General features: G+C 42.9%; 1 protein-coding gene across 2 annotated transcripts; it reads right to left on the bottom strand.

Moving 5' to 3' along the window:
• Nucleotides 1-11,444: 11,444 nt before the first annotated feature.
• Nucleotides 11,445-71,639, bottom strand: ATOSA (atos homolog A). Of its 2 annotated transcripts, XM_075857985.1 has the most exons (14): nt 70,542-71,639; nt 53,524-53,664; nt 45,023-45,175; nt 40,955-41,139; nt 38,166-38,368; nt 37,107-37,232; nt 24,675-26,130; nt 22,153-22,269; nt 20,308-20,387; nt 19,487-19,592; nt 19,125-19,283; nt 16,752-16,820; nt 14,904-15,100; nt 11,445-11,998 (listed from the first exon to the last, which is right to left on the bottom strand). In XM_075857985.1, exons 3-14 carry the CDS (start codon nt 45,042-45,044, stop codon nt 11,845-11,847), a joined length of 2,874 nt encoding a protein of 957 aa, XP_075714100.1. In that variant the 5' UTR covers nt 45,045-45,175; nt 53,524-53,664; nt 70,542-71,639; the 3' UTR covers nt 11,445-11,844. The 2 variants fall into 2 exon arrangements, with proteins under 2 accessions (XP_075714100.1, XP_075714099.1); XM_075857984.1 differs by lacking the exon at nt 53,524-53,664.
• Between the last annotated feature and the right edge of the window lie 450 nt (nt 71,640-72,089).

The following is a 72,089-nucleotide window of genomic DNA, read 5'->3' as shown; positions in this document are numbered from 1 at the left end:
ATTCTCGTATTCCCGGATGACTAACTCTCCATAAATCTATCCACCCAACCTCTTCCATAAGAGAGGCCAGCGGAGAGGAACCCGACTGTGCTTCAGCCTCACCCCGTAGCATAAACCTATCTATATGCGGTTCCACAGCAAGGTTGAAATCTCCCATAAGGATCACCCTAGCCAGTTGGTAGACAGAGATAAAAGACACTGCTGCTCTAAGAACTGCCAGAGAACCATGCGGTTGGTTATATACACCTAGTACAACATAAGGGATAGAGTTGATATTGGCGTGGACAAAAACATATCTCCCTTCTTTGTCAATCTTAGTATGCAACACTTCCCACCTGAGAGTTCTATGTATCAGCAAGGATACCCCTCTTGAGGAGGAAGATCTAGTAGAATGTCTACCCCACTGAATCCAAGATTTACGTACAAGGCTAATTGTGTCAACCGTCAAATGAGTCTCTTGAAGGCATATTATATGAGAATTCAAATTCTTAAGCATAGAGAAAATCAGGTTGCGCTTCCTAGGCGTCCCCATGCCCCTCACATTCCAGGACAAGAACTTAAGTGATGCCATTTTAAGTGACCCCCGTAGTATATTTGAGTGTCAGCCCGTCCCACCCATCCCAGTACCTCACCCTACTCAGGGCATGCAACACATAACCAAGCCTCAATCTGGATCGCCTCTTGCGTCTGACAAGAGCTAGTACAGAGATCAATAACTTTAAACAAAGATAAACACAGGAAGTCAGCAGGAGCTCAATAGGAGCTCGTGATTGATATACCATACAAGAAAGGGGGTAGTCTCCACCGTTAAGGATTGAACACAGTGGAATCACAAAATCAGCTTACGCCACCCAGTAGTTTTCCCCTATAATCAACAATACTGTGGTAGATCTTATAAAATAAACGTCGCCTCAGCCAGGATCACCTACACCAAGTAAGATAAGCATATACCTGCACATGAATGCCCTTAATCTTACAGGTCCTGAAAGTGTTACCACCAAAATGTTACATGACTACCCAGCAAGCATAAGCATGAGGTATACAGTAGTAAAATTAGGCATTATGCAATAAACGGGAGGTCATGCGCTCCCCATGTGAAGAGGCCACAAGAAAATATCAGCAAATGTCTGTTCAGGAGCCATAGTCACCAGATCTTTGCGTGAGTCTTCAAAGTTCAGCGTCGAGGCGACCACCTATTTCTCACCAGCCATTCATTCACCTCTTAAGGTGAAGAAAACCGCTCTTTCTCCATCCACAACCCTTAGGCGAGCCGGGTATGCCATTGAATAAGGAATCTGTCGTCTCTCCTTTTAATCACCGCAAAGGAGGCTCGTTGGCGCTGTAACTGAAATGGTCTCGGGTTCGCGCCTAGAGGTGGTGGTTTAGCAGGAACTCTGTGCGCCCTTTGCACCGCGAAAGCCTGCGAGAACGTTGTGTCTGGAAACAATTCTTTCAGCAACCTTTCCACAAATTCATCCGGACAAAGGCCCTCTGCCCTTTCCGGGAGTCCTAGGATCCGCAAGTTATTCCTTCTCAGTCGGTTTTCCAGATCATCAGTTTTCTGGCGCCATAACTCCACCTTACCAGAAAGGTCACGGAGTGTTTATGGTATAGTTGCAGTACGATCCTCCAGATCAGAGATCCTGGTTTTAACATGGGCGACCCGATCCCTTAAATTATGCAGGTCCTGTCTCAAGAGACCAACATCCACCATCACCTCCTCAAATTTAGCTGTTACTGAGGTCTTAGGCCCCATGCACACGACCGTGTTCGGTCCGTGATATACGGTCCGCATGTCGGCTGCATGTCCCGGACCGAACACAGTGCAGGGAGTCGGGCTCCTAGCATCACACTTATCTATGACGATAGGGGTCACTGCCTGTCCGCGGAACTACTGTCCCGTACTGTAATCATGTTTTAGTGTGTGACAGTAGTTACGTGGATAGGCAGTGACACCTAGCGTCATAGATAAGTATGATGCTAGGAGCCCGGCTCCCTGTACTTTGTACGGTCCGGGACAAGCGGCCGACATGCGGACCGTATATCACGGACCGAACACGGTCGTGTGCATCAGGCCTTAGTCTCAAGAATCGCAGCCAGCAGCTTCTCAGAGACTTGCTGCAGAGTCGGTTCAGGCTGAGCAGCCCCCTCAGCAGGAGGAAGTGTAACAGGCTGCACACCATGCGGTCTCACTGCCTCCTCTATACCAGACTGTGAAGGTGCGCCACGGGCGCCATCTTGGGACGAGTTCCGGGCGAATTCTTTCAGCTTTTCAGCTGCCCCAGCCGCCTTGGATGGTCCCATGCTGTGCCTCAAGGGTCCTTTACCCTTTCTCTTCAGCAGGTAGGGAATTTTGGCCACAATAAGTCCTCCGCAGGATTATAGAAGGGAATCGCTACTCAGAGCCGAAGTGCCGTGCGACCGCTCACATCAGTGCCAGGCCACGCCCCCAAAACTCCTTACATTTAGAATTATGGAGGCCATTGTGCTCTTGGGAACTTTCAGTGCAGCAGCCTTTTTTTTGTACCCTTCTCCAGATCTGCGCCTCCACAAAATCCTGTCTCTAATCTCTACAGGCAGTTATTTCCTTCTCATGGCTTGGTTTTAGCTCTGATATGCATTGTCAGCTGTGAGACCTTATATAGACAGGGGTGTGTCTTTCCAAATCATGTCCAATCAAATGAATTTACCACAGGTGGACTCCAATCAAGGTGTAGAAATATTTCAAAGATGGTCTAGAGAAATGGGAGGTCCCCCAGAGCTAGATTTGTCATAGCAAAAGGTCTAAGAACTAATGTCCATGTGAAATTTGAGTTTTTAATTTTTAATAAATTTGCAAACATTTCTAAAATTCGGTTTTCACTTTGTCATTATGGGGTATTGAGTGCAGAATGATGGGAAAAACCGTGAAAGAGTCTGAAGACTTTGCGAAAGCAGTGTATCTAGTGATATATTTCCCCCCTTCGCTGTAAATCAATCCATGGTTATACAAATTGTCTACAAATGGAGAAAATTCAGGACTGTTGCTACTTTTCCTAGGAGTGGGCGTCCTGTTAATATAATAAGAGCACAACGGGCAATTCTGAAAGAGGTGAGAAAGAACCCAAGGGTAACCATAAAATACCTTCTAAAGTACTAACTGCAAAAACCTCTGTTCATGTGTCCACTATTAGAAAAGCACTGAAGAAGAATGGTGCTCATGGAAGGACACTGTGAAGGAAGCCGCTGCTGTCCAAAAAAAAACCCATAAAAGCATTGCAGCCCATCTCAAGTTTGCCCGAGAACACCTGGATGTTCCATAATGCTTCTGGGATAATGTTCTATGGAAGTTGAGACAAAAGTGGAACTTTTGAGCACAAATGCGCAGCGCCATATTTGGAGGAAAAAGAACATTGCACAAAAAGACCCAAACCCCATCCCAACTGTGAAGCATGGTGAAGGGAGGATCATGGTTTGGGGCTGCTTTGTTGCCTCAAGGGCCTGTATGCCTTACGATGATTGAGAGAACAATGAATTCAAAGGTGTAAGGAAACATTTTACAGGAGAATGTGAGGGCAGCAGTCCGTGACCTCAAGCTGAAGAGACATTGAGTGATGCAATAAGACAATGACCAACGTTTGAATAAGAAGCTTTGTGTTTAGAATGGTCTATAATCGTGACTAAAACCTAGTTTACACGGCAGATTTCAGCCCTCAACGAGCGGCTATCGACTGCCCTGTTTTTATGGGCCAACATTCAGAAATGAGTACCCATGAGAACGCTCTTGTACGATTAATGGACCTTGCAAATGGGCCTTTAGATGCCAATCAGACCTAATTTTATTAGTAATCAATGCAGAAATCCAGGTAATGCCATTAATGCATGTAATTTTTTTTAAACTGTACATATAATAAAGGCATATCTGATATTTATTTTTAATGTTCCATTTAACCTAAAAATTTGTTGAATATCTGCACTTGGGGACTGAATTATTGAGCAACACTTGTAACAGTCTGAGAAGAGCTTTTCCTTTTTAATTCTCCACTAAAATTTAAGTCATGGCCTCACTGCTTTTCACTATGTTTTATACAGTTGAAAGTTGCACCGACGAGAAATTAAAGCGACCCTCCGGGACAACATTTTAAATTTGAAAGGGTATATGGAGTAATAATATTAGATGCCCTCTAGTTGTGCCCCTCTGCCATGGATCCGCCGTTTTAGGGTCTTCTCAGTGCGGTCCCAAAATGGCTGCAGAGCTTCTTAGACTACGAGTCTAGCAGTTCTGTCCAATCCGTGAACAGAGGCAATGTCTTAGACCAGGGGTCTCAAACTCGGCCGGGTAAGTGGGCCACATATAGAAAAAATTTGAAGTTGACGGGCCGCATTACTTTCAAATTTGATACAATACAAAATTATTGTTAATCAATTAGTTATTTGAACTACTATAATAATAATACTACATTACTATAATGCTACACTACTATAATAATAGCTCTAGGTTTAAACTTAACGGAAATTTGTGAGATTTCTCCACGTGCTTATTTCAACAATCCAGTTTTCCAGCTTAAGCGTTGCTAAATGCAGTCCGGCGGCTCAGTTGGCAGCGTTTGGCAGACACACAAATGTCAAGATTGGGCAGCCCCTTTTTACATAGTGCCACAGTGCCCTCTGTAGATACTGCTACAGTGTCCTCTGTAGAAACTGCCACAGTGCCCTCTGTAGATAACGCCACAGTTCCCTCTGTAGATAATGCCACAGTGCGGTCTGTAGATAATGCCACACACCCCTCGATAATGCCAGTGTCCTCTGTCGATACTGCTACACACCCACAGTGCCCTCTGTAGATATTGCCACACACCCTAGATAATGCCAGTGTCCTCTGTAGATGGTGCCAGTGCCCTCTGTAGATAAGGCCACACACACACCCCTATTAGATAGCTCCATTGGGACTCCCTCTAGGAGTGGAATCCCCAGCCAGAGCATTGCCGACGCTTTGGCCGGGGATTCCTCTGCTGGAGGAGCCCCTGATGTCACTGTCCATACACAGTGACGTCAGGGGATCCTCCTGGACCAGAATGTGATGTTAGGGGCAACCCCAGAGCCGGTGTCCCAGAGCGGAACACTAGTATAGGCTCTGCTCCGGAACTCTGGGGAAGCAACTGATATCAGTGTCCATATTTGGACAGTGATGCCAGGGGCTTGCCCAGAGCTGGAGTCCCGGAGCAGAGACGCTTCTATCACTCTGCCTAGGATTTCAGCTCTGCTCCTGACATCACTGTTCATATATGGACAGAGATGTCAGGGGCAACCCTAGAGCTGGGGTCCCGGGCAGAGCGCTAGTAGCGCTCCTACTGGGACTCCAAGCTGTGCTCCTGGCATCACTGTCCAGCTCTGGGGAAGCCCTAGACATCGTGGTCCATATGTGGACAGCGATGTCAGGGGAATCCACAGAGTCCCGGAGCAGAGCCTATGCTAGCGCTCTGCCCGGGACTCCGCTCTGGAGAAGACCCTGACAAAACTGTCCACATATGGACAGCGATGTCAGGAAATTCCACAGAGTCCCGGAGCAGAGCCGATACTAGCGCTCTGCCTGGGACTCTGCTCTGTAGATATATGGACAGCAATTTCAGGGAATTCCACAGAGTGCCGGAGCAGAGCCGATATTAGCGGCTCTGTCCCGCGGGCCGCAGATGACAGCCTCAGGGGCCGCATGCGGCCCGCGTGCTTGAGACCCCTGTCTTAGACTTAGTCACACTTATAATTTTGTCCTGAGACCGTTGAGACACACTTGCTGTGTGTGTGTGTTGTTTTTTTTAGGCCTCCTTCACACAAAGCTTTTGTCTGGTGCTTTCATCACTTGCATAATCTGTCTCCACAAATCTTTGGCTGCAGCCAGATGTGCTGGGGCAAATTCTAGAAACAGCCACTCGAATGAAGGCTGCAGTGGGTTAAAAGAAATGGCTACTGTACCTTAGCATCTGCTTTTTTTTTTTTAAGAGCAATTTTTATTTAAGGTAAGAATAAAGAAGCATGTTGAAGGTTATAGTAATAGAGAAGGTCTGTACTTCACAGCATATTTCGTTAATGCAATTTACAAGAGATTATAGGGTAAGATTAGTACAGGATCCCTTTTGGTTAGGACATCTATACAATACCCCTTTAACCCGTTAGTGTCCACCCATAGGTGTTTTTACAGTGGCCACTAAAAGGCTTTATTCTGATGCATGTATTTTTTTACTTCACGGCATTAGAATAAAATAGCGCTGACGGGAGGAGGCAAAGCTCCCTGCTCTGAGCTACTGGAAGTAGCGGAGGGCTTGGAGCACTGACTGGGGCCGTAGTTTGCGGTCTCCAAACCGGTGATCGCCTGTATTCAATAAATACCAGAAATCGCCGTTATAATGATGTGTGAAGTAAAAATAAGCTTTTATTCTCCTCTCACCATGACGGTTTGGTGCGAGTAGAAAGAAAAAAAAGCTTAATGTTAGGCCCCCGCAGCCACCGATGGGCACCCCCGCTTCCCCACACACCCCCTGCCGTCGGAAAAACAAAATGGCGCACGCATGCAAAGTAAATGTCTGCCTGTGCATAGTTACTGATCAGCGGCCGTTGTAATAGGCAAATTTGTGGTGTGTTTTACCAGTGTTCCCAGATTACCCGTAATCAAAACCGGTCTCTGTAGTGGACTACAATAAATTCATGGGGGGAGTGGAATCTATCTGACCAGGTCCTACAACCTTACTTAATAAAATGTAAGACCAGGGCCTGGTATAAAAATGTAGCGATCTACCTCATACAGATGGCTACGTATAACAGCTATGTGCTGTACAAGACCCAAGGAACGCTTAGTTTTCTACAATACCAGGAAAAAATTATAGAGCACCTCCTGTTTGACTCCCCCGCACATGGAGCATCCTTTGTGTTAGAGGATGTCAAAGGTTTACGGAGCTCTATTTCCTTCGCTCCATCCCTGCCACTGAGAACAAAAAATACCCCCAAAAGAGATGCTGGGTGTGCAGTAAACATGGGAGGAGGGATACCCAGTTTTGCTGCCCCATGTGCCCTTCAAAACCAGGCCTGTGCAACTTTCCCTGTTTTGAGACCTATCACACCGTTTCTAATTATTAGTTTTATATAACATTTAGGGTAGGAACACACACAATGTATTCAGTGCGGATTCACTGCGTTAAGTTTCGCAGTGTATCCTCCCTGAACACCGCAGGGAATGCCATCCGGAAAATGGCATCACATTGTGATGCGTATTTCCGGTGGAAGTTCCGCTGCGAAGCGGCGCCGGAAACCCCCCCCAAAAACTGTTCATACTTACCCCCTCCCTCTTCTCAGCGCGTAGTCCGGCCTCCTGGGATGACGTTGCAGGCCATGTGACGCTGCAACCTGTGATTGGCTGCAGCGGTCACATGGCCTGCAACGTCATCCAGGGAGGCCGGACTGCAGAAGAAGCAGGTAACTCTGGGTAAGTATAACTTTATTTTTCTTACTTGCGATTTTTGCGGCGCATCGCTGTGATTCCGCCGCAAATATCGCAACACACACTGCTTTGTTGCGGGTTTAATCACCCGATTGAATTCAATGGGCAAACCCTCAACAGAAGAGTTGCGTATCCGCAGAATTAGTTGACATGCTGTGGTTGAAGTAACCGCACCGCAAGTCAAATTATGTGCGTTTTTTGTTTGGCGGATATTTACCGCAGTGTGGGGAGATTTGTTGAAATCTCACCCACACTGCTGCTACTGTAATACGCTGCAGATTTTCTACAATTAATCAGTTGCAGAAAATCCACAGTGTTTACGCTGTGTGTGTGTTCCTACCCTTAGGGAACACCAGAAAGGGTGGGGTCGGGGGATTCTTTTTAGGGAGTCAACTTCATTTATACATATCTTTTGTTTAGCTTATGGGCTTTCCAAGGGGAGGGAGGATTCTTATGGGGAGGTTGTAGAGTGTATTTTTTTTCAGACTGTAAAACAAATTTTACCCCTGATGATTTTTATTTTTATACAATTCTTGGATAATTAAATCCAGGACTTGATCACTCACAAAGTATTTTTTTTTTTCCAACAACACATTTTATTGTGCAGGAGCCCACATCTGTCTATTCAGAACATGGACCCCCACAATTGTTCTTGAAATAAAAAATAAATGTGTGCATTTAATTTATTAGTAGATAAATCCAACAAGTCGTGCATTTTAGTAATGATTACAAGAATAAATTGAGGATGTATTTCCTTTTTCTTATGACTATGTCCTGCCACATACAAATGTTAGGGTATGTGCACACACAAAACCAAAAAATTCAGAAAACACGGAGCGGTTTTCAAGGGAAAACCGCTCCTGATTTTAAGACTTTTTTAAGCCACTCGCAATTTTCGCTGCGTTTTTTACGGCCGTTTTTGGAGCGATTTTTCTATAGAGTCAATGAAAAACGGCTCCAATAACATCCCGAGAAGTGATATGCCTTTTTTCGCGGGCGTCTCTCTACGTGCTGTTTTTGGAAAACGAGGCGTAAAAAAATGCCCCGTCGGAATAGAGCACCGTATTTTTCATTCAAACTCACTCACTTTTAGGAGCAGAAGTAGGGCGGACAGAGCCAAGCATGGCAGCAGTCTGAATGAGGCCAGTGCGTGACGGCCCGACAGTGGTCCAGTCACCTGACCTCAGGTCAGGTGGCTGCATTGGTCTACTCCCGGGCTGGCACGCACCGACCTCTTCACTCAGACCACCACATCCTCATTCTAGTAGTGAATGACAGTACTTGATCCATCTGCACTCCTCCTGACCTAAAATGTAGAAACTTACCGGAGGCCTAAATGTAGAAATTTAGCTGTAGTGTAGACATAGGACCTGTCCTAAACACATGAAGTGAGGTCAGGTGACTTAAAGGGGTTTTCCCATTAAGGACATTTATGATATATCCACAGGATATGTCATAAATGTCAGATCAGATAGGCGCGGGTCCCAGATCTATCTCTAGATCTATCTCCCCTAAACGTTGTTGTACCTCTCTGTGTTGTGACCGACTCGTGACTTCCGACCATACGCCGTTTCCGTAAGTCCATAGAACTGAATGGTAGTTATGATAGCTACGCGGTTTTCTTCTTCATGGTCGGAAATCAGCCAGAACACAGAGGTAGAACAGGGTTTAGGGGGCCCCGTTCTACAGATGGATGGGGTCCCATCTCTGGGACCCGCACCTATCTGACATATATCCAGTGCATATGTCCTTGATGGGAAAACCCCCTTTAAGTGAGTAAGTCGGAATTACTTACTGTTGCGACCGGTTCTATTCAAAACTTACTATTGCAAAGAGTCGACTGCGCTTCAGACTGACCAACGCAGTAGCAACATCATCAATACCGGCTAACATCACCTGCCTCACCAAAGAGAAGCAGTTCCAGCCATCACATTAGGGGTGAGTTAATTTAATGTTTGACCAAATATAGCAGGCTAGTTAAGTGTATAATTTTGAATGGCCCACGAATGATGTTGTAAACATCCAAATGGCCCTTGGCAGAAAAAAGGTTCCCCACCCCTGCTTTAAGCAATTGGTTGTTTTGTGCACATAGCGGTTTGTACTCTAGCGGGCAGGAGCCTGTTATGGTGTACCTCGTCATTTGGCACATTCGTCCCTCATATAGGGATTGATAAAGATAAAAAGACGTTGTACAACCAGTCACTGAAATAAAAATTAGAAAAAACGCTCATCATGACAGCCCTACAGGTTCTTTTATCTTGCGAACAAACTCCAGTTTGTCACATAGTTGGATACATTTTCCTCCATTTATTTGAAGGTATTGCCCGTCACTCCAGTACAGATTTTTTTTTTTCTCTCTGACCGATTTTATATTAGGACAGAATTCTTTCCATAATGACATCATAATGGCACAGATGCGGGACAACGGCTTCTTCAGCAAGACCGTCATAAGTACGGGCAAATATGTCTATAGCGACATGTATCCATTATAAATACACGGCTTCACTTCTCTTTTGTATGCTGCACAAATTTATTAAATGTTGCATATTTCTAACAAAATAACTTTTTAACAAATGTTTCCTCTATTTCATGTGAAAACGTATTAAGAATTTAAAGAAAACTTTATATACCCATTATTTCCTCCTTTAAAATTTTTTGGTCAGCATGCTCACTACACCACTAGATGAATACTTCAAGGGGTCTAGTTTTTAAAATGGGGCAATTTCTGTTTTTTTGTTCAGGCAGCTCAATGCCTCTAAATGCATGATATGGGGCCTAGAATTTATTCAGTTGTGCCCTGAAAGCCAATGTGTGCGCCCTCTATTTTTTGCTCAGCCACCCATCTAGTAAGCGGATTGATGCCACATAGGGGCTATTTTTGAACACAGGAGAAACAGGGTGATCGATTTTGGGGGGAGTTTCTTCATTGTAATGTTTGCTTTACAAAGAAATCAGTCTTTAAAACGATACTTTTGTGAAAAATTTGAAATGATCTATATATTTTTTTTACACCTGCTTTGCATGAATTCTTACAAAAACAAACAAACTGTGGGGTCAAAATTCTTACAACACCCCTTAATAAATACCTTAAGGGGTGTGGTTTTCAAAATGTGGTCATTTATGGGGGTTTCCAGCATTCTGACACCTGTGAGCCCCTGAAAGCAAAATGTACTTACAAGTTTAATTATAATTTTATAAATTTTGAAATCTTCTAAATTGTTCAAAAATGTATTGGAAAAAAAAAAAAAAAAAAAAGTGCTGGCAAAAATAAAGTAGAAATGGAATTATATATTTAAGAAAAGTGTACAGTATGTATGTACATATGTGACATATTGCAGTTCAAAATAGAGGAAAATGTTAATTTTTACAAAATGCCATACATTTTTGTACTTTAATTTATGCAAGTCATATCCATCTACTTTTACCAACTAAAGAAAGTACAACGTGACAAAAAAACAAAATGTCAGAATTACTTGGATATGCAAAATGATTGCAGAGTTATTGTCTGATAAAGTCAGACATACCAGATTTGAAAAATGGTATTTAAAGTCCAAACAAGCTTGGTCATTAAGCGGTTAAACTTGAACAAGTGAGCTCTCTGGTGTGCCAATTGGCAAGAAAGAAGAAAGACCCACATTGCTTTTATATTAGGCAACTGCATTATGATCAATTTTCTAATAGACTTTTATTAGAAATCACCCTCTTTAGGAATGGGAGAAATATGGGTAATGGGGAGAGAAGCAACCTGCTGATTGAACGCTAATGTGCGCTACTACACCTGGGGAAAAAATAATAATTTGTGACCCTTTTGCATTAGGTTGCTTTAAGATGAGCGTGATATGGGTGCTTTTTTTTCCACCCATATTAGACACAAAACGCCCGGACCTTCTGCGGTCCATGAGAACTGGAATTAGTGCACTGTAAAAAAAAATTTAATAAAAATAAAAAATATATAAAAAAAAAAAGACTCACACCAAACTATAGATTTATATATATTTTAGAATTCAATATTACTGTCAAAAATACACTGTATGATTTACATAGGCTTTGTGCTACATTAGAACACGGAGACAAAACAAATCACGGTGTAGTAAATGAAACATTAAATATTAAATAAACAAAATAAAATGTGTAAACACTAACCTAACAGGGAGAATCCCTAATGCAGCACACACCTAATCAAGTGGTATTACATAGTAGAAAATCGGATTAGGATTCTATTCTTTTCCAGTCTACATGAAATACACAGAATGCATTGAAGAAAATCTCTGGAACTGGTCCATTCTTGGGTCACGTCTATTTAGGCCAGAGTCACAGATGTCAAGCTAATTTTTATTTATTTAACTTTACCAAAGATTCTCTTTGCTGTGGTTGGCTCAGCATCTGGGTGCAAACTGAGGGTTGGTTGGAGTTTCTATGTAAGATTTCAATTCGTACGCTGCCCCACTGTCAACTTCCATGGACTTCCGAGAGAAAAGAAGCCTTACATCTTTGTGGAGGTAGATCTTTCCAGACTTGGAACTTTGAAACCTGAAAAGAAAACAAACAGTTAGAAGAATCAAGTATCCAAATGTATAACAAAATTCAAAGTGCAGTACAAAAATATTTTCTGTACTTCCAAATTGTGCCTATTGCATATGTTTCCCCCAGAATAGTTTGAGCTTTAAAATAAAGGTCATTGTAGACAACGGAAACTGGAGTAAAAATAGAATTACATCTGCATTTATCTAAGTAACAAAAGTTATCCAACAATCATATAAAACATGTGAGGAAAAACCCCAAAACTGCCCCCTTAAAAAATGGATTGCACCACCCCTACTTATAAAAAGCTTTTGGTTGGGATTATTGTTGCTATTGAATATGAAGTTTAGCCAACGTTGAGGATGGATTCACACATCCATATGTCAGGACCATAATCTTTCTTGCCAAAAATAACATTGGATTTAGAGCAAGGATGTCTTTTTCTTTATGCAAGTTGGACATTCTCCTTGACAATTTTCACACTGTAGCAATCACGGTTTTGTCACTTCTTGGAAGAGTTGTCCCTGGGCCCTTGAGTAATTTTGGTATGCCAGCCACTCCCGAAAAAAATAATTCACTGCTATTCAAAGGTTCCATTTGGAAATAATGACACTATAGTTCAATAAATCCTCAAAAGCACCAGAGAATGCTTCTTTATCCTTTCCAGATGGATAATTCACTTGCTCTTCTCTTTTGGAATTTCATCCTGGCGTATCACTTTGCTGTATGATTGCACCTAGCTGTACTCCGTTCACCTAAGAGTCATGGCTTTCGTTTAGAAACTAAGCCATAAGTGCTATCCCAGGTTCTTTTTCGAACAGATACTGGCAAATCCCAATGGACCCTATTGACTTTAACCGCTTCCCGACAGCCCACAGTAAATTCACGTCGGCACTTGCTGGGCTCTGTGCAGCGCCGACGTGAATTCACGGTGGGTATTAAAAGCGTGATCCGGGTGTCTCAGGAACGCGCTGTTATCCCCTGCCTCCAGTCCCGGAGACATGACTGGGACCTAATTGGTTCAGGTCCCAGTCATGTGATTGCAGGGAAAGTTTGTTGTAGCAACGAACTGGAAAGTTTGTTACTACAACAAACTGGAAATCGGTTATAAGGCAAAACCGGAGGCCATACAGCAGCCTATGAGAACCAGCCGGAGGCCGGTCATCATAAGCTTCCTGTCAGTGTGACTCTCAGCGTCACACTGACAGTTTATAATACGTTACACTACCTAGGTAGTGTAATTTATTATAGCAGCGATCAGTGCTGCAGGTCTTCAAGTAAAACAAGTAAAAAAATAAAAATGTTTTATAAAAGTGTAAAAATAAGTTATAAGTTACAAAGTACAAAAAAAAGCTTTTTTTCCCTATAATAAGTCTTTTATTATAGGAAAAAAATGAAAATGTTAAAAAAAAAGTACACATATTTGGTATGACCGCGTTCACAACGACCCAAACTATAAAACTATAATATTATTTTTCCTGCACGGTGAACAGCGCAAAAAAATTTATTAAAAAACAATGTCAGAATCACTATTTTTTTGGTCATCAACCCTCCAAAAATATAGAATAAAAAGTGATCAAAAAGTCGCATGTACCCCAAAATAGTACCAATAAAAACTACAACCTGTCCGGCAAAAAACAGGCCCTTACACAGCTTTTTTGACTGAAAAATAAAAAAGTTATGGCTCTCAGAATATGGGGACACAAAAAAGAAATAATTTTATCGAAAAGTGATTTTATTGCGCAAATGCCACAAAACTTAAAAATACTATATACATCTGGTATCGCCGTAATCGTATCAACCCGTAGAATAAAGTAAAATTTAATTTATAGCGCACGGTGAAAAGTGTCAAAAAAAAAAAAAAAGACAAAAAACATTGTCAGAATTTGTTTTTTTGTCACTTTGCTTGCCCAAAAAAAATCTAATACAAAGTGATAAAAACTGCAGAATCTGGGCAATAAATATTGAGTTGCATTTCTCTGGTAAAACCTTCTGTGTTACAAAAAAAAAAATTATAAATGAATTTCTGCAAAAAAACTACAATTTGTCAATTTCCCCTCTACATTGCTTTAATTCCTGTGAAACGCCTAAAGGGTTAAGAAACTTTCAGAATGCTGTTTTTAATACTTTGAGGGGTGCAGTTTTTAATATGGGGTGATTTATGGGGTCTATCTAGTACATAAGGCTCTCAAAGCCGCTTTAGAACTGAACTTGTCCCTGTAAAAATCGCCTTTTGAAATTTTCTTGAAAATGTGAGAAATTGCTGGTAAAGTACTAAGCCGTGTAACGTCCTAGAAAAATAAAATAAATGTTCAAAAAACGATGCAAAGATAAAGTAGACATATGGAATATGTGAAATAGAACTATTTTGTGTGGTACTACTATATGTTTTGTTTTACAAGCAGATACATTTAAAATTAGAAAAATCACAATTTTTGCACATTTTCTCTAAATTTTGGTGTTTTTCACAAATAAGCAATGAATTTATTGACCAAATTTTTCCACTAACATAAAGTACAACATGTCACGAGAAAACAATCTCAGAATCGCTTGGATAGGCAAAAGCATTCCAGAGTTATTACCACATAAATTGACATGTCAGATTTGAAAAAATGGGGCTGGTCCTGAAGGCCAAAATGAGCTCGGTCTTGAAAGGGTTAATGGGATATAGCAGGATTCCAGTATTTTTGATGACAAGAATATTGCTTGCCGTCAAAAATACCAGAAAGGGTGATGGGAACACTGAGCACCAGTGTGAAAGAGCAGTATCAGATTATAGGAAGAGGTTTGGTTCCTATTGATGATAGTAGCTGAAACCAGGTGTTCCGCTTAAAGGGACAATAACATATTCACAAGAGCAATATTGATGCTGGATAACTCTGTAGAACAAATTCATACAGGGATATGGAAATACCTCAGGTGGATGAGGTAGCGCAGTGTCCGCTCTTCTGTCTTCATAATCTTCTCAGTGACTGTCACCTTCTTATCTCGTTTCCCAGGAACAGAAAACGTTCTCTGCCGCAGGAATGTCTGGTGATTCGGTGGCATCTCTTGCAAGTCATATTTGACCACAAACATCTTCACCACAGTCTTGTTTGGATTAAATAAGGTCTGAAATGCAAAAGAGAAGGATGATAAATATGTGCTTTTAATACCGAGAATCTGATAAAAATAAAAACACAAGACAGGTTAGTTATTGTGTTACATTGTATTTGAAGGTCAATCTCAATTGAAACCTATGAGCAAAAGCATCTGTAGATTCCCCCTTTGATCTGACTTTAAAGAGGCTCTGTCATCTGATCATAAGTGCCCTCTCTCCTACATAATGTGATCAGCGCTCTAATGTAGATAAGTGGTTTTTATTTTGAAAAACGATCAATTTTGAGCAAGTTATGAGCAATTTTAGATTTATACTAATTAGTTTCTTAATAGACAACTGGGCGTGTTTTTACTTTTTACCAACTGGCCGTTGTACAGAGGAGTGTATGACGCTGACCAATCAGCGACCAATCAGTGCCATACACTTCTCATTGTTCCACCTCATTGTTAGTGTGACTGTGCAGTGAAAGAAGCTGGGCTGGAACAATGAGAAGTGTGTGACACTGATTGGTCGCTGATTGGTCAGCGTCATACACTCCTCTGTACAACGGCCAGTTGGTAAAAAGTAAAAACACGCCCAGTTGTCTATTAAGAAACTAATTAGTATAAATCTAAAATTGCTCCGAACTTGCTCAAAATTGATCGTTTTTCAAAATAAAAACCACTTATCTACATTACAGCGCCGATCAGATTATGTAGGAGAGAGGGCACTTATAATTTTAATGACTCTTAAAGGCTCTTTAATGACATATGGCCGACATGTCAAAAATCTTGTTGGAAAACTACGAGGAGGCTCACAGCAACAAATTAGTTTCCAAATCTTGCAGAAGAAGGTGTCCATTATGAAACATTACATATAGCCTTCATTTTCCAACCACTGTTCTACTTTTTCACAAGCTTATGTATAGTCTTAAAGACCATCTGTCACGGATTCCCCTTAAGGCCCTTTTACACCAGCCGATACGCGGACAGTGCAGCGAGCGCCGATCAACAAGGCATTGTTGATTGGCGCACGTTTGCTCCTGTCACACGGAGCTATGGATGGGGGCGAGCCGTCGTTATTACGATTGCTCATCCCCATATATTATTATTATGTCGGCAGCGCGTCTCCCCATTTACACAGGGAGATGTGCCTCCGACAACGATAATATTTCACTTCTTTAAAACGATAAGACCAGCAAATGATCGAGCGTTTGTTCATCTGTTGATCGCTGCCCTGTTTACACAGGGCAATTAGCGGCAACGAGCATTCTATGAACAATCGTCTGCCCAATAATCGTCCTGTGTAAAACCCCCTTTACAGTGTGCTGTCCAGCCATTCGAATCAGTTGTTGGCGACTGTATTCTAAGTCTTTTTATCATTTCAATTTGGGGGCTGGAAAGCGAGTACCCCAAGTGAATACGAAGTAAACCTTTTTATGAACATCTTGCAGATCATGGTTTCCAATCTATCTCATTGCATGTGAGCTTTATTAAGATCTATGAAGAAGAATGAGAGCTATAATGAATAATTATTCTTGAATTACCTGGTTTATTCACAAACATATATTAACCGTAAAACACCTTTATTTCTTATCATTTAATGCAAGTGGCCTCTGTATTACGAAACGCTTGTTTGGCCAGCAAATCAGTTTAGATTGCGAAAATAACAAATTGTACATACCACTTGAATCGTTCCAGAAGGAGGTATGCGATATCCCCTTTTGCCAAGAGACTCCAGTGTAAAGTTACCCTAAAGGCATTAAAAAAATAAATTAAAAATAATGTAAAAACTAACATCTAAGAAGTCTACTAATCCTAAGGACATCATGTTCCACACAGCTCACAAAATGGCATTAGAAGGATAGGGCTTCATAGCAATCATAGGTCGCATTACACTCGCAAGTGGCCGTGACTATTGCGCAACCTCAATGTTTCTCTATGATGGATAAACCGCAGCAACTCTTGATGATCCCAAGAACTCCGGCCATGGAGGAATTCTTGTGGTTGATACCCCACTTTTCCCCATAGAGAAACATTGAAGTTGCATGACCAAAAGTTGCCATGGAGCCCTAGCTTAAAAGTAACATTTTCATGGGCGCTGGATTAACTATCAACTATCTGAATGCAATAGGAGAGCTGTAGTTCTCCTTTAATGTAATCAGAAGTTATCTTAATTAATAATTTGTAAAACCTTTCCCATATGCTTTATCAATTGGAGTTACAAAGAAATATATATTTATATAAACTTTACACAGAAAGAATAAGTTGGCCATACAATTCTAATAAACAGCATACTACAGGGTGGGCCATTTATATGGATACACCTAAATAAAATGGGAATGGTTGGGGATATTAACTTCCTGTTTGTGGCACATTAGTATATGGGAGGGGGGAAACTTTTCAAGCTGGGTTTTGACCATGGCAGCCATTTTAAAGTCGGCCATTTTGTATCCAACTTTAGTTTTTTCAATGGGAAGAGGGTCATGTGACACATCAAACTTATCGAGATTTTCACAAGAAAAACAATGGTGTGCTTGGTTTTAACGTTACTTTATTCTTTCATGAGTTATTTACAAGTTTCTGACCACTTATAAAATGTGTTCAAAGTGCTGCCCATTGTGTTGGATTGTCAATGCAACCCTCTTCGCCCACTCTTCACACACTGATAGCAACACCACAGAAGAAATGCTAGCACAGGCTTCCAGTATCCGTAGTTTCAGTTGCTGCACATCTCGTATCTTCACAGCATAGACAATTGCCTTCAGATGACCCCAAAAATAAAAGTCTAAGGGGGTCAGATCGTGAGACCTAGGGGGCCATTCAACTGGCCCACGACGACCAATCCACTTTCCAGGAAACTGTTCATCTAGGAATGCTCGGACCGGACACCCATAATATGCTGGTGCACCATCATGCTGGAAAAACTCAGGGAACGTGCCAGCTTCAGTGCATAAAGAGGGAAACACATCATCATGTAGCAATTTCAGATATCCCGTGGCCTTGAGGTTTCCATTGATGAAGAATGGCCCCACTATCTTTGTACCCCATATACCACCCCATACCATCAATTTTTGTGTTCCAACAGTCTTGTAGGGATCTATCCAATGTGGGTTAGTGTCGGACCAATAGCGGTGGTTTTGTTTGTTAACTTCACATAAAAGTTTGCCTCATCACTGAACAAAATGTTCTGTGTAAACTGAGGGTCCTGTTCCAATTTTTGTTTTGCCCATTCTGCAAATTCAGTGCGCCGATCTGGGTCATCCTCGTTGAGATGCTGCAGCAGCTGAAGTTTGTAAGGGTGCAATTTGTGAGTAGCTAATATCCACCGAAGGGATGTTCGACTGATGCCACTCTCCAGTGACATGCGGCGAGTTCTACGCTGTGGGCTCTTGCTGAATGAAGCTAGGACAGCCACTGATGTTTCTTCATTAGTGACAGTTTTCATGCGTCCACATTTGGGCAAATCCAACACTGAACCAGTTTCACGAAACTTGGCAAGCAGTTTGCAAACTGTAGCATGGGAGATGGGTGGTCTCGTAGGGTGTCTTGCATTGAAATCTGCTGCAATGACCCGGGTACTGCGTTCACCAGACATAAACACAATTTCTATCCGCTCCTCACGTGTTAACCTCTGCGACATGTCAATGGCTGTAAACAAAGAGAAGCTTGTAAATAACTCATGAAAGAATAAAGTAACGTTAAAACCAAGCACACCATTGTTTTTCTTGTGAAATTCTCGAGAAGTTTGATGTGTCACATGACCCTCTTCCCATTGAAAAAACAAAAGTTGGATACAAAATGGCCAACTTCAAAATGGCCACCATGGTCAACACCCAGTTTGAAAAGTTTCCCCCCTCCCATATACTAATGTGCCACAAACAGGAAGTTAATATCACCAACCATTCCCATTTTATTTAGGTGTATCCATATAAACGGCCCACTCTGTAGTATCAATCTGCAAAAGTCGTCAGTTCAAGGTGGAAAATCTGTGTTATTTTAACCAAAAATTGCTACATGTGTGGTAAGATCACCGTAAAGACATTATCTGCCTTACCATGTAAGGGGAAGGAGCATTGTCCTCTGAAACACTGAAGAAGGAAACTCTGACCGGCAATGTCATGTGGGTTGGACAGAATACTCCACTTGCTCCAACATCTGCTGTAAAACCTTTAACTGTGCCCAGAGGTTCTAATCGATAATTCAAGACGGACTCCTGAATATTGATAAGAGAAGAAGACCGGTAAAGTCATTAGAGGGGGGGCAACAAATAGAACGATCATAAAGGGATTAGCAGCCAATAAAACCTTTAATATGAAATGTTAGTTTATAGATTGTAGGTAAAATAACTTATTGAGCTCTGCATTTAACACACGCACGCGCGCGCGCACACACACGATATGTGAATAAAACGATTACCTCAAAGTTTCCCAGAAGGCTCAGACAAGGAGCAGGTGGAGCACTGCAACTTAGCGGTCTGCCTGTGCACGCTACACCATCTTCTGTCTTCTCACAGTGGCGTTGTCTGTTAAGAGTAAAGTAGATAAAAAAAAAAATCTAGATTTATATTATATAACACTTGTATAGACAATAGCAGACATTACAGAATAACAAACTAATTAACAATTCACAGAAGAGTAGTGATGGCCCTGCTCACTAGAGCTTACAATCTATGAGGAAATAGGAACGACCCAAAACGTAAAAACCCATCTTTTATATGACCCTTATTTTCATTTTCAGTTCAATATAAAACTCCACAGAATGCAAAAGTACACAATGGACAGTGCAACGTTATCAATATGAAGGTAAACAATTACTTAAAAAGGGGAATTTTACATATGTGACATGAAAAGAAGCAAGATCCAGGTATTAGTTATTTTGCCCTTTGTATAGATGGAGATGTAGGGCACGCACAAAAGTCCATTAGTCGGCACATTTAAGTGATATTTTCCTACTTGTAGACTCAAATATTAAAATATTTAATATAAAAGTTAGAAAGTATAAAACACAAGAAGTGCTAACAGTAGCGAACATAGTCTGTGCCAAAATGTCGCTGACGAGAGCTACGAACATGTGTGAGAAGGGAGCAGTGAAACGCCCTCTAACATGGATCGTAGAAGAGGAACAGATCCCTTCCAGTGAAAGGGGGGAAATGAGACTTTATAAATGATGCATTAAAACATAGCTGCAAATATTCTATACGTATTAGATGGAAAATACCATAGTAAATAAATAAATACCTCTTTGTGGATAAACCTTTATATTGCAGTAAGGATGTGTCCAGATCAAAATACCCTGACTGTGTTTTTCTTTGTGGCACCTAGGTAAAATAAATATATCCTTTCATCTGGTAGATCTTGCTGTGCACATTGAAGAGCGGACATGTATGCTGTCCCGCAAAAAGCCTCATTCTAGCACTCTCAGCCCAGTTCTGGAACCACATATGATGTGTGGAGCCAAGTATGAACACTGACGAACAAGCCACTCAAACTAGCTCATTGAATGACAAGAATATCGTGCACCACACATTTGATGGAAAAGACCTGAGCTTTTGCCTCGGAGTAAGGCTTCTTTCACACTGGCGTTACAATCAGTTTACCTCTCTTCCGTCAGCGGAAGAGAGGATCGATACATTAAACAGAAAGCAACGGTTCCGTTTGAATTATCATTAATTTCAATGGTAATTGTTTTGTTTCCGTTACTTTGTTTGTCTCCGTTCGCTAGGTTTCCGATTTTTTTAACTGAAACAGAAATTCTGCAGACTGTACTTGTGTTTCCGTTAAAAAAAAAACTGAAACCTAGCGAACGGAGACAAACGTAAAGCAACTGATACAAAAGAATTACCTTTGAAATCAATGGCAATTCTAACGGAACCGTTGCTTTCCATTTAATGTATCGATCCTCCCTTCCTCTGACGGAAGAGAGGTAAACAGATAACGGTAGTGTGAACTTCGCCTAATTGCTTATTTGTAAACTTCTGGGATAGGAAACCTTACATAAAGGAAGACTGCCAAAATATGAGATTTAACATGAATTAGGTTTAAGTGAAAAGACCTTTCAGGTGCATAAATAAACTTAAACTAATAGGCTTTCTGCAAGTCTTAAGATATTTCATATACCAAGATTGTAAGAAAAGCCAACATGGGTCTAACTGCATAGTGGACAGCAATATATTTTAATAGCTCGCATTGAAGATAGATATTTTCACTAGAAACGACTCTTTACACTATAAAGTCTGCTGAGCTAGCATTAAACAGTCCGCCACTATCGCTGGTCCAGCATTCATCTAATGATCACAGAGCCGGACCCACGGGACTGAACATTTGGGTGCTAGACAGCAGAATCTTTGATATATATTTAGGATGCTCAGTACTATTGAAATTCCAGCGTGAACTTTAGTTCAGGGGTCAGCAACCTTCAGCACTCCAGCTGTTGTGAAACTATAATTCACAGCAGGTCATGACAGCTTTTGGCTGAAATAATAAAGCCTTTGGCTGTTCGTTGTGGGAGTTGCTGGAAGTTGTAGTTTCACAACAGCTGGAGTGCCGAAGGTTGTCGACCCCTGGTTTTGTTGATCTTTGACAACAGTATCTGTGCATTTATGGACATTATAACAATACGTAAATATAATAATTGGATTGCTAATAAAGGTGATGGACCCCAAGGTATTAACTAACTAAAGAGGAAAAGGTACAAGCGAGGCTAAAGCTTGATCATGGTATGGAGTAACATTTACAAAAATGATACAACTCCAGTGTTAAAACTGATTTCTTTCTGCCAATTGAAGCACCATCTAGGCCATTAATAATAGATCGGTGGCGGACTCTTGAATGGGATAGTGCTAATGCTTTGCACAGCTGCTACGAAAGTAACAGCGTGTGCAACTACGAACAGGAAACTAACTTATGTAAGCAATAAAGAGGCTCCAGCGCTCGTAAGAACTGATCGGCGGGAGTGCTGAGAGTCGGACCCTCACCGATCTAATCTTGATGACCTATCTAAGGATAGAACATAAATTTAAATCCTGGATAACTCCTTTAAGATGTACAGGCTTTAGGTCACATATCAAATAATAAATAACTTACCGGACTGGAAAGTAAAGGTAAACCTGTGCAGGGGTGAAAAGCCTTGGTTGAGATCCCATCGAGAGAGTGAAAACCTTTTTTCTTCCAATTATTTGAAGGTCGCAGGGGTTCAGACTTCTGGGAACATACAAGATAACATGTCATGCAACTATAGTACAGTACTAGAATTAGAGCATGACCAAAATAAATTGTTTCAAATTAGCAAATTTATATTCTAGCAGTATATATTGCAGTATAAATTATGGAAAACTGTATCCTTAGTTTTCCATAATTTATATATATATATATCGTTCGTCACCATGTACTGTCCGATTCTTTTGGTTTGTGTACCCCAGAATTGTAAAGTGCTGCGGAAATGGATTATTGAAACACACAAATATATACTCTGTAAAATGTGTGTATACTCCCTCTAGTGTTCAGAGACATGTTACACAGCCAAGAATTTGTTCAATACAAGTTACCCAGTGTGTTCACAATGTAGATTGAAAGCCAAATAGGTCTCAGATTTTTTTTCTTTAATGGCTCCTGATGATCTAACTCTATGCCAATCTCTGAAGACATTTAAAGGGCATATCTCACAATAAAAACCCTTTCAACTGCTGTCGCCAGTCGAAGCTGCGGCCAGATATACAATGTAGAATATTAATAATCAGCAGCTCTGCACTCTGGCTAAAAGAACATATGGATAGGATAATTTTGGAAAAACGGCAGGATAACAGGGGGAGTGGTTAGACTTTGTCATATGTGCTTCTATGCTTCTAGGATTGAAGTATAAATGGCAGCCATCATTATTGTGACTTGCCTGGCCACCCCTGGAGCATACCAAAAGCAGATGTGCCAACTATCTGCCACTTGATGGCTACGCAGAGCCTCAAAACCCTGCATTGATTTTATAGGTGGTCACTAATAAGACATCCTTTTGAATAGTAACTTTCCCACGGAATCATACAACCTTATAATTGTATCAGCTCTTGGTTTTAATAGGTGCTAAAATGACACAGTGAACCCCACTACATCGGACACCCGTGGCACCCCAACCAACCATTCAGATTAACATGCCCCAAAAGGGCAAAATGATTGTGATTTTCTAAAGCAAACAGAGCCTTTATTTCAAGGATATAATACACTAATAGTTGTAGAAAGAGTAGATACACCATAAAAAAAGATGGTTACTTTTAAAGGGTAGGTCTACCTTTGCAATCATTTTTTTATTTTTAATGTTCCAGAGCATCTAAATTAAAAATAAAATTAAGCAACTCTGCAAATACTCTTTATTAAATATATCCTACAATGTTGGGTCTACAATGCTTCTATAACTCCATGGTAACAGATAAACGATCCTGTGTAGTCTGATCTTGCAGTTACACTCCCTCTCCAATTTGGTTGGTTAGGAAGAAGAGGGAGACAGATTGATGCCAAAATCAGACTACACAGAATTTGTATGTAGTCTGTTACCATGGAGACAAAGGTCAGCACAGGACCTGTGGACACAAAATATTGCATTTTAGATGCTCTAAAGCACTAAAATAATGGTTGCGATGGTGGAACTACCCTTTAAATATCTGATATAAAAGCTACAGGTATAAGTTACTTCGTACATACTTACGATACTCTAACATAGTATGGATAACTCTAAGGCGGGATTCACACGACCGGGTCGGGTCCGAGCCCGAGTGCCGGCCGGTAAAATCGGCCATTCTGCCCGGCCGGTTTGCATAAAGTTATGCATCCGTGCCGGGCCGGGCAGATCCGGACAGTGACATCAGCGGCAGCTCCTGAAGGGGAATCCCCATGTGTTCGGGGATTCCGCTTCAGGAGTTTCCCCTGATGTCACTGCCCAGATATGGACAGAGACATCAAGCGCTCTGTCCAGGAGCGGAATCCCCGAACACACGGGGATTCCGCTCCTTCAAGGAGCTAAAGTGCGGCTAGCACATAGCAGAGCGGGGAGATACCTCCCTGCTCTGCTATAGTGGCGTCGCTACAGTAGTAGCAGCAGCAGCAGCAGCTGCTGCTACTAGCAGCGCCATCGAAGGTGTCGCCGAGCCAGGGTGCTTTTAACAAGCAGGGGAAGGGAGCCAGCGCAGCGCTCCCTCCACCTGCTGTACACCCCGGCCCTGCAACACAGTGTGCAGCGATGCCATTCGTCCGAATGGCATGAACTCCTCCTCCTCACATGCACTCTGCGCTGTGAGGAGGAGGAGATAGAGCGCAAGCCACGGGAAACCCGGCCATCACTCGGAACACATTCCGGTGATGGCCGTGTAATACCCGGCCCCATAGACTTCTATGGGAGCCGGGCGGCCGGGTGTCCGGGCAAAGATAGAGCATGTCCTATTTTTTGACGGCCGGATTTTCCGGCCGTCAAAAAATCGGTCGTGTGAATAGCCCCATTAGGGGTCTATCATTCCTAATGCAGCCGGGTGCCGGCCGATTTATGAACGGCCGGCACCCGGACGGGAAACCCTGCCGTGTGAATGAGGCCTTAAAGTTAAATCCTTGTATATATTATATATACTTACTGCTTGGTCTGTATTCTTCAACCTCTCACATCTTAGACAACCTCCAATGCTTCTCCCCTGTTCTTGTGCACCACAGTCACATTTTGCTGGATCCTCATTCTCATCATGAGACATTTTTTGCTTGTCCTGGGTCTCTTTAGCTTTCTGGCTCTCTCTGTCCTTTGTAACATAATTTTCAATGCTGTGAAGTTGGTTGCTATGATCAGACCCTTGTGCTTTCCTTGGGTTACTCTCTGTACACTTAGGCTCTAGTGTCTGAGAAACGCCACAGGTTTCAAATCCCACAACATTTCGTGAACAGTTTTTGCGGTTATCGAGATGGACACTGTCACTATTTCTATTTTCAGTGGAACTTGTTTGCTTGTTGTTGGCAGTATGGATGTTCGAGGTGCTATGATTTGAGAGGTGATGCAACGTTCCTTTACTGATGTACTTTTCAGCCTGTTCACTGTATTTTAAGTCTCCTCTCTCAGGGGGCATGAAAACATTTTCTTTGCTGGACAATGAGAAAGTTGGTGGGGTGTGTTTATTTACTGAATGTTGAAATGTGTTTGAAATGGGTTCATTGGCTTGAACTAAAATGAGTTTCCGTCTAGCTTGTGGTTTTGGTGAGGTTCTACCTTCAGGACTATGTCGGGAGGAAGTTATGGGTGTTTCTGAAGCAGCTTTTAGTTTTCGGTCACCGTTTTCTGGGGTTAGAGTCATCTCTGAATTGGGAGCACATATGACAGGTGTTTCAATCTTATTGAAGTTTTCATCTTCACATGGGTTCCTGAATATTTTGGAGTTCAAGGGGTTAGGGTCATGCATTTTAAAGGAACGACTGGTTATGTGTGAAGTTGTCTGATCACACTGCAGCAAATGCTGTGCAATTCTTGCAATGACTTCTTGACGTTCCTGAATTAGGGAGCCTATTAAAGGATTGGTCTCTGTTGCTTGGTGTATGGGGGAGTTGGGCAGATCAACCAAAGATAATGATTTAAAGTTTCTGCCTGATGAGTCTTGTAGGCTTAATTTAGGATCACTTATATTAAAACACTGAATCTTAGATGGTGATGTTCCAACGTCACAGCTATTGCCACATCCAGAAATTAACTTCCCGTTCGTACCAGGGAGAGTAAGATTCATGCTGGTTCTATCCTGCAGTAGTCCATCAGATCCAACAGTCCATGTCTGCTTGCTACACGTACGCTGAGAACTTGGTGCACTCTGCTGGCTGCTCTCTTGCAGATCTCGAGGTGGAGTACCAATCTGCTCATGTGAAGAGAATCTCTTTTCATAGAAGCCAAGATTACTGTGGATGCTACAGTTCAACACTGGATAACTGGATTGTCTCGGCAAAGACTGGACACTGACTTTCAAGGCCACGTTGTGAGACACATTGGGAACAGGAAACACATGTTCAGTTGGTGAATGAGTAAAATTCCATTGTAGCTCACCATCAGCTGCACTTACTCTGTGTAAATACACAAAACAGAAGTCACTCCTTGTTAATGCTGGACAGTAGAACAAAGAAATCGATTCATTAAGCCTAGTTATAAAGTAAAGTCCACGCATTCGTATAAAGAGCAGGTTTCTAGTATAATGTTTTAAGAATACCACTACGGCAATTAAGGACCCAGAGGGTACACTAGAGCATCCAGAACTATTCAGGATGACCCGCTAGCCCCTAACCCTATCAAATTACCTGCGACAGTCTCAATAATCCTAAAACCCAGAAAAGACTCTACACACTGGGTGAATTAAAGGCCCATCTCACTTCTTACTTAAAGAGGCTCTGTCACCAGATTCTCAAATCCCTATCTCCTATTGCATGTGATCGGCGCTGCAATGTAGAGAACAGTAACGTTTTTGTTTTATATTTAAAACGTTCATTTTTGGCCAAGTTATGAGCTATTTTATATATATATATGCAAATGAGGTTTGAAATGGACAACTGGGCGTGTTTTTTTCGTTACGTCCAACTGGGCGTGTATTGTGTTTTTAACTGGGCGTTTTCACGTGTATGACGCTGACCAATCAGTGACCAGTCAGTATCATACACTCCTCTACATTCATTTACACAGCAGCGATGTGCAGCCACATAAACAGAGATTAACGTTAATCAAGTGTCCTGATAATGAATACACATGACCTCCAGCCTGGACGTCATGTGTATTCAGAATCCTGACACTTTTGAATCTTTTCTTTGAGATTTCTAGCTAGGGAAACAAAATCTCGCGAGATTACGGAGGTAAACGAGATTTCGTTTCACTTGCTAGAAATCTCAAAAGAAAAGAGTGAGAAGTGTCAGGATTCTGAATACACATGACGTCCAGGTTGGATTTCATGTGTATTCATTATCCGGACACTTGATTAACGTTAATCTCTGTTTATATTGCTACACATCGCTGCTGTGTAAATGAATGTAGAGGAGTGTATGATGCTGACTGGTCACTGATTGGTCAGCGTCATACACGTAAACACGCCCAGTTAAAAACACAATACACGCCCAGTTGGACATAATGAAAAAAAACACGCCCAGTTGTCCATTTCAAACCTCATTTGCATATATATAAAATAGCTCATAACTTGGCCAAAAATCAACGTTTTAAAAAATAAAAAAAACTTTACTGTTATTTACATTGCAGCGCCGATCACATGCAATAGGAGATAGGGATTTGAGAATCTGGTGACAGAGCCTCTTTAAACCGGTGTTTGTGCTCATTGATCAGCAAGGACCAGATAGGGTTCACGTCCTGCAGGCAGGCCGTGGACAGCTTCAAGCGCCTAACCTATTTGATCCATCTATGCAATTCATGCATAATGCATTAATATCTTAATGATGTATCACCTCCTGTACGAATTGTCTTTGTGTAACCTCTTAAATGTTGTGCTTTTTTGCTCAGTCATTCATTTGTAAATTGCCTGACAAAGGGCCTCTGTGCTCTGAAAGCTTGCATATAGAACTTTTATGGTTAGCCAATAAAAGGTATCATACCCACTATACTTTTGTCTTTTTTTTTTTTTTAAATATCCTTTTTATTGTCAATTTTCACATTTTCTTACAAACATTTCACGTAAAAGTTACATCATGAGTGCGCAGCACTCAACTGTCATTGAATTAACTTTGAATTAAATTCAACATAACATAACATATAAACATGGCATAAGTGTCGATCTTCATATGGACCGAAAACATGACTTCCCCCAACCCGACCTAGGTCATCAATGAGGATCTACTTATCATTTATCCCCCAACTAGTTCAAAGTTGCAACCCCCCTAAAGTGCCTGCCAAGAGCTGTGTGCAGTACCACTTTGTGTGCTGGAAAGGCTTAACAATTTCCGCTATTTCGGCTGCTGTACATTGCGATTCTATGAATATTTGCCACTTATCAAATAGCTTCTTGGTTCCCGTTTCCTTCCGCCTTTCCACCTCCACCCTCTCAAGAACCAATAACTGTTTCAGCCGTAACACAATCAGTTCTAACCCCGGCGTGTCTGCCTCCAACCATTTACTCAGCAGGCATCTCAAGGCTACCAGTAAAATCGTGTGCACCAGCGCTGGAGGTGATCTCACTCCTCGAGCACCCTCTTCCTCTGGCGGCCTCGCCTGATGGAATAGTAGCGCTTGAGGCATCAGTGGGAGGTTCGCTTTCCAATGATCCTCAATATATTTTTGTACCATCCCCCAAAATAGTTTCGTATGTACGCACCCCCACACTCCATGCCATAAATTCGTCAGAGGTGTATTGCATTTGGGGCAACACGTAATGCGGTCAGGGAAGGATTGTGAAGGCAGAATATTAAAGCCAAATATAGCTGAATGCATCAACTTAAAATAGGTTTCCCTCCAGCTCTCATTTATAACACTCTTCCGTACCGTCTCCCAACCCCCCAGTATGATCTCTCCTATACCTGGATCTTGGGTCCACCGTTCCCAGATTTTGAAACTAACCCTTGATTGCGGACGAACAAAACCATCTCTCAGTGCTCTATACAACCCTGAAATGGTCTCCCGCCCAGTTGTTGGACCTATGACCTCATCTAGAGTGTGCGAGGTAGCTTCCTTACTCAAATCCCTGAGCCTGGAGGTGCAAAATGCTCGTACCTGAAGTATTTGTAAAAAATTGACCCTACCTTCTATGGGTCTGAGTTTAGTGGTAATTTCCTCCCCAGTTAACCACCTCCTTTCCTCTAAGTGCATAAGATCCCCTGCGTTGTCAATGCCTACCATCCCCCATGAGGCAAATCCGTCCCCCTTGCCTACTCTCGGTAAAAATTCCGGGTGTCCGCTCAACGGCATATATTTCGATACCAGGTGAGGTAACCCAAACTGCTTACGTACCACTTTCCAAGCTAGGACTGTATCTCTCAATACAATGGAGGTTTTGAGACGGCACGGAAGAGAAGCTACTCTACAATGTAACAAAGCTTTCAGGTTCCAGGGTGAGGCATACTCCCCCTCCAGATCTAAGTTGGAATAATTGCTCGTTTCGTGAAGCCAATCTACTACATGACGAAAAAGACAGGCCACGTTATAACCCCTGACATTCGGAAAGTTCACACCCCCTTCTTGTTTGCCCATCATGAGCTTGGTAAGTGCGATGCGAGGCCTTTTTCCTGCCCATATAAATTTAGTGAATGAGGCCGTCAGTTTAGAGACATCCACATGCTTCAATAAGAGAGGGATTGTTTGAAAGGGGTATAGCAATCTGGGGAAGCTAACCATCTTAATTAGGTGGCACCTTCCCAGGAGGGACAACGGCAATTGGCCCCATCTAGTGAGTTCCGCTTGTATTTTTTTAATTAACGGGGGATCATTTAGGCCATACAGGGTGTCCGGTATCCTTCCTATTCTGATACCCAGATAAGTAATGCAATGTTCAACTGGGGATATCCCACACCCCAAGGATTGCCAAAAGGTCTTAGGCAATGGCCTGCCCAACTCCAGCAGTTCGCTTTTAGCTAGGTTGACTTTATATCCCGAGCATTTCCAAAATTCCTGCAAAAATTGAAAAACCGTCCTTAAATGTTCTTGAGGATTTGACATAAAAAAGTATAACGTCATCAGCAAACAGGGCTAACTTCACTGCCCGAGACCCTACTTGAATGACTCTGAACATATCCGATTCCTCCAGAAATCTAGCCATAGGTTCCAATGCGAGATTGAATAACAGGGGCGACAGGGGACAACCCTGTCGTGTTCCTTTATGTAATTGGAAGGGATCCGACAGGAACCCTGAGGAGTGAACACGTGCCTGCGGGTTATTGTAGACACCCTTCAGGAAGACCCGGAAGTCTCCCTGAACGTTCATTTTGTCCAGCACCATCCCCAGCAATTCCCATTGTATGTTATCAAAGGCTTTCTCTGCGTCTAACGCTAATAGTGCCGGCCTGGTACCTGGCTGGGGATCGTGCCTGACTGTTTCTAGCACCGTCAACACTTTGCGTAGATTCGTCACTGCTGCCCTGCCCTTTACAAATCCTACTTGGGATTTTCCCACCAGTGTGGGTAGATACATAGCCAGCCGATTGGCCAAAATTTTTGTGAGCAATTTCTGATCTTGGTCTATCAGTGAAATGGGACGGTACGACCCCGGGTCAAGAGGATTCTTCCCCTTCTTGGGTAACACCTTTATATGCGCTACTTTGGCCTCTGCTGGTAAAGCACCCGTCCTTAGTAAAATATTATAGTATGCCACCAAGGTAGGGCTGATTTCTTCTCTCAGAGATTTAAAAAACTCTCCTGTGAATCCATCTGGACCCGGGGCCTTTCCATTAGATAAGGTCTTAATGGCGCTCCGAACTTCCTCTAATGTAATCTCTGCGCTCAAGTGACCGTTCTGCTCCTGAGTGAGCCCTGGCAGCTTCACCTTCTCCAAAAATTCCCTCCCTTTTTGGAGATCTATGGGTGTTTCTGAGTAAAGGGCTTGGTAGTATTTACTTAATATGGTGTTGATTTTTTTTGGGTCTGAGGTAGAAGTTCCATTAGATTCGTTAAGCGTTGAAATGTGTGACGGTGCATACCTCCCCTTCGCTAATCGCGCTAATAATTTGGCCGCTTTATTGCCGAAACGCATTAGATCGGCATCAAATTGGGACCGGTAAATACTCTCTCTTTTGTCTAACCACTGATCAAACTGTCGCTTGGCTTCCCTCCATTTCTCCCCCAATGGCGGTGATGGAGAATGTAGAAATGCTGTGTATGCACACCGTAATCTGTCGCTCGCTGCCTTGTATCCGTCGGTCGTTTTGCGTTTAAGATTAGACATAAATTGCATAACTTTCCCCCTCATTACCACTTTGGCTGTACGCCAATACAATGACGGTTCCGAGCGATGCGATACATTATCCCCATCAAATTCCATCCACCACCCCTTAAGCTTCTGTATAAAGCCCTCATCCTTTGCCAGAAAGGCGGGAAACCTCCAGATAAAATCCGTTCCTCTAGCTACTGTGTCGGCCAAGGTAATGGTAACCGGGGCATGGTCCGAAATAACTAGATCTTCAATCGCCACTTCACGTAATCGTCGCGATAATGCGTCATTAACTAGCAAGTAATCAATACGCGACCATGACTGATGAACATGGGAGAAATGTGTATATTCCCGCGCATTTGGGTGTAGACTCCTCCACGCATCTATTAGGGCAAGATCCTATCTCTATTTCTCTGCGAACTAGTCCCTGCGCTCCTATCTTCCCTTGAAGACCTCACAGTGTTAAGGTCTCCCCCCAGAATCAAAAACCTAGTGCGATCCTGCTGGAGTTGGGTTTCCAAATGACCAAAAAACCCTGTGTTAATCGTATTTGGGCCATACACATTATGAATACTGATAGTTTCCCCTGCATGCTCCATCACTAGATGGATCCAACGGCCCTCATCATCCCGTTCCTGGGACACCAGCGTAAACGCAAAATTTTTATGTATCAAAATTATAACTCCCGCCTTACCCTCCCTTGCCGACGAGCCAAAAACCTGACCCACCCAGAATTTTTGCAAATACTTAAACTCTGGCTCGGTAAGGTGAGTTTCCTGTAATAGGGCCACATCTGGGTGCAATAGTTTCCATGTGTCGCAAAAGTTTGGTGGGCGTCAGATCCGCCTTTTTCCAAGAGCCATGTATAAACATTAATAACATAACCAAAACCCGGCTTATAAACCAGAACCAAACTCCATGTCAAGGCCATCCGGCCCTTATCTAACAAAACCATAAAATCACCTACGGCAAGGGTTATCAGCCCCTTAATACCCACTGGTGTAAGTGACTTCACTTTTTTCTGTTGTGTCAAAACACGCCCCTCCCTCCCCCTCCCCCCCAGACCTGCATATATGTCTCCTTCAATGAGGAAGCAGCACCTGCCCTTACCACCTCATTACCCCTTTGTCGCCTGTGCACACATTTATACATTCTCATGCCGTCGGTTTAACAACCTAGAGTCCGTTTGGATTATATCCTCACATAACCACATAAATCTTGTTTCGCCTCTAGGTTTCCCTGCCTCCTTTTCCCAGATCTCCTACCGCAACTGCCCCCAGTATGCCATCTGTGGCAGATATAACTAATCCCTTGCGTAGGGGAGGCATTGTATCATTCCCGGTCGATCCCGCCCAAAAAAATCTCAGAACCTGATCTAACTCCCTCACTAATCTCCTGTAGCGAGAATGCAGGGAAATATTAAAAATGCATACATTTCAACATTGTAACATTATAACATTAGGTCAGCTGTTGACCGGTACAGAGTGCCGTATAAGACCGCCAAATATCGCCCTCAAAACTTTCAAATTATCTGCAAACTTATCTGTAGCCGGTCGGAATCTGCAATTGGTCTACAGCGTCCACAGAATCATCATCACATCAGCTTAAATAAAATGGTGCTGAAAAGAACTTCGTCCGTCAATCAGGAGACGTAGATCGGGTGCGGTCCCGCGTTCGCCTCTGCGGCTTCGGAGAGTCCCCTCCATTTCCGGCTCGACCCCCCCGGGATCTTCCTGGTGTGGGCATTAAAGCTTCTGCCCAGGTTCGCTCCATATTTTGTTGGTTCCGTTTGGCTTCTCTTGACTTGCGATTTGGACTGTATGCTGGACTGAGACGCTCCTCTTCTTGCTGGGGTCTGTGCCTGCAAAGCTCTGTAAGTGCGTCCTCCGCTTCCTGTGGCGTGGTGAAAACCTTGTTCCGCCCGTTCTCTTGAAACACCCGTAAGCTGGCTGGGTACTGCAGATTAAAGCGTATTTTCGCTTGGAACAGCGTGGTGCAGATCTTGCTGAAGGCCCGCCTTCATTTTGCAACCTCCGCAGAGAAATCCTCAAAAAGTAGCACTTTCATGCCCATTATTTCCAAAGGACGCGATCTGCTGCGGAATGCTTTCATGAGTGCCACCTTGTCATTGTAATCCAACAGCTTAAAGATTACTTGTCTGGGACGAAGCGAACTGTGGTCATCTGTTGCTGGGAGGTTTCTGGGGTCCGGCCCCACTCTGTGCGCCCTCTCCACCCGGCAGGGACGGGGAAGACCTAAAACTGCTGGCAATGTCCTCTCACATAGTCGCTGTAAATCAGAAGATATCACCGCTTCCTTCAGCCCCACCAGTCGCAGGTTGCTCCTCCTGGAGCGGTTCTCCAGATCCTCCACCTTGTTCCCCAACTGCGTAGTAACAGACAGCACCCCTTTCAGTTTGGATTGCAGACGCTCATTTTCATCCTCCAGCAGCGTCATACGCTGTTCTAGCTCATCAGCTCTGGTAGTGACTTGTGCCAGCTCCGCCTGCACGCGGTTTAGGGAATCTTGCAGTTTTTTCCAGCGCCTTTTGCAGTTCTGGCGCTATCTGTTTGGCTACTTCACGGGCCAGGGCTACATAATCAATGGCTGCAGGGTGAGAGGACATTGTGTGTTCTGCCGGGCTTGAAAGCTGGGACTGATGGTGTTGCAGCTCATCTTCCTGTGTGTATAGCAGGGTCGCAGTGGCGGGAAGCGCCGCCATCTTACCTCCCTTTACCACGGCCGCGGCTGAATCTTCCATGGCTGGCTTCTGCGCGCTTCTGAGGAGGTACCTGTCCATACAGGCACCACTGGGTATGTTTCCGTGTGCAGGGCTGGTGGCTTCACCGCTGATTGTCGTCGCCGAAGCGACTATTGCGATCGAACAGGCTGGACGGGAGCGGGAGCTCAGTCACTCGCGTCCTGCATCGCCAGTGCCGGAAGTCCTTTTGTCTTTTTTGACACTAAAGCATTTGACTTTGCATGCAATTAATGCAAATTACAAGCAAATTTATGGTCTTTAGATAAGCAAAAAGGCATTTTAGTGAGTCCTACCTCACAGGTAATCCCCAATTGATTTTATTAATTGGGTTAGAGCCCTATATAGGTGTCCTTCAGACCCTAGAGAGGATATTCTTCGTCACATTTCTTGATTGCTCGTGGCACTTCTCAGGGCTGCCCCCACTCCTTTCCATTATAGCCCTTGAACCTCTTGCTATCTGCATACAGTCAAATTCCAAAGAAGGAGGTGTCGAATTAGCATCTATTCACTATAAACTACAACGATTTGCAGACAACAACCGGTTTACTCTCACTTCACCTGAAAGCCTTTCCTAGTAGTCCTGTCCAGCTTCACAACCCTTTCAGGACTTCAGGTGAACCATGCTAAATCCAGGGCAATTAACTTCTCCCCTTCTCTAAGGCCTCATGCACACTGCCATAGCTGTGTGCATGGTCTGTAATTACGGTACCGACGGGCAGCGGAGTGTCAGCCGCGATTCACGGACCATGCACACATTGATTTCAATGAGCCCAGACCGCAAGTCCGGACCGTGCAAGGACGTGTCCTAGTTTTTGGCGGTCTGGACTCCGGGCAATACGCGGACCGAGGAAACCCACGGTCATTTGCATTGGCCCATAGGTTAACATGTGTTTTATACTATTCGCAATTGCGGATGGTATACGGCTCCAAATGCATGGTCGTGTGCATGAGGCCTTAATGTGGTTAATGCCCTCAAGTAAGCATTTCCTTTTCCCTGGTCCATGACCCATCTGGATTGTAAACCAACCATGTACAATCTCTTTACTCGACCTACTACCCACCCCCTCCCGCATTTCAGACAACTGCTAGAGGAGTGGAGTATCACATCTCAAACTGGGCGTGTGATTAACCCATTCTACGAGACCCCAAATTATAAAACATTCCTCCAACCTCCCCCCCTTCTACCTATATTTGGATCTCCATGTCCAACCCCCCCCCCCACCCACCAGCAGAATCTGCTCGACACACTCCAAGAAAACGAACACCTTCCCACAAGTGAGCTCTTTTTTTGTACTTCCAAATTAAGAATTTTGTATCCACCCTTCTCAAAAACACCTCTTCTCAGTTTTCACTCTCCACATTCAGGTCTTATTTCTGCCCTATATATTCAGATATGCTGCAGACTAACTATAGAGCAGACCTATCTCATGTGCCCAAATAATAAACCGACTTGGATACTTGGCTCACTGACAAACAGTGGGGTCAGATATGGGAATCCCCAGAGAAGAGCTCTCTTAAAGGGGTTCTCCCGGACTTTTATATTGATGGCCTATCCTTAGGATAGGTCATCAATATGAGATCAGTGCGGGTCAGACTCTCGGCACCCCCATCGATTAGCTGACAAAGGGCAGCGGCGATGAGGCCTCTTCATCGTTTGCTACATACAGCGCCATACACTTCTGTAGTGATAGTGTCTGGGATTGCAGCTTGGTCCAATTCACTTGATTGATTGGGGTGCCAGACCTCCACCGATCGGATATTGGTGACCTATTCTAAGGATAGGCCATTACTATGAGATTCCATGAGGACCCCTTTATCACGGTAATGCTAGAAACATCCTACAAAAAGGTAATAATGAAGTGGTAACTTGTGCCAAACTGTATAAACCACACTGTCCCAGGCTATCATTCTACATGCTTCAGAGCTTGCCCCTCTACTGGTGCTGTATTGAACACTTTGTAACCATGGCCCAAGGTAGCCAGTTTTTGGCTTAAGGCTTACCACCTCACATGGTTACAGGCTAGAACAAACAAATGCCAATGGAAAGCTCTCCTTAATAAGGATGTCGAACGGGTCCCTCGAGCTAAGCAGTTCTAATTTGATATTTTTTTTTGGAAGTGAAACAAACCATTGCTAGTTCATGGAAACAGCCTCCCCTCTGCTTCTCCGAAATTAGAGCCCAATGAATTACTATAGGATTAATGAGAAGCTCACTGTGGTAGCATGGGACACCCGAAGATCCAAAGTATGGGACCCTTGGATAATTTATGGATTCCCAACAGGAGAACACAATATCTAAGAAATTATAATGTGCCCAGGATCAGGATCTCTTAGTTACAATCTACAAGTTTTGGGACACTACACTTTCTTCTGTGCCAAGTGGCTCTGAGAAGCTCTGCCTTAACAAAAAAAATAAAAATAAAAATCGTAAATACACTACAGGCAGAGAAATTGCAAGGAACTTCACACTATGTGTTATTGTAAAGAATCCACTTAGCCTTAATTAGGTTACAGTAACATTAATTTATTGGCATTTATGTGTTTGCACTTCAAATCGGAGAGCCAGAATTTTTTTATTTTCATATGCAGCATTTACAAAAATCTACTGGCTTTGTCAAGTCACAGATAAGGAGACAGCTTCTTCAGCTGTTGAGAAATGCAAAAGTTGAAAACCACTACTTCCTGCTAACAGGTCCTCTACCATATGCTGGATAAAAATATTAACTCAAAGGTGAAACTGAAAATTGCGGTGAAATACAATCAGAACTGTAGCAAAGAAAAGAAAAAGGGTTTACTAGTTTAAAGAAAGAGTGAATTGCTCATAAGGAAATTCTGTACTATAAGGATTGGATTTACTCACTTCTAAGCAGAACTATTTGTACTATACGCTTTGTATCAGAATTGCTCAATCTTTAATCAGGAGCCACTTGAGCAGGAAATAGGAAAGAATTAGGGTAAACCAGGTCACGGAAACAGTCTGGAGTCTGCACTCCATAAACTATAAACTTACGTAAACGGCTAAAGAATGTATTCTTCCTTTGGTTGCCCTATTTTGCACTGGTGAGAATACGTTGCGTTTATTAGGATACTGACATTTACGTGTGGCCACAAACGGTACGTTCACTTTAAATAGTTTTCCTCCTTGGACAACCCCTATTCATCTGTAAGGTTTGCGATGCTGCAGGAGGTATGAATCAGCACATCGTGGCCATTGAAATCAGTGGGCCATCTGTGTAATGCATGGACAAACTGGGTACTCTAGAATTGTAGTGGGGGCCCGGGCAGAGGAACCTTCCTATAAAGAGAGTGTCTGCCTTATATATAGGGCATATGGATGTGATAAAGTGTTGCAAAAATAAATCAACTTTTTTATTTTAGCTACTTAAAAACACAATTGCCTAGCTTAATTTTTTACAGAAATGTCAGCTCACCGGTAGATAATGTTGCGAGGTACAGCTCCATGGGAAACACTTAACCAAGCGCTTAATTGAGAAAAGAAAACAAACGAACGGATTGCCAACAGAAGAGTCTTCTCTTCGATGAAACGGTCTCCACTCCTATCAATGAAACATAAGACGCAAACTATTGAGTAAAAGGCAATAACATTTTATTTATAACATTGTGTAATGTGAAGCGATCAAAAATAATTAGTGTCTTTATAGTCAAATTGCTAAACCTTTAACACTGCCGCCGTAGGCGTATAGAGATCCCGCTTCCTTTAGCTGTAATCAGCAATGTAAACGCTTATTGAACGTGAATTACTGGCAGAGATTCAAAGGGGTGGTCTCAAAGATAACCTATTTCCATATGCCCTATTAGGGCATATTGACGTCCAGAATGGGGGTCCCAGGATTCCCCTCTACGAACCAGAATTACAAAGAGTAGCTCGCACTCTGCCAGACCCAGATAGTCTATGTATTACATGGTTACACATTCTAATGTCCAGCTTGTAATAAATTTTCCTAACAGTGATAACAAATGGCAGCCAAGGGTTTAAAAAGGGCCAGACCTGGGGGATGCGCATTGAGACAACACTTTTAACTAATAGAAAGAAGAGGGTCCTAAAAGGGCATATAAAAAGTGGTACCTAAAACAAAACCTTTTATGGAATATTCACCCAATAAATGTCCAGGTCACCAAAATTATAGTGGAGATCGGAAGAGAATCAAGAATGGCCATAGATACTATAGTTCTAAAGCTTAAATTTCTGAATTAGTTTAACTGCTTAGAGGTCAAGACTTTGTTTAGGTTTTCAAAGTTTAATAAAATGAGTAAAATGTTCACAGATGTAACGTAATAGACACAGAGCCAATATTATACAAATGACATTTGTTCTTATTTACAAGTACAGAAATGACGTTTATATCTGGTACGGAACAGGAATACCAATATAAAGAAACAAAGGAGCCAATGCACGCTCGCTGACAAATCTACAAGGACAATGTAAAGCGGTTATTTCAGGAAAGACTGTTCAGGAAAAGGAAACGTACTGTCTGGGAACTGGCTCCAGAGTCCACCTCTCCAGCAAGAGGGCGTCTTGTTTCATTGCAGGGTCAGTTAAATCATTACCCTCGGTGCCAGATGTATCATCACTATAGCAACAGTCTGGTAGCAGCATCACCTCAACCATGATGGGAATATTGTTTCTCCACAGAAGGGTGACCTCAGACCTAGTTTTTCTAGCTTGTCGGCACTGAAAAGAGAACATGCAGTTTAGTACTTGGAGTGCAAATTAAACTGAAGCTATTCGTGGCTATCCCAGTTAAGACTAAGAAGCCGACCTGCTGCATCAGACTGACCTCTTGAGATGGATCATTAGGTTTTATAGAGCGAATAGTGAATCCATATCGTTGCAAGAGGTTTGTTTTTTTTACGCTCTATTAAAAGGGAATAGCTCTTACATTTAATAAAAGTAAATGCATGTTTGTAGAAGAGAAGTGGTGGGCTTATTCTTACTTTAAAATGTTGTAGCTATTTATTTTTAAAAACTTCCCTGTGATCGGCCAGATTGGAAATACTCACTTCCATCCTGTATCCTGTATAGATAGTACAGCAGGATGGGTGCTTTATGGCAGCCGGAATAAAGGGGGGGGGGGGGGTGTCAATTGACAGAGAAATGTCAGATTAGACTAAGTTCATAAGTCACGGATTTGTCGCAGAGTCTCAATTCAGAGTTTACCTTTTGCAACCCAAAAGGATAAGACCCGCATCAAATCTAGAACAAAATCCGCAAAGTGTGTACTCAGCCTCAAGGCCCTTTTACACCGGCCGATGCAGCGAGCGACGAACAACGAGACATCGGAGCTATGGATGGGGACGAGCGGTTGTTCCTCGATCACTCGTCCCCATCCATTATCATCCTGTCGGCAGCGCGTCTCCGTTTACACAGGGAGACGTGTTGCAGACAACGATAACATTTCCCTTTTTTAAAACGATACGACCAGCAGACGATTATTCATTATACGAACGCTCGTCTGCACGATAATAGTACTGTGTAATACCCCCTTTACAGCCTCCGGCTCCCTCCTTCAGAGACCAGGGGGAATACAGAGCCTTATCTGTTTGTATAGTTTTGCTATCTTGCCTTATCTACATACAGGTCAAAATTTATACCCAGAGATGCCCATGTCCAGGGCAGTAGCTCTTCTCACTGAACTTACTGGTGCTGCAGGACAGCTCCACTGCTGAATCAGTTGTGTGGTTTTTCTTGATTTTTGCCTCTCTGGATTCCTTGCCTTGATTGCTTGATTTATAGGAAGTCAAAAGGGTGAAACCAAAGTCTGGCCCTTGCCCATCCTGTTTGCCAGACTATTGAGCTCCCTGTCTGTAGTCTAGTTCCAATCAGCCTCACGCTAAAAACGGTTGCCGCTTATCTGTGTACCGAACCAGGACTGCTCTTGCTATTATCAGCCTCTTGTCTGATTGTTTCAGCTACTGGATTTCAAGTCTGATACAGACCTTGAGAGAAGAATACTACATTATTTCCCTATGGGGAAAGGCTTGTACGTTCCAGTTCCAACTCAGCACACACTTGCCTGACATGCACTCACACTGCAGCAAACGTACAGTACAAAGCCACTGAATAAAGTATTAGAAAAAAAAATTCATACAATATGGAGAAAAAAAAAAAAAGTGGATTTGAGGGCACACTGCATACTTTCAAATGGCCTGAAGGCATGTCCAAACGGTCAGGATTTTGAAGATAATCTGTGGTAGAAATGGATTGGCACGTGAATCTGCACGGATTAGCTCCATTTTAATTCAACGGTACTAATCCATGGCTTTTTTGATTTTTTTAATTTTTTTTTAACTCTAACGCGTATTCATTTTTACGCGTACATAAAATACCCCATTCAAATGCATTGTTGGTGGAATGTTAGCGGTTTCTGTTAGGATCTGGGTGCGGAACACAATACGTGTGAACATGACCTCAGGCTGTTCAATGGTGACTCCCATATCGGTGTCTAGCCTCGGAGAATTTAACAGTAAGGACAAAAGCTTAATTTTCTCCTTCAGTTAAATGTATGGGAAAGACAGTCAGACTAGAAAAAAAACACAGCTTGAAGAATAGTTTTACATATGAAGGGAAACTAAAAATGGTGATGAAGCGAACTCATGCCATGTTACCATATATTAGAAGACTTTTAAGGAGGATGTTGAGTTTTTCTTTTGTTTACATGCCCTACATCCTTTGTATGGAATTTTATTTTTAACCTTTACCTGTATTCTATTACTGTATGGATTTGTGAAGCAAGGGGGTCAACTGCCAGAGTGAAATATCACATCTGGAAGGATCAAAAGTCCTGTGCAGATCATCATTCCCAGAATAATTCTGAGCCCTGCTCACCTAGCCTCTACGCGTGCTACGCTGCTTCCGTAACTGCTATTCACTTCTATGGGAGTTGCAGAAACAGCGTAGCTCAGCGAGTTACGCTGTTTTCTGATTACATAGTCAGAAATTACAAGTTGCAGCGGGAACCGTGAAAGGTAGAACAGGGTTTAGGGGAACTATTCTAGAGATAGGTGCGGGTCCCAGACGTGTCATTTATGGCATATCCTGTGGAGATGCCATAAATGTCCATGATGGGCAAACCCCTTTAAGTTTTTTTTTCGTGGTAATACAATTCCTTATGAATATCCGGATTATAATATCAGCATGTAAAAATGGAGGATTTATAGGTAATCGGTGGGAAATCATCATGATCTTTAATGGCTTTTCGTCTCATAATGGAGAAAAAAAAATAAAAATATGCTGGAACCAATGAGACAGAAAACGTACCTGTGCCACTTTATCACTGCATTCATGCTTATTGGCCCCAGGCTGACTAGATTGTGCAGGAGGGCAATGGGGACCTTCTGTCCTGCCTTTCACTGAATGCTCAGGAGTGCGACCTTCTGTAATCAGCAAAGCCAGGTATACCAAAAAATCCTCAGCGTCATACTCAAAGAACTCATCCAACGAGTCTAAAAAGAAAACAAAAAGAAATACACTTAAACAAAGGATCCAGCAATGGAAATTCAACAGGATGAAAAGCTGCTAGACTGACAAAGCAGGACTTTTCCATTCTCATTAATACATACTTTGTACTGCCAGAAACACCCTCCATATATTCCTGGCATTACTAGGAACACTAAATGTTGGGAACATCTGGTATTACTTCACCTATACCAAGCAGGATTTATAATAGAAAACCATCATTTACAGATGAAGATAATACTAATCTTTTTAATGGTAATAGATAGATTCTGACTCCAGCATTAGATATTTAGCCAAATGAGTTCGAGAGAATGTGTTTTCCTAATCACACATAAGGTTAGAAGAAAACTTAATGAATATGAAAATGTAACATATTTCTTGATAAATGGTGCCATTCATTAGTAAAAGTGACCCAGTTTTTAACAAACCAAAATACCCAGATGATATTTTTGTTGTCTAAGAGTAGTTATTAATCCACACAACCGGTCGATGTGGGCACGTACATCAAAGCCAGTTGTTTAAAGGGCTATTCAATCTCAGACATTTATGGCATATTCATAGGATATGCCATAAATGCCCGATAGATGTGGGTCCCATCTCTGGGACCCACACCTAAGCCTAGTATGGGGCCCCTTGACCCCCATCCTACCTTCTGCCGCTGGGCTACGAGGTGACCAGATGTTCCGGAAACAGCAAGCGAAACGGTTTCCAGAACTCCCATAGGACTTCTGCAAATCGTGTAGTAAAACGCGCCCGGCTGTTTCTGGAACACCTGGAAATGGTTTGCCGGAGCCCAGTGGCAGAAGGTAAGAAGGGGATCATGGGGCCCCATTCTAGAGATAGATGCGGGTCCCACCTCTAGGAGCCGCACCGATCAGACATTTCTGGTATATTTTCAATGGATATGCCAAAATATGGCCGAGATGGGAATACCCCTTTATTGTGTAATTTTGATGCAAAATAAATGCCTTGTCATTATCTTATAATGTAAATTTATGGTATAAAACGAACAGCATTTGCATTAAGGGGTCATGGTGCTTTGTGCCACATCACAGGAAAAAGAATGCAGACTAACTGAAGAGTTTCCAAACATAGGTATAATTTACTAAATGTTAAAGCTTTGCTTTTTTTTAACATTTTTGTATGAGCGCTAAAGCCCAACCCACAGCAATGCTGGTGAACATATCGCGGGAGATGTATGAAAACCGGTGCAAAGGAAAACTGGAGCTGTTACCAAGGTAATCAGGTAGCTGCTTTAGTCTTCCTAAAGGCCTCTAAAAAAATGAGAAGTGGAATCTTTGGTTGCCATGGGCAACTGCTCCACTTTCGGTTTGCACCAGTTTGGATACATCTCCCCCATTGCCTTTTCTGGTATCACAGTCTCCAATTTGGAAGAAGAGGATAACCACATTTTGCAGTATTTTCACAAAAGATACATTATTTTGTTGCATTGATGTATGCATTCTGTAAAAGATGCCGATTAAACGGCTGCCGCCATCAGCTCTTCTTTCCGCAAGCTAAGCCCACATGCCTCAGGTCCCCTTTTCAACCCGTTGGGCCTGCCATTGGTCCCTCCAGCCAAGGCCATGATGAACGCCGCAGTCCCTTCATAGTTTACCAGGCACAGCGCCGTACACATCCGTAAAAGCGGTGTCTGGGATTGCAGTTCCAGTCCCGTTCACGCGACAAATGCCTTCCACCTCCTAAGGGTGGTTTTATACAGGCAAACAGCAATATGTCGGCGCATATTTACTTTATTGACATGGACCAATGATCATGGCTATATGGGGACTAACAATCGCTAATACAATTGTTCGTCCCCATACATGGGGGGGGGGGGAGTTGAGATGCGCTGCCGATAAGCAATACTTTTTTTTTTAGGCAGCATAAAACATTCGTCTCGCTCCCCTGAGATCAGAGAAGGGTCTGACAGACCACATAGAAATAAAACTCAAATTATAACTAATGTCTTTGTGAAGCTTAAAGAAAACAAACAACAAGATTAAAGCAAGTACAAGCTATAAACCATACAATGCATAAAAATATACATAGAATACTGCTACAATACGCACAGGAAGAAGGAAAAAGACAATGAATGGTTAAAAATGTTTCTTCTAAGCTTGTAAATGTTAGGCATACTGAAACACTGTCGTGGAATTAGTTGTTTCTTTATGAATAAGAATTCAGAAGGAAACAGAGATCTCATTGTAAGGGCAGATCTCATATAGTAACAAGGAATTAATAGACAATCACAGTAGAAGAAGCCGCAGCTGCCAGGACTGCGGACGTAATACACAGGGGTTCCTATTCCTAGGGCTCTATACCTTACAACTCATTTCTGTGTTGCAGGTGCATTTTTATGACATTTCTAGAAATGTTTCATTCATTGCAATAACTCTGAAATCCCCAATTAGAGCGAGGATTATGGGAGAAATAATAGCGCAATAGAAGTTCAAAACACGTCCTAAAAGTGACACGATGGCATCATTCATCCTACACAGGACTCGGTTCACATTTATTGGTGTAACTGGGAGGCAGTTTGTTGTAGATCTGAATCACAATATATAAATGTGCCTATAAAAATGATAAATTAACTACCGTTTTCTGTCCAATTGAAAGCAAACTCCTAATCTGTGGCTTGTGTGCGATTGTACACGTTGCGCTCAAATGCCTTTTAGCCAAAAATTTCCACCAAGGTGGCAAAATAGTGGTTTTTCAGAAAGTCGTGGCAAAAAAAAAATTTGTTTTGACTGCGACGTTTGAACCCAGCCTTTAGAGACAAAGGTATTGTATTATTTTTCTAGAATATACAAAAGGCCCGATACATGTACAGTATAGCATATGCACTTAATACTGCTGTATTTATCAAACAGCTGAGATTATTTTTTTTAAGTATTACAAAAATATTTATTATAAATGCTATAAAAATAAAATTATAACATAAACACAGCTTGTATGGGAGGTTAAATTCCCACCCCCCATTCTAAATTAACGCACCCATCCTTCTCACGTTTCTACCCCTTAGTATCTTTAGGCTAACCTCTTAAAAGACTGGATTCTCCGGATTATTGATCTGTACTTATTTGTAACCCACCCCCCAATCTCGTTTGTTTCTCCGGTAGATGATGGCTAGATATTAACATCATCAGATTTTTCAGATCATCTTTTCCAAACCTCCAACCTCAGGGCAGGGGGATTAAAGCTCCAGCTGTTCTGACAATACACCTCAAGCGTCAGCAAGGTCAGTGATTGAGGCTGAAGCATGTGACGTACTAGTTAACTACTGGTGGATTCTGCCTGCAATTACAATTATCACCATTAGGGTTTATGCGTACGGCCAGATTTTAGATCCGTGCCACATGGATTCCACATATGGTACCCATACTGTACATCTACATGCCTTTGAGAATACGAGGCACTATACGGCACCACACAAATGGTCTATAGGTCCCTATAAGCACTCCATATGCTGCTGTATAGGTCCTATTTAGAAACCAGTAAATCCCTTTGCAGCAGCCAGTAATACCTGCTGGGTGTGAAGAAAAGCAATTACAGGAACCTAAGTCATTCGTGGTGAGAACCTACGTGTCATACCTATAATTACAAGGGTCCTAAAGACAGTCTGATTGATCTCACGAGATTATATTGAATTAAAAAGGTTGTCACATACAACATTAAGGATTCAAATTATATTTTCTTCCACAGGGAAGATAAATTAAGAAGGATGAGCAATGATAACATCATATAAGCTGCTCTGTATTAATGTTTTATGAGAACGTTAATAAAAGCTTTGGCCTGACCATTACAATACGTCAATCATTCACAGTGTAAGAGTGCAAAACAGAAACACCATAAAAAGCGCGCACTTACTTGCATCATCGATTGGAGCCATCCTGTAGGGTTGGGGGATTTGCAGCACTGAGATGCAGTCCAACACCTGGTCTCGGTCTTTTAGCAAGTGTTATATGTAGGCAGAGTACGGGGGAGGACTGCCGGCCATTTCTTCCACAGCTACGGTCCAATCTAAATGCGAGTAAAGTTTTATTTACACAGGAGAGTGGGGTATAAGGATTTACAATCGAAAGCAGTTATTAGAATGCAGATGAGAACAGAAACAAACAGGGAGAGGAGAGCTACCTTGCAATAGAACAGAAGTCTGGACAATTGGACGGTTCACCTCGTGCCGTTTCTTATATATATATATATATATATATATATAAGGTTTGCGGTTTTGTGAAACATTGCAGATTTTTTGTGATGTATAGATTGATATATCAGCTTCAAAAAAGACTGAACACAAAAAAAATAAAAAATAAATATATATATATATATAAAAAGATATATTGACATCAGATTTACTTTGACAATGTATTTTGTTTTAAGAGGTTTCATTGCATCTACCGGAAAAGAAATATCAGCAACGGCATGAGTTTGAGGCTGCTTTTAAACACACAGTGCCTGGTTGCATTTTCTAAAAAAAATTATTTTGTTTTTATTTATTTTTTTAATAGGACAAAAATGCCAGAAAACACACATGTACAAAATAGAAAAACCACCACCCCAAAAAAACAAAAACATAAAAATGGTGGCTTCTTGTATGTTTTTTTTCATGCAGTTTAAAACGGCAGAAAAAAATCCTGTGTAAAGGAGGCCTAAGGCCTCCTTCACACACACTATTTTTTCAGTTGTAAAAAAAACAAAACCTTGAGATTCATGGCGGGGTTTTTTTCCAAGTGTTTGGGTTTTGTTAATTTTGTAGCAAACAAAACGCAGTAAAAAACAAACAAGATAAATGCTACGAAAAACGATGCAAACCGTCGTGTGTGAATCCAGCCTAAAGGGAGGTGCTCTTACATCTGTATACGCATGACAAAATAGTTTTGGTAAATATAGTTCATATATAAATTATTACTCGTTATAACACAATATGGACAACTTGTTAAACACAATTACATACAAACATGGCGTAAAATCCTGTATGTGCTTGTTTAACCCATCTGTTACCCCAGGGGGCTACTATACATTTGCAGAGCTGCCTGTGTTAACCCTTTCTGTGCCTATGCAAATAACAGATGGTTACCTTTACTGTAAAGACTTTTTCACGTATGCAAATTCAGAACAGGTTCAGTCTGCAAACAGATGGTTCTTGACAATTTCACAAGGTCACTCGTTTGACAGACAGAGGTAGGTAGGAGAAAGCATCCGGTAAAAGCGCTAATGGAAGTGCAGTACAAGTGGTCTCATTTAAATGCATCGCTGAGCCGAAAATACAAGCCTGAACAGAAAAAATATTGGTACCACGTTCACAATGTAGAGACACACTATATTCAAAGCCCATTCAGTGTGCATTATGGAGTGAAGCCATTAACCACACAGCCCTATGGATCACATTTTTGACAACTGTTCGCTGCCCAATAAACAGAATGACGACCTACCAGTGGTATAGATTTAGGGGTGCAGAAGTTTTTCGTAACCATATGCCTGAAAGGGTCTAAAGAAAACCATAACTGGCGTGTGATAGTGAGGGGAGGGCGCAGGGACGGGTATTACGTTACATCTGAGGCTACAGGGCCCAAAGGCTTCACTCTATGCCTCAGCAAGATGCAGATGAAAAAGAAACAATATAAAATACAGAAATATACATAATGTAATATTCAGGCGGTTGTAAAGCTTGTGTACATAGTACACTAATGTCAACAATTCCCTAAAACCTCTTTGAATTTGTTACCACAGATTATACATGCCTCCCAGCCGTCCCGGATTCAGCAGGACAGTTCCGGATTCCGGGCGGTGTCCCGCTGTCAACTGTATCTGTAGGACACAGATACAGTTGAACCCAATTCTGAAGCTGGGAACCATCAGCTCCCAGCTTCAGAACTATTTCAGAGAGGAGGAGCAGAGGGATCTCCTACACTCGCCGAGGACTCCCCGGGCACAACACTACTTTCAGCGCTGTGCTCTGTGAAGCTCTTGACGTTACTGTCCACATATGGACAGTCATCGGCGAGCGGAGGAGCTCCCTCTGCTCCTCCGCTCTAAAATAATTCTGAAGCGGAGCTGAAGGTTCCCGGCTTCAGAATTAGTGGCTACTGCTTGAGCGGAATCCCTGTTGCCAATGATCTGGCCAGGGATTCTGCTCCTAGAGGAAACCCGAGGTCACTGTCCATATATGGACATTAACGTCAGGAGCTCCTCCTGGAGCGGACTTCCCGGCCAGAGTCGGCAACGGGGATTCTGCTCAAGGAGTAGGCACTGACGTCACTGTCCATATATGGACAGTGACACCAGGGCTTTCCTCTAGGAGTGGAATCCCCGGCCTATGCTCTGGCTGGGAATTCCGCTCCTAGAGGGGGGTCCCAATGGCGCTATGTACAGGGGGGGGGGGCTGTGTGGCACTATCTACAGAGGGCGCTATCTTCAAGGGGGTGTGGCACTGTCTATGTGGACATTGGGGCACTATGTACATGGGCACTATCTATAAGGGCACTAGGGGCAGCTAAGGTGGAATCTGTATGGGCATTATACTGCATGGGGGCATCTGTGTTGGCTTATACTGTATGGTGGCAGCTAGAGGGCGTTATAATTTGTGGGGGCAGCTATTCGGTATTATACTGTGTGGGGGCAGATATTTGGTATTATACTGTGTGGGAGGCACCATGGGAGCATAATACTGTGTGGGCTGAACAGGGTGTGTATGGGCAGGGATTGGGTGGGAATAGAGGTGTGGCTTAAAAGGAAAAAAATTTGCCGCGCGCACCGCATCGGTTGTCCCTCTTTGTAATACTTGAAAGTTGGAAGATATGGATTATGTATTCCCTAAAAGCTTAGCAGGAACTATTGGAAACAAAGTGAGTGGGTTGTAGAAAAGTACATAGTAGTGCATTTACACACAACGGACCTCATGCACTAAAACACAGTAACAGCGGCCTCGTTTCTCATTTCATACTTCTTAGGCATCATTTACACGAGCGTAATATACGCGCGTGCGACGCGCGAGCTTTTCACGCGTGTCGTACGCACCTATTCTGCGAATTTTGCGCAGCGAGAGTGCGTTGCGTAAAACTCACGACATGTCCTATCTTTGTGCCCTGTTCGCGCCTCACGCACCCATTAAAGTCAATGGGTGCGTGAAAACCATGCATGCCTCACGGAAGCACTTCCGTGCGAACTGCGTGATTCGCGCAACAGCTGTCAAACTCTGAATGTAAACAGAAAAGCACCACGTGCTTTTCGGTTTACAAACATCCAAACAGAGTGTCATAATGATGGCGGCTGCGCGAAAATCTCGCAGCCGCGCATCATACGCTGATGACACACGGAGCTGTTAAGTGCCTTTTGCGCACACAGAACCCGGCATTTTTTGCGTGCGCAAAACGCACACGCTCGTGTAAATCAGGCCTAAAAGGTGTATTCACATGTTGCAGTCATAGTTTTTTGCCACGATTTTTATGAAGTACCGTAGCAGCAAAATCCACACTATATGTGCGTCGTGTGAATACACCCCAAAAGGAGATTAGAAAATAAAAGCAAACCCCTTTTCCAAGTCAAATAAGCAGCCAGGTGATAGGTTCAAAGGCAGCACATGACACGTAGGGGGTCCTCCCATATTCCTACATCCCATAATTTGCAAAGGGAAATTTTTGGGGGTTTTATCATCTCAATTTATAAAATTAAAATAAGTAGCCATTAGGATGGCAGTACACGTAGTGGCCGTGTGGCAAAATAGGCGAGTTATTTTTAGCTGTGCAGCCAGTACAGGTAAAGCACATCAATACCATGTGCTTCACCTATACAAGCTATATGGCCAAAAACCACAAAATTGCCGCAATACAGTGTGCGGTTTTGCTGTGTGGCACACATTTGCATTGGGAACCCCAAAAGGCTGAATTCACATGGATTGGAAATGCTACCGTTTTGTGTGTGGAAAACCCACAGCGTATAACAGTCCCAGTCATGTGGATGAGATTTGCACAAATCTCATCCACATGCTGCGAAACATTTTTTCCCAGACAGAAATCAGAGCATGCAGTGTGTGTTCTGGATGTTCACTGCGGATTTCAGAAGTTTCAATATAAAAGGGGTGATAACCGAAGCAAAATACGCACATAAAACGTAAGCATTGTGCTGCATTTCCGTCCCGTGTCAGTCCAGCCTAGAGCTTCATTGCAGACTAACCCCTTCTTTCCTTTCAACTATTAGGTGTCATTTATAGTGCAGGGGAATGTTAGGCCCCTTCACACCCGAGGTTCTGTCGGAGACTGGAACCCCTATAATTATTAGGTGAAAGGTGCTCTTAAAAAACAGGGCTCACTGTGACAATACTTTCTGCAACAGAAACACTGAGGTTTTCATAGTTGCACATGGATTCCAGCTTTGATTTGACCATAGTCCAGATGTACACGCTCAAATTCAAATAGCACTAGTATAGACAATACTGAGAAACCTATAAAGAACACTTGTTATGCTGCCCGCAGACATAAAAATGATAAATGACCTATAAACAGAACTATTAAACACCAATGCTTTTGTATGTTTGATCGTTGGCTCAGTCATCACAGTAAATCCGCTTTAAAAAAAGGCATTTCCACCCAAAACGGTTAAAGAACGATATTAACATTTTTCGATTACGCTGCCATTTTTTGTACGTGTGAAACAAGGATCCACCACCATATGGTCTCTCGCTTTTGCTGAAGTAGCTTCTTACAAATATATAAAACGACTGAATGATTCAATATTTAAAAAGCCCATTTACCGTATTTACGTATCTAAATTGACCTTATAGGTATTAGGGCTTATTTAGACGAACGTGTAATACTTCCGTGCAACGCGCGTGATTTTCATGCGCCTCGCACGGACCTATGTTAGTCTATGGGGCCGTGCAGACTGTCCGTGAGTTTCACGCAGCGTGTGTCCGCTGTGTAAAACTCACGACATGTCCGATATTTGTGCGTTGTTCGCGCATCACGCACCCATTGAAGTCAATGGGTGCGTGAAAATCACGAGCAGCACTCGGAAGCACTTCCGTGTGACGCGTGTGATTCGCGCAACAGCAGTAAAGAGTATGAATGAAAACAGAAAAGTACCACATGCTTTTCTGTTTACAAACATCCAGAGTGTCATAGTGATGATGGCAGCGCGAAAATCACGCAGCCGCGCATCATACGGGGCTGACACACGGAGCTGTTAAGTACCTTTTCCGCGCAGAAAACACTGTTTTTTGCACGCGTAAAACGCACACGCTCGTGCAAATATGGCCTTAGAATGATCATTACGGACATGTCATACAAATTCATTTTGTCTAGATCCAGATTAGGTAAATTTAAAGTAATAGTCATAGCATAACTGAATAGCTAGGTAGAGTATGATTGGAATAATATAAGCATTAGGTGATTATAAGGCCACATGCACACATTACGGAATTTGGTGCAGAAAATCTGCATCAAAACAGCAGGTAAAATCCGCACCCAATAATGCGTCTTTACATTTTGATGCTAAAATAGGGGCGTTTTTATGCTGTGGATTTTGGGGTGTTTTTTTTTTTTCGTTTGTTTTTTTAAAACTAGTCAGATACAATTTGCAAGTGGAAACGCAAGAAAATTCGACATGCTGCGCATTTTATAATACACACCGCAGGTCAATTTACGTGCGGAAAAAAATCTGCAACGTGTAGATGAGATTTCTTGAAATGTCATTTACTTTACTGGTACTGTATTACGCTGCGGATTTGCCGCACGAAAATATACGTGGCAAATCCAGAAAATCGCACAGAATATTGTGAAATTCAGGTTGCGTATCGGCAATAATTATAAAACTGTTCCTGAAGGGAAAGATAAATGCAAGTTTTATTCGGAAGAGAAATTAGTTAAACAGGGCAAAGAGGTATTAACCTCAGAAGCTGCGCTAATTCTCCTGGAGATTAGAGTGCAGCCAGGGCTTGAAGTCGAATAATTGTGGATACTATAGATGGGAGAGAAGTAATTAATCCACTCATCCAATCATTTTATTCCCGGTGGCATTTACAGACTAAAAACACGCTGTTCACAGCAAAGAGGATATGGAAATTAAAATGGTGTACAATGGAAAGGCATACAAATACTACAAGCAAAAAACACAAAAAAAAACCAAAAGAAATGTAAGACATTTATCAACTTCAAAAAAGCTGCGCTATTGCGTCCGGAAAAATCACGGACACCCCGACGGAACCTAAGTCAATCGATTCCATCGGCAACCGGCGCTATCCGTTGTGCAACGGAACAGTTGGTTCAGTTATTTCCTCGTTTTGCTCCTCTGACGGAGCAGAACAACAAAACACACCAACGCAGGTGTGAACCCAGCCTAACATTGCATTCATTTATTAAATATTTACTCACAGGAATTTAGAAAAATATTTTATTAAAAAAATTGTATTCCAATAAATATATTTTGCCTTATAGGTAGCTTGATTTTTTTCATGATGGTGATGAAGCCTGACGTTACCATTTTACTATAGTAAATGCATTAGGAATTATACACAAGCTATTTATTAAGGAGTCGGATAGTCAAAAAACAGGAGTCGGAATTTGGCTTAGGCCACGTTCACACTTGCATTGTAGAACCAGTTTTTAGATCAGAAGGATAAAAACAGATCCATTATAAAATCCATAAAAAAATGGATGTCTAACGGATGGGTTATTTTTATAATTCGCGTCAATGTAACCATTTGCATCCGTTATTTTGATTTCTATTGTGATTTTTACCTGATCCGTTTTTATCCTTATTCTGATCTAAAAACGGATCAGAATAACGGATTATACAACGCAAGTGTGAAATTAGCGTTACCGACTCCAAAGCCCTGCACACAAATTCAAGATCGATCAGACACATGAAAAAAATTTTTTTTAACCAATGTCATGTGTGTCCCATTTCTTCTCTGGGACTTTGTCAGGAGATCCATGGTAGGTGTCCATGCCTCGCCATATACAGAGGGCAGGCAGAAGATGGCTATATCCTAGATGTAGGTTCACTCCCTTGGACATCACTGCCCACTACCTCCTAAAAACCCTGCGTGGGTTCCTTCACACATCAGTTGCGTCCAGCCAGTTGTTTTATTGCCCGAGCCGGACACCGCAGATGACAGAATAATGCGCACTGGTCAGGCGTCCATATGTGAACCAGCTATTAAGATCCGGTTATGTGACCAGATAAGGGACCTTTGAGCATTAGAATTCTATCTCAATCTGCCATCAATAAATCCTAATTTATAAAGCAATCCCAGGTGCGTCCAGCAGAACAAACTGATCATTTGCCTCCGTTTATTACTAGATGTCGGCCATCTGCTCCTCCCACTACTTAATTCTTAGGCTTTATTCACACCAACGTTGAAAACATGCGTTTTAACGGACTGTGTGAAGGATTCGTTGAAAAATAAGCCATGTCCTATTTTCTTCCGTTTACACGGATCCCTCCTTAGACTCAAATCTATGAAAGTTCCGTGATAACAAGTCCCGAACGGGTGCAACTTGGACGTGAAAAGTGCCCGTTTTTCTCACCCAAGTTTCCCCTCGTTCGTGTGAATAACCCGATCCTCAAACCGCCATATTCCATGCGTTATATTTTTATTTCATAGGCAAAGAGGTGGGGTCTATTGCCAATTGTGCCAAAAAATTATGATTTTCTGCTATTGGCTTGCTGCTATGCCGTTCTTTTTCGTGTAACATTGCTCCAGTGGGTGAACTCCGCTTTAATTATTTCTCAAAGGACTTATCAGAACAAAAGAGGAGTAAATAGTGATCTACAAGAATAACCCCTTCAACAAAAGATTTAGTCCCCTTTGTCAGCATCTCTACTTAACAGTGAATAGAAATGTTGTGTACATTTCAAGGCTGAAATGAACTAGTTCTGCTCATAGCTGAGGGTTTGTTTTAATGTATCAGTGTAGGTAAATTATCAACATGGGGTCTGGGATAGAAAGATACTTTTTGCTGCTTCTGCATAGCAACCTCTGAATGTAAACAATGTTTCCATTCACTGACAAGTAAAGATCTTGAGAAGGTGTGGCACTAAAACAGTTATACCCCTTTAACATGTTATTTAAAGATGCAGTATTTACAAGGAGAGCTGGTACACGACTTACACTACCATTGCTGTATAAAGTACTGGGGTGGAGGGCATGAGATGGATCTGTCAAGCAGCAACATTAACCTGGTCAACACTACGACAGAACAGAACACACCTGTATCTCGCCAGCGATTGCGGAAATACACGGGCGACCTATTGGCAGATTTTCAGACTTTCCAAACAGCAGAGCCACAAATGGCTTGTTTGGAGTATTACCGAGCAGAGGCTGGTATCATCCATCTTCACCCAGGAACATTACAGTCATAATTACTTACATGAATTGAGCATTGTGCGGCCAAGTTACGGATGACGCCATACAAAGTAGGAGTCGTGTAACAAATAGAACAGTGCAAACAAAGACAGTACTGGTGCGGCTCGTGGCAAGTGGTATCCAAATGGAATTTCAGAAATAAATTCTGTAAAATAAAAGCAAGCACGTGAATGTGTGTGCCATCGACAACACCCGCTATATAATTATTATATGTAATCCCAATTTTGTTACCTTGGATGCAGAGACCACAAAGAATCGGTGACTAATCCAATGCAAAATACCTTAGGAAGACAACCTAAACCTATATGAAAACATTGCAGTCTAAACTGAACACGGGAAACATTCGTACTGTATATGGCTACGGAGATTTCAGTTGTGTGTAGCCCAGTGTGCAGCATGGCAACTGCCCCTTGGCATACTATGATGCGGTAATGTGGCTTAGACAACCCACCCGTTTAGTCAGGTTGTGAAATAGCGCATTAAGGCCTCATGCCTACGGCTGTATTATCACCGTGCCCAAGTTACATGGAGCCATATTACCACACCCATTGAGTCTGTGGGGCCATACGGTACGTCTAAGGCTCTGCTTTCATACAGAAATTTGTAAAATTGGATTCATAAGGAGTGACAAAAAAAAAAATGACAAATGAAAGAAAAAAATATGTGCGATCAGATGCTGTATTAGAGATATTCTCTCCTAGGGGCATTGCTTTTAGCGCATACCTCGTGTATGGGGCCATACGGAGACCTGGTACTGTAGGTAAGTCGCTGCCATGTGTGTGACGCCTTAGTCACACATTTAACTCTTTGGGTAAAAACAAATAATATTTCATCTACCAATAGTCAGAGCTACAACACAGCAAATAGTCAATTGTATAAAAGGTAATCGCCTCAAATATTAAATTGAACACAGGATATGGATATTGTTTCACTCAGATAACAAGCCCTCGGGTGGGTGGGGGTGGGGAGTAGGATTGGCTGCCCTTTCCCTCAATGAGCGGCTGTGCCCTGGTTTGCAGAATGTGCCAGATCACCCATTTAGGCTGGATGAGCAGGGTCGAGCAGCTGTGCGTTCCCTTCCACGTTGAGCCCAGGGCAGCGGCCTTAAATGACCCGCATTAAGTCATTTCTTTGTTCCCTTCTAAATATAAAAGTATTTTGGAAACAACTTGCTAATAATATTTCAGGACCATTTTATATTGACAGTATAGGATTTGGGTTGAAGCTTCCTAATGAAATAGAAGGAAAGGGCAGTGTTCTGTATGAGGTTCTGTATCCACCTTCAGCATCATCTCTAATCCAGCTAAGTAGTCAGCACAGAGCAGCATTACCTTCCAGTTCTAGCTAGTCCGCATAACCACGTTCACTAAAGCTATGGCGAGGTCTCCACCATCCCCCGACTTATTACACTACAATTCTTATTACCATTATCACAGGAGGCTGGGAGGACGATTTATCACTAAAACTAAACCGAGTTGCCATTCTGAGGTCTGGGAAAGATGAGTGACAACCCCTGCGGGAGCGGTTATGGCAACTTAATTGGTTTTTACCTAGCGTTCCCAAAAACGGATATATCCAAGAAAAAAAAATATGGCGGAATTGGAACATTTTTAAATAAAGAGGACGACAAATCAGGGACTTATTTGTTCACTATCACATACACATCAGAGACCACAATAATGGAGTAGGGCTGAGCGGACAAAAGTGGTGCGGATATTTTTTTCTAATCTCTTTAACGCGCATGTACACAGTGTATTCATAGTTTATTGCACAACAAGCAGGTTAACAAATCCACAGCCCGACCAGGAAGCTACTGTCCCCATGCCAAGCTGAAGAGGACCCGTCACCTCTCCTGACATGCCCGTTTTAGTAAAGAATTGTATTACCATTGCTTGACATCTTCTCGTAGAACTCTACTGTTCTAAGACAACAAATTGGTACTATTCCTCAGTTATTCCTCCTAGAAATGTATGAATAAACTTGGGGGCGAGCGTCTACGCAGGCTGACAATGTCCAATCAGACACTTTATTCTTTACATGGATTGTTTTAGGTATCAGTAGGAACGAGGACTCCCCCTCTTGGTCCAACATTTGCCCGGAAAACATATTAGAACAGGGTATTTTGGGAATTTTAGTGCTACAACGCCAGCTGTGAACCACAGCATCAGTTCTATGAACAATCCAAACGGCCTCATTAATGGGCCAGTTTAATTACTTATTTTGTACAGTGGGCAGAGCTCAATGCCAACCATGCAGGTCAATCAAAATAGGAACTATTTTTTGTCTCCAATTGCATATGGGCAGGCGCCAACCACAAGCACCCCTATATTATCCAGTAAACTATAGAATTATAATTTGACGATCCCAAGCATGGCGTGATGAAGATTGCTAATAAATTACCTGCAATTTGAGCAATCTCCGAACATATGACGGTAGGTAGGCAATGAAAATATTCAAGATTGGATCCAGCAATTTCTAGTAATGTTCTTGCACACATGTCGGACTGAAGAATGCTATGTAGCAACAAATCCTCCTCACACGGTATACAAGGAGTGAATGCATTTACGTCCAGTCAGTGATGCGGCGGCTTGTTACACACCTTTGTTGTGTTTCCATAGTAGACAACAGTGTTAGCCGAGAGGGCTACAGATGAGGCCTGAGGAGCATGAGCAGCTTCTGCTCCAAGACATTCGCCTTTCACAAAGGAGGCAGAGAAAAATAAGCACATAGCAACAGCTTCTGGTTGGACAGAGTTTGTCCTCAAACCCTCCAGAAAAACGGCTTCTATGGTTTCCTGCTTCTTTGGCAGCTAGAGCACTGTTTGGGTTTCTCCTCCTGTGAACTCCGCTTTATTTTGCTCCACTTCAGGATATTAAGCAAGAACATCCACAAGTCATAAAACAACAAAGAGCTCTGCTGAGGCGCAATGTTACTAATGTTACCAGAGAAGCTTAACCCCATAATGACCAGGCCTGAAAAGGCCATAACCCTGTCAGGACCAGACTTATTTTCATGCTTGTTTTTTTCCTTCCCGCCTTCAAAAGGTCCAGGGCTTAATGGTTACGGGACAGGTTGTACTTTCTAATGGTACGATTTAATATTATGTGTGATGTACCGGGAAGCTGGAAAAAAAAATATTTCACAATGGGGTGTAATTGGAGAAAAAAACAGCAGTTCTGCCATTTTTCTTTTTATAGGTTAATATGTAGTTTTTATTAATACCATTTTGGGGAATATCAGGCATTTCAATCACTTTTTCTAAAATTTTTGTGGGGGTTGAAGTGGCAAAAAAAAAAAAAATTAAAAAGTGATACGGCCATTTGTACTTTTTTTTCCCGCTACAACGTTCACAGTATTGGATAAATATTTTTATAGTTCGGGCATTTTGGGACGAGGGGATACCTAATGTGTTTGTTTAATATTGTTTATTTATTTTTAAACGTGATCTAGGAAAAGAGGGCGATTTGAATTTTTATAGATTTTTTATTACTTTTATTTAGCCTCCCTAGGGGGATTGAACCTGCGATCATTAGATCACTTATGCCATAGACTGCAATATCACAGTATTGCAGTCTATGGCAAAATCAGTGTATTGCCGCAGACAGGTCTCACTAGCAATCTTCCTATAGTAGGACTGGGAGCGTTCACAAGGCTCCCAGCTGTTAGAGGAATACACCTGCTCCCACGATCTCATCGCGCGGGAGCCGGTTATCGGCCCCGAAGAGAAAGGGGCAGTAAAGACCCCTCGGATGCCGGTAGTCACATCTGAAACCGGCATCTGAGTGGTTAAATGCTTGCAATCAGAAATGTTTCTGATCACAAGCATTGCCGCTGGGTCCCTGCTGTGTAAAGGTATGTTCACACAGCTTATTTTCGGGCCAAAAAAAAAAACAAAAATGGGAGGTAGAACGCCTCCAAACATCTGCCCATTGATTGCAATGGGAAAATAGCGTTCTGTTCAGACGGGCCCTTGTTTCACGCGGCCTATTTGAAAAACGGCCGCGAAAAAGAAGTGCATGTCACTTCTTGAGCCGTTTTTCATTGACTTTTTGGAGCTGTTTTTTCAATAGACGGCCGTTAAAAAAAAAAAAAACGCGGGCTGCTAAAAAAAAAAAAAAAAAAGGGCTGAAAAATCAGGAGCCGTTTTCCCTTGAAAACATTTGCACAGCACTAGCAATATAGCTATATCGCAATGTGCAGCCACATAAACACACTATAACATTACTGCAGTGTCCTGACAATGAATGTACAGGGTGGCCCATTTATATGGATACACCTAAATAAAATGGGAATGGTTGTTATTAACTTCCTGTTTGTGGCACATTAGTATATGGGAGGGGGGAAACTTTTCAAGCTGGGTGTTGACCATGGCGGCCATTTTGTATCCAACTTTAGATTTTTCAATGGGAAGAGGGTCATGTGACACATCAAACTTCTCGAGAATTTCACAAGAAAAACAATGGTGTGCTTGGTTTTAACGTTACTTTATTCTTTCATGAGTTATTTACAAGTTTCTAACCACTTATAAAATGTGTTCAAAGTGCTGCCCATTGTGTTGGATTGTCAATGCAACCCTCTTCTCCCACTCTTCACACACTGATAGCAACACCGCAGAAGAAATGCTAGCACAGGCTTCCAGTGTGCGTAGTTTCAGTTGCTGCACATCTCGTATCTTCACAGCATAGACAATTGCCTTCAGATGACCCCCAAAGATAAAAGTCTAAGGGGGTCAGATCGGGAGACCTAGGGGGCCATTCAACTGGCCCACGACGACCAATCTACTTTCCAGGAAACTGTTCATCTAGGAATGCTCGGACCTGACACCCATAATGTGGTGGTGCACCATCTTGCTGGAAAAACTCAGGGAACGTGCCAGCTTCAGTGCATAAAGAGGGAAACACATCATCATGTAGCAATTTCAGATATCCCGTGGCCTTGAGGTTTCCATTGATGAAGAATGGCCCCACTATCTTTGTACCCCATATACCACACCATACCATCAATTTTTGTGTTCCAACAGTCTTGTAGGGATCTATCCAATGTGGGTTAGTGTCAGACCAATAACGGTGGTTTTGTTTGTTAACTTCACCATTCACATAAAAGTTTGCCTCATCACTGAACAAAATGTTCTGTGTAAACTGAGGGTCCTGTTCCAATTTTGGTTTGCCCATTCTGCAAATTCAGTGCACCGATCTGGGTCATCCTCGTTGAGATGCTGCAGCAGCTGGAGTTTGTAAGGGTGCCATTTGTGAGTAGCTAATATCCGCCGAAGGGATGTTCGACTGATGGCACTCTCCAGTGACATGCGGCGAGTGCTACGCTGTGGGCTCTTGCTGAATGAAGCTAGAACAGCCACTGAGGTTTCTTCATTAGTGACAGTTTTCATGTGTCCACATTTGGGCAAATCCAACACTGAACCAGTTTCACGAAACTTGGCAAGCAGTTTGCAAACTGTAGCATGGGAGATGGGTGGTCTCGTAGGGTGTCTTGCATTGAAATCTGCTGCAATGACCCGTGTACTGCGTTCACCAGACATCAACACAATTTCTATCCGCGCCTCACGTGTTAACCTCTGCGACATGTCAATGGCTGTAAACAAAGAGAAGCTTGTAAATAACTCATGAAAGAATAAAGTAACGTTAAAACCAAGCACACCATTGTTTTTCTTGTGAAATTCTCGAGAAGTTTGTGTCACATGACCCTCTTCCCATTGAAAAATCTAAAGTTGGATACAAAATGGCCGCCATGGTCAACACCCAGCTTGAAAAGTTTCCCCCCTCCCATATACTAATGTGCCACAAACAGGAAGTTAATATCACTAACCATTCCCATTTTATTTAGGTGTATCCATATAAACGGCCCACCCTGTACATTACCGCCAGCCAGGACGTGATGTCTATTCAGAATCCTGACACTTCGCTAATACAATCCCGACACTATAGCACAGCAAGCGTAATCTCGTTTGAAATGACCGATTACATCATAATCTCGCGAGATTACGCTTACTGTGGTGTCAGGATTGTGTTAGCATAGGGTCAGGATTCTGAATACACATCACGTCCTGGCTGGAGGTAATGTATATTCATTGTCAGGACACTGCAGTAAAGTTATAGTGTGTTTATGTGGCTGCACATTGCGATATAGCTATATCACTATGTGCTGTGTAAATGAATGGAGAGAAGTGTATGACGCTGATTGGTCAGCGTCATACACTCATCTGTACAACGCCCACTTGGCCATATAGTAAAACACGCCCAGTTGTCTATTAAGAAACTTATTAGCATAAAGCTAATATAGGTCATAAGTCAAAAATGATTGTTTTTCTAAATGAAAAACACTGCTGTAATCTACATTACAGCGCCGATCACATCATGTACAATATAGGGCACTTATAATGTGGTGACAGAGCCTCTTTAAACCTGGAGTGTGGTGATTTTTCAGGAAAAGAAAATAAGCGTTAAAGAGGCTCTGTCACCAGATTTTGCAACCCCTATCTGCTATTGCAGCAGATCGGCGCTGCAATGTAGATTACAGTAACGTTTTTATTTTTAAAAAACGAGCATTTTTGGCCAAGTTATGACCATTTTTGTATTTATGCAAATGAGGCTTGCAAAAGTACAACTGGGCGTGTATTATGTGCGTACATCGGGGCGTTTTTACTACTTTTACTAGCTGGGCGTTCTGACGAGAAGTATCATCCACTTCTCTTCAGAACGCCAAGCTTCTGGCAGTGCAGACACAGCGTGTTCTCGAGAGATCACGCTGTGACGTCACTCACAGGTCCTGCATCGTGTCAGACGAGCGAGGACACATCGGCACCAGAGGCTACAGTTGATTCTGCAGCAGCATCGGTGTTAGCAGGTAAGTCGATGTAGCTACTTACCTGCAAACGCTGATGCTGCTGCAGAATCAACTGTAGCCTCTGGTGCCGACACGATGCAGGACCTGTGAGTGACGACACAGCGTGATCTCTCGAGAACACGGCTGTGTCTGCACTGCCAGAAGCTGGGCGTTCTGAAGAGAAGTGGATGATGCTTCTCGTCACAACGCCCAGCTAGTAAAAGTATTAAAAACGCCCCGATGTACGCACATAATACACGCCCAGTTGTACTTTTGCAAGCCTCATTTGCATAAATACAAAAATGGTCATAACTTGGCCAAAAATGCTCGTTTTTTAAAAATAAAAACGTTACTGTAATCTACATTGCAGCGCCTATCTGCTGCAATAGCAGATAGGGGTTGCAAAATCTGGTGACAGAGCCTCTTTAAGAAGTGTCACCAGCTAAAGAATCTCTCCAACGTGAGGACCTTTTCAAACAATTCATCTCAGCTTACGTACATTTGGAAGAATGATTGTCCAGAGAAGAAAAGTTGAGTGCTACCATTAGTCCTGTGTCATGCCAACAGTAAGGCTGGGTTCACACAACCTATTTTCAGACGTAATGGAGGCGTTTTACGCCTCGAATTACATCTGAAAAAACGTCTGCAATACGTTGGCAAACATCTGCCCATTACTTTCAATGGGCTTTACAATGTACTGTGCCGGCGACCTGTCATTTTACGCGTCGCTGTCAAAAGACGGCGCGTAAAATTACAGCCTCGTCAAAAGAAGTGCAGGACACTTCCTGGGACGTTTTTGGAGCAGTTTTCTCATAAACTCCAATGAAAATAGCTCCAAAAACGGCCGTAAAAAAAACGCAGTGAAAACGCCGTGAAAAACGCAAGTTGCTCAAAAAACGTCTGAAAATCAGGGGCGGTTTTCCCTTGAAAACAGCTCCGTATTTTCAGACGTTTTTTGTGCTGTCGTGTGCACATACCCTAAAGCATCCAGAGACCATTCATGCTGCTTTTCATCCAAGGGAGTCGGCTCACTCTCACAATTTTTCATAAGAACACTTCCATGAATAAAGAATGTTATCTAAACATCCTCCAAGAGCAACTTCTCCCAACGATCCAGGAGCAATTAGGTGATGAACAATGCTTTTTCCAGCATGATGGAGCACCATGTCACTAGGCAGAAGTGATAACTAAGTGGCTCGGTGAGCAAAACATTGACGTTTTGGGTCTATGGCCAGGAAACTCCCCAGATCTCAATCCCATTAAGAACCTGTGGTCAATCCTCAAAAAGTGCTGTTTAGGCAAAAATGGGTTGCCATCAGTCATGATTTGGCCCAGAAACGGATATCCAGCATGCCCGGGAGAATTGCAGAAGTCTTAAAAAAGAAGGGTCAACACTGTAAATATTGAGTCTTTGCATAAACTTGATGTATTTGTCAATAAGTTTAAAAACTTATGAAATGCTTATAATCGTACTTCAGTATACCATAGAAATATATGACTAAAAGATCTAAAAACACTGAAGCAGCAAACTTTGTGAAAAGCAAAAATTCGCGTCGGTTTTAAAACTTTTGGCCAGGACTGTACTTGGTCTGCTACAACGTTTAGGTAGGTGGTACGCGTCCAAGTGACATCCACATGAATGACAGGACCGACGGTTTCCCAGCAGAACATTGTCCAGATAATCTGCCTCCACCGGCTTGTCTTCATCCCATAGTCCATCCTGGTGCCATCTCTTCCCATTGACGTGCACCCTGCCATGAACATGTTGTAAAAAAATATGTGATTAATTCGACCAGGCCACCTTATTCCATTGCTCCATGGTCCAGTTCTGATGCTCACGTGCTCATTGTAGGTGCTTTCGGCGGTGGACAGGGGCCGGCGTGGGCACTGTGACCAGTCTGCGGCTACACAGCCCCAAACGCAGTAAGCTATGATGCACTGTGTGTTCTGACCTTTCCAGCATTCTCATTTTCAGCAATGTAGGTTATAGTCAGACCAGACGGGCTAGTCTTTACGCCCCACAATGACCCTTGGCCATCCATGACCCTGTTACTGGTTCACCAGTTCTCCTTCTTTAGACCAACTTTGCATTCCAGTCACTGCATTCCAGGAACATCCCACAAAACCTTCGGATTTGGAGATGATCTGACCCAGTCGCCCAGCCATAACAATTTGGTCCATGTCAAAGTCTCTTAGATCCTTATACTTGCCCATTTTTCCTGCTTCTAACACATCAACTTCCAGACCAAATTGTTCACTTGCTGCTTAATATATCCCACCCCTTGACATTGGGAACCCCGCGATCAATAGAATGAGGATCCCATGTCCCCGGTACGACGACATGTTGTGGAGGAGTTTTAATGGAGCTGCGTTGCAGGTGAGGAAAAACAGGAGACACTGAACCCCTGTTCTAGTGATCAGTGAGAGTCCCAGTGGATAGGTGATAAATGGGTTTAACAAGGAAATCCCTTCTAAAAAATCCACACATGAAGGCCCATCCTGCTGCTTGACCCAAAGGTGAAGAAACAGCATAACCTTTTCATTTGGCCAGATCCGCCTGTCCACATCACATGGCGTTGCCTATTTAAGCCAATAGAACATGGGCAAAATCTTGCTAAATGCAGACATCTCCTCAACATCAATTACCACTCGGGTCAATAATGTCAGCACTTTGTCGTACACCGGCAGCAACATTCTACAATGTATTACAATAATTATAGCAATAGCAGGTTTTATTGTTTCTGAACACTTTGTCAGTAATGTAGGTCTGTACCCCTCACTTGTCAAATACACAAGGCCAGACTTTATTTACTGGGTGAAGGTAGCACTTTGTTAATACAGATTTATTATGCAGATACCAGTGCAACACGGCTTGCTTGCTCAATCAGGTTTTCCATTGTACACCTCCATGATAGGAGAACAGAATAAACATTGAATGCAGAACTGAGGTGTATAAGATACAGAAAATTCACTGAAGTGATAAAGGAGTAAAATGTATAATTTTTATTTCATGGCCATCTAAAAACAGGGGTACAATCACCACTGTGAAAAGCCCAACCGTGTATTTTAAAAACGTATTAAACAATTAAATACTCCAAGTCCTGATTCGTTTGCGAACCCTCTATGACTGGGTATATACAGAGATATCAAACATGGAATCAGCGTTTAAACATTGGTGTGACAGTGGTTTAGATCCTAAAAACACACCGGAGCCTGCAGTTAACCGCACCTAAATCTCCTGATGTTAAGGATACACAACAATGCCACTGCCCCCTACGCAAAAATCCCCTCACTTAACCCGACCCTACGCGTTTCTATACTTATCATCAGGGGTCTGTAGCTTGGTCAGTCTGGCCAGGATGCCAGCGATATTTCTTCAGCAGCAGATATTCTACTGCACAACACGGAAGCATGCACGCATAGATGTCAGCGGCATAGATGACATCTATGCGTGCATGCTTCCGTGTTGTGCAGGCTCCGGTGTGTTTTAGGATCTAAACCACTGTCACACCAATGTTTAAACGCTGATTCCATGTTTGATATCTCTGTATATACCCAGTCATAGAGGGTTCGCAAACGAATCAGGACTTGGAGTATTTAATTGTTTAATACGTTTTTAAAATACACGGTTGGGCTTTTCACAGTGGTGATTGTACCCCTGTTTTTAGATAGCCATGAAATAAAAATTATACATTTTACTCATTTATCACTTCAGTGAATTTACAATTTTTTCATATTTGTGGGAGCACAATATAGATCGTTAAAATACAGTGAATTATTGTGTATAAGATACAGACTTTCTGTTAGCCTGTTGATCTGAGCCAAAGGGGCACAGCGATCAGACGAGCCCTTCTATCCCTTCATTCTAGTGATTGGTTGGGAATTAGTCAGTGCCTCCATGGGAAAAACTTCAAGCTACCTATGAACAGAATGTTACAACGAGGGTATGTTCACACGGCCTATTTTTGGGCCGTAAATGCCTGAAAAATCGGAAGCAGAACGCCTCCAAACATCTGCCCATTGGTTTCAATGGGAAAAACAGTGTTCTGTTCTGATGGGCCATTTTTTTACGCGGCCGATTTGGAAAAACAGCCACGTAAAAAGTGCCGGTCACTTCTTGGGACGTTTTTCATAGACTCTACTGAAAACAGCTCCAAAAACGGCCGTAAAAACCGCCACGAAAAACGAAAGTGGCTTAAAAAAACTTCTGAAAATCAGGAGCTGTTTTCCCTTGAATACAGCTTCATATTTTCAGACATTTTTGAGTTTGCGTGCGAACATACCCGGAGAGTGAAGACTGACACACAGGAACAGGTGTACAAGATCTGTGGTTTGTGGATTTAATTTAAAGAGGCTCTGTCACCAGATTTTGCAACCCCTATCTGCTATTGCAGCAGATCGGCGCTGCAATGTAGATTACAGTAACGTTTTTATTTTTAAAAAACGAGCATTTTTGGCCAAGTTATGACCATTTTTGTATTTATGCAAATGAGGCTTGCAAAAGTACAACTGGGCGTGTTTAAAAGTAAAAGTACAACTGGGCGTGTATTATGTGCGTACATAGGGGGCGTTTTTACTTCTTTTACTAGCTGGGCGTTCTGACGAATCAGCATCATCCACTTCTCTTCACAACGCCCAGCTTCTGGCAGTGCAGACACACAGCGTGTTCGAGAGATCACGCTGTGTCGTCACTCACTTCCTGCCCCAGGTCCTGCATCGTGTCGGACGAGCGAGGACACATCGGCACCAGAGGCTACATACAGTTGATTCTGCAGCAGCATCGGCATTTGCAGGTAAGTCGATGTAGCTACTTACCTGCAAACGCTGATGCTGCTGCAGAATCAACTGTAGCCTCTGGTGCCGATGTGTCCTCGCTCGTCTGACACGATGCAGGACCTGGGGAAGTGACGTCACAGCGTGATCTGCCAGAAGCTGGGCGTTGTGAAGAGAAGTGGATGATACTTCTCGTCAGAACGCCCAGCTAGTAAAAACGCCCCGATGTACGCACATAATACACGCCCACTTGGACTTTTACTTTAAACACGCCCAGTTGTACTTTTGCAAGCCTCATTTGCATAAATACAAAAATGGTCATAACTTGGCCAAAAATGCTTGTTTTTTAAAAATAAAAACGTTACTGTAATCTACATTGCAGCGCCGATCTGCTGCAATAGCAGATAGGGGCTGCAAAATCTGGTGACAGAGCCTCTTTAAGGCACTTTTACACCGGCCGATAAGCGGCCAGTGCAGCGAGCGCCGATCTATCATAATGCTCTAATAGGTTTCTATGGGACCAATGTATGGCGAAAGAGCACATGAACGTCTTGATAACTGGAGTATATGTTATGGTGCCTTTTTTCAACAATAGAAATCAATGACCAGACACAACCAAGAATGTAGAACAAGTTGGCACGCGATACGTGTGAGGAGGCCCATCCTGCCAGGTATTATTTTTACTGTAGGAGGAAAGGGTTTATTTTTTATTATTCTACAGAGGCAGAACAGGGTCTCAGAGCTTGGTATTGTACACTAAAGTGCAGGGTCCCGAGTGGATTTGTGTCCTGATCTATTGCAATAACATATAAGTAGGTAATTCATATGTGTATGGCTGAAATAGGACATTACAGTCTGAGCCCGCTGCGGACAGGGGCCACTGCGAGTGAACACAGTTTGTACGGGGCACTACATATATAATGGATAATGAAGAATAAAACGCTGAAGATCCCATGCTTGTATTTATCTAATGCATTAGTGACACAGACCTTTCAGAAGCCCTCAGTAAACTCCTCTCAGCTACTGCCTTCCTCTATGGCGGAGTGCCCCCATACACTGGCATCACATGAAACCTTTGGTACACTTGGACTTTGCTGAATGTTTTATCTTTCTGTACAGATCCTTCCAAGCACAAAATCATATTGTAACATCGGTCAAAATCAGTGACCTACTGGCTGCTGCTGGTCACCTCAGTTATTGACGTCACATAGTAACAAAAGATCTGCGAGCACAGGAGTCAGGACATTGGGCTGTCATACACAGAACAATGACTAAAGTAACATGAAGCGGGCATGAAACTTTCTGACTGGGTTATGCAACAATTATCTGTTTCAATGTAAACAGCAATCCAAGCACCAAGGCTTTAGTTACCAAAGGACTGCGTTTACCAACACGGACTAAACCTGAAAACCTACGCAGGTCTTAGCAAAAATCCTTGAAGATCAAAACACAAGGTCTGTGCTATTTTCAGCATATCTATGTTAAATATGCGGGCTGATGGAGATAATTCGGAGCGGTGTTTTCTCTCCAAGTAGGGGGAGGTGGGCTCCGCTCATTGAAGAGTCAGGGCTATTGGGTGGCTTTAATGAAGCAAAGCGTACAAGCAGAAAGCAAAATAAAGATCCTTTATAAGAGGGCTCTTGTTCAAAACCAAGCGGGGGAAACCCCCCCCCCCACAATTAACCCCTTCTCCCCAATAAGCAGAGCTACAGGTACAGCGCCAGGTATCTCCACAAATGCCCTGCAGAAATGTAGCGATTTGAAAAATGTAAAATATTTCCGCCGCGGATTTCACAGCAAATTCATAACAATTCTGTGTTACATGCATAGTTTTATGTGGATTTTAGCCCAAAGTGCAGAGTCTGCAGTGAAAATCCACAGCATGCCCTGAATTCGGTGCAGATTTTTTCCCTCTTTATGTGGATGGGGTTTTTAAAACCCCATAAACACGTAGGCCCGGTTCCCACGGGTCGGATATGCTGCGTAAAAACTGCACAGCGTATCAGACCTGGAACCCGTAGCACCTTCCGTCCGAAAAATCGCACCACTTTGGAATTTCCGTTGCGGAAAGCAGCGCTTGGAAAAAACAATTCAGTCGGTACTTAACCCCTCCCTCTTCTCTGCACATAGTCTGGCCTATTACGATGAAGTTGCAGGCCATGTGACGCTGCAGCCTGTGATTGGCTGCAGCAGTCACATGGGATGAAACATCACTACAGGAAGAAGGAGAGTGTAAGGGTATGTTCACACTGCCGATTTTCAGCCGTTTTTCAGGATGTAAACACCCCGAAAGACGGCTAAAAATGCAGGGGCTGAATGCCTCCAAACATCTGCCCATTGGTTTCAATGGGAAATATGGCGTTCCGTTCCCACGGGGCATTTTTTTTTTTTTTTACACGGCCGTTTTCAAAAACAGCCGCGTAAAAAAAAAAACTCGTAAAAAGAAGTGCATGTCACTTCTTGAGCAGTTTTTCATTGACTCAATAGAAAAACAGCTCCAAAAACGGCCGCAAAAAACGCAAGTTGCTTAAAAAACGGCTGAAAATCAGAGGCTGTTTTCCCTTGAAAACAGCTCCGTGTTTTCAGCTGTATTTTGTGAAGCATGTGAACATACCCTTATGGGTAAGTATGATTTCTTTTTTTCCCCAGAGTTGCGATTTTTGCGGCGTAATCGCTGCGATTACACCGCAAAAGTCACAACACTCGGCTTTGTCGCAGGCTTTGCATCCCCATTGAATTCAATGGTGAAAACCCGCAACAGAAAATCAACAAAAACGCAGCAGAAATTGACATGCTGCGGATTTAAATTCCACACCGCAGGTCAATTTATGAACGTTTACTCTGCGTTTTTTTTCCCTCAGCGTGGGCATGAGATTTTAGAATTCTCATCCACGTTGCGGTTACTGTAAATGCTGCAGAATTCAGTTGCGGTGGTTCTGCAGCGTTTACGCTACGTGGGAAACCGGCTGTATTGTACTATAAAATGCTGCGGATTTTCACTGCAGATTCTGTAGCGTGTAAATTCACCCTAGGGCCCCTGTGAAAGTAACGGATTTTCAGTCGCAGAAATTTCTGCAACAAAATTTCCATGTACATATAAAAGTAACAAAGCATAATTTAGTTTGTAAATGTAAAATCCAAGGCAAAAAAAAAAAAAAAAAAACAACAAACCCATGGCCAGAAGCATGGGGATCTAAACCCCCCCCCCCCCCCCAAATTGAACTTACCTGAATTCCACCACTTCGGAGATGACCTACTGTCCTCTACTAGCCTGTACTGGACAACGAGCAGCATTGGCATGAGCCACCTAACAGGCAGCATAGGAAATACGACAACTGCCAACGAATATGATGGCGCGGTGGCGGACACAGACAGCAGAGTGCTCCCATGCGAGAATAGTATATGGGCCCCTTGCGGTCACATAGTTCATTCCTCTTATGTCTCCAACAATCCACAAGTCATTGTGAGCCATGAAATTCATTGGCTTACATGCAATCTAATAGATGTAGGAAGTGGCTTTTGAAGGGAACCATGGGCCCCTTTACCTGCTGTGCAGGTGGCACATATGGCATATCTGCCACTGCGTTGGCTCTATATAAGAAACAGGACGTAAATACATAGTTGATGCCCTGATACTTTAACATTTCCCCAGCAGAAAAGGGCTATTGTACAAACACAGGGAAACATAAAAATGCAATGAATGCAGTCTTATGACCTGAAGCAAAGCCACAGCCTGTACCAAGCCAGAGTGGGCAAAGTGAACAGACTTTGGGTGCCTCAAATTTAATCCCATTTAGCACCATAAACACTGCAATAAATTAGTGGACAATAACCGTCTACAACGTAGTGCCCTATGTACCCTATTCTTGCTGCCCTCATTTCAAGGCACAGAGACCATATTCTACATTTTACAAGCTAGACGACAATTTATAAAAAAAACAAAAACATTCAAGTCTCAGTGAAGTCCACGAGGAGGGAATGCATATTTATATCAAAACCGAGACAAGATAGGCCAGACTAAAATATCAAAACACTCTTTAACCGCTGCCTAAAATAGGCCTTCGCTTTTAGGTCACCAAGTTCTCATGTTCTGGTCATAGTACCCTGAAATATATATATATTTATTCTTTATTTACCCCTTCACTGTTTATAAGTAATTTTTTTTGGTCTATTTTGATCTACCAGTAACCAAACGCAATGATGTTATGGACTGAATACATACACAAAAGGGGTCAGGCTGCGAATGGGTCACATAGGAAACATTGCACAAGTTCTACCCCTGAGTTATGAGGATGCGGACAGTCATTGTTTACTGCCTAGGAAAGTCCATCATACTTTGTAGTCACACCAGACGCTCCAGTGTAAACATAAGCAGCTCGGTTATTTATGGGACGTACACAACTTCTAACTGGTGTAACGTGATCTATATTCCACAAAAGACAAGCTCGCTTTTGTACAGATCAGCTGCTCCTCAGATACTACACAACCTGCCAGCTCAGCTATTCATTGGCTTAACCCTTCGCTGCCTGTCCGCTCAATCACAAGTAACTTGACACCCCAGGAAGAAAAGCCTGACTGTTCTGGTGAAGCTGGACTGATAGGAAGGTCACTAATCATTACAATGTGTGCCCAGAAGTGGTAGTATTGTACAGATAGATGTGACAGCAATAAAGTGACATTTACAGGCTGTCATAGTTGTGGCAATTACAAAGCTGCGAGACAAAGACCCACACAATACAGCATCATCCCAATAATACACAAAACAGCATTTCCCCACTCATACATAGAACGATATAAATGTGTGATGTGTATATGACAAAGAGAATACAATCAGCAATAATGCTACAAGGCCAGATATACATATGACGGACTGTATAGGACTGTAATACATCCCCAGTTTCATCATACAGGGTGACATTACAATTATATTCATATAATGGGACAGATGTTTGCCCTTCCAGCAGGGGGCAGCACAGATGACCTGTGGATAGGCAGCCTGTACAATGGTGTCATAAAGCATTACCGTATACAGCACCAATAAGAATATCTCAGCAGTGGAAACAAAGGGAAGGAGGAAGCCTATGGCCCAGAGTCTAGAAATGAGACAGGCAGGCCCCATATAGGAGGGCAGCTAGACAATATGTGCCCACCACCTACTAGCAGATGCCAGTGACCTACTTCTCAGACAGGTGAAGATCTGGACTGTTTAACTGAATCTAAAGCCCAGACACAGCATCATCCTCGTGAATTATTTGAATACCAACTACACACACAGCATACGAGGGGGGCACATAAAGAAGAAATGGGGGGGCACAGCGGGGTGCTCCTTTCACTGTGGTGGGGCTATATTGGCTGCAGTAGTCCGGCCACCGCAGGCAGTAGGACACTAGACACACGGGCTGCGTTTACCTCTGTCTGGCTTCATCCTCTCCGCGGTGTCACAGGAAGATCTCATGAGCGGCAGAGGGGGGTCCTCCTCACTGGGGGGCACTTTATGTTATGAGAAGCCGGGGGGAGAACAAGTGTCCTGGCCGCACATCGGTGGTAAAGGCCTGAAGTCCCTGGTCAGCAGGCACCTAACTGTCTGTCCCTGGCACTCACTGAGCAGTGCCCACACTGATTACCCGGCCACAGCCTATTTATAAACTGCGGGCAGCTCTCACCAGCATCAACAGACAAGAGGAACCCGCGGGCTGTGGGATCGGTGGGTGACTCAGCCGATAGGGTCACCGCCAGGCAATCCACGTCTGGTTAGTGCCTACAAGGCGTACCCTGCCATCTACACAGCTGATTCCTGCCCCCTCCTCCGCCTCCCTGCCAGGTCACAGCTGACACATTGTCACTCCAGTTAATCAATAAGCGATCAGCAAGGTCGCCGATCGACCGGGTCACTGGAAGAAATGTGCGCCCTGATCGCCGCGATCTCTCCAGTCAGGGGACTTTACTGACTTCCCCTCAGCTCACAATTGTGGAATATCGCTGCCCACTTATCTCAGTGACCTGGCCCTGCGTCCCCCACCTTTGCTAATCCCACGGCCATCCTCCCTCTCCTGACAGGTTTTAAAGCATCGTCAGCCCTCTCCTTGTCAGCTCCCCTCCCGCTACATGTAACCCAGGCTCTGCCAAATGCCTTCCCAAGGCTCGATCCTCTGCACCATCTCCCCTGTTCGGTCCTGTCCTCCTCTCCCCCTGGCCTCAATGCAAAGGGCGATTGCCCGGACCATGAGAGCCCCGCTGGTACATGGGACGTTAGGGAGTACTCGGGAGCCTGCACTCATCAACTTGTCAACGGAAAGCAAGTCACTGACTAAATGTCGTCCTGTCCCCAGTGCGAACACACAACCTCCTCAGCTCCTCCTGTCACCCCGCTGACCCCACCACCTCCTCCTCCTTCCTCACTGTCTCTCGACTGTCACAACACAGTCTATACTGCGGGCCGACGGGTCACGTGTCCCGACAACAGCCAATCCCCTGTCGTCACTTCCTCTGGCACTTGAGGCTTAGCCAGGACCTGCGTTGCCGTGGTAACGAGACCGTGAGAACCCTCCGCCTCCGGTGTTGATAATATTCTCCGGTCTCAGTGCTGGCACGTACGTGCCTTTCACAGGCATAAGGCTTAACACTATATATACACACGTCGGGTGTATGTTCTGGGGTTCAGGTGCTCTGCTTCAATACATTTATAGCCGTAGAATTTACATGTAGGGGCGCGCAATGTGAAGGCCTGCGCATGCGCCCCCTTGGTGCTGCTGTGGCTGGATGTCTTCTGTGCAGCTGCTAGTCTAGTCGTCAAGTGCGCTAGAATGGTTTAATAGCAGGTTGTTATTATTATGTTAATATACTGTATTCACATGTATGCAAATGATAGTGCACCCCATGAAATCGTGAGGTGCCTACGAGAGAAACACAAGCCGAGGGCCTCCTATTTAGTCTGTAGCGCGCACTTGGTTTGGCAAT

The sequence above is a fragment of the Rhinoderma darwinii genome, chromosome 3, assembly GCF_050947455.1.
Source record: "Rhinoderma darwinii isolate aRhiDar2 chromosome 3, aRhiDar2.hap1, whole genome shotgun sequence".
Classification (NCBI taxonomy): domain Eukaryota; kingdom Metazoa; phylum Chordata; class Amphibia; order Anura; family Rhinodermatidae; genus Rhinoderma; species Rhinoderma darwinii.
This window is presented reverse-complemented; position numbering and strand designations above follow the sequence as displayed.

Coding starts and splice junctions, on each gene's coding strand:
- ATOSA (XM_075857985.1), bottom strand. CDS start 45,044: ATGGCTCCAATCGATGATGCAA. Junction 16,821..19,124: donor ATGCTCCTTCCCCTTACATG/GTAAGGCAGATA, acceptor TAATGCCTTTAG/GGTAACTTTACACTGGAGTC. Junction 15,101..16,751: donor CTTCTGGAACGATTCAAGTG/GTATGTACAATT, acceptor TTTGCATTTCAG/ACCTTATTTAATCCAAACAA.